This window comes from Scyliorhinus canicula, chromosome 21 (genome assembly GCF_902713615.1).
Source record: "Scyliorhinus canicula chromosome 21, sScyCan1.1, whole genome shotgun sequence".
NCBI lineage: Eukaryota > Metazoa > Chordata > Chondrichthyes > Carcharhiniformes > Scyliorhinidae > Scyliorhinus > Scyliorhinus canicula.
In genome coordinates, this window is record NC_052166.1 from 5,029,756 (window position 1) to 5,098,191 (window position 68,436).

The following is a 68,436-nucleotide window of genomic DNA, read 5'->3' on the forward strand; positions in this document are numbered from 1 at the left end:
AAGTATCTCGAGCTGATGTTGTTTGTGTGGACACTCGCCCTCGGCTCCTTATATAGTAGCTTTACCCAGTTCACAAATCTTGGTCCAATCCCAAACCGCTCCAGAACTGCCACCAGGTACCCCCACTCTACCCGGTCAAACGCCTTCTCAGCGTCCAACACCACAACCACCTCTGTTTCCTTCCCCTCTGCCGGTGCCGTAACGATGTTCAATACCCTCCTAATGTTCGAAAACAGCTGCCTCCCTTTCACGAACCCCGTCTGATCCTCACCTATCACCTTCGGGAGGCACTCCTCCAGCCTACCCGCCAGTACCTTCGCCAATACTTTTGCATCAACATTCAGAACCGATATGGGCCTATACGACCCACACTCCGTCGGATCCTTATCCTTTTTAAGCAACAGTGAAATCGATGCCTGCCCCAAGGTTTGTGGCAACACCCCCTTCCCTATCGCCTCTTCAAACATCCCCACCATCAGGGGTGCCAGCTTATCCTTGAATTTATTATAATATTCCACCGGAAACCCATCCGGCCCCATCACCTTCCCCGACTGCATCCTCCTAATCGCATCCTCTATTTCCTGCTCCACTATCGCTCCTTCTAATGTAGCCCTGTCCCCCTCCCCTAGCCTCGGGTACTCCAGCCCATCTAGAAATTCCTGCATCTCCCGGTCTCCCCCAGGTGGCTCTGACCTGTACAACCTCTCATAAAATTCCTCAAAGACCTTGTTAATCAGATCCGGAGCCACCACCAACTTCCCTGCCCTATTCCTCACCTGAACGATTTCCCTTACTGCTGCCTCCCTCCGAAGCTGACCTGCTAACGTACCTTATATCCGTGTTCGTAAACTGCCCCCCCTCGCTCGTCTCAGTTGGCGCACCGCCTTCCTGGTGGATAGTCGGTCAAAGCTGGCCTGTAGTTCCTTCCTCTTTCCCAACTTCGCTGGGTCCCCATCTTCTGCATAACTCCTATCGACCTCCAACATCTCATCTATTACCCTCTGCCGCTCCAACCTCTCCTCTTTGTCCACCCTGGCCTTAAACAAAATCACCTCACCCCTCACCACCGCCTTTAGAGCCTCCCAGACGACCGCCTTCGACATCTCACCCGTACAGTTGAAACCTACATATTCCTCAATTACCTTTTCAATGTTGCCACAGAACCTTTGGTTCCCCAAAAGTCCCACATCTAATTTCCACCCCGGCCTCTGCGCTACCCCCTTCTCCAGCACCATGTCCACCCAATGCGGAGCATGATCTGACACTACAATTGCCGACCCCTTAACCCCAGCCAGCAAAGCCTTCCCCACCAAGAAAAAGCCGATCCGTGAGTATACCCTATGGACTGCTGAGAAAAACGAGTACTCCCGTTCCCTCGGGTGCAGAAACCTCCGAGGGCCCACCCCTCCCATTTCCACCATTAGCCCAGCCAGCGCCTTCGCCCCCCCCTGTAGCCACTGTAGCCACCTAAAATGGACACTGAACTAAACAAAATGGAGAATCGCTAAGACTGCAGGGAAAAACAGTTTAGCCAAGGCAGCAGTCTGCAAACACTCATTAGCATTTTGCAAGCAGCAAAACTAGTTTCTGGCCAGGTGGAAGATCTCAAACCAAAGGTGATAATGGCAGAACGCTTTACATACTAATGAGGCAGTCCAGATCTAGGCACACACAATGGCAACATTTGGGTTTGAATAAGATACTTTGAGTGGATGTCCAGACAGAGCGGCACCAGAAGTATCCACTATAGAAACCGCCCCCGCCATCAAGAGAGACCCTCACATTGGAGGAATTCAAAAGATATCGATTGGGAGCGATCCAATCGATACCTGAAGGTAAAGCCCGCCCAGGAAAAGGCAAGGACATTGGGAACCCCTATAAAAGATAGACCCCCACCCATGGTCCTGTCTGTTGTTTCGTGCTCCGGCTTTGACCAAGAACTTCGAATTGTATCCTGACTCCAGCCGTTGAGCACCAGCCGCCGAACCGTAAGTGCCAATACGACGCTTGCTACGCGAACCAGGCCCACTAGACCCTCAGTGACCAGCACGCTTTCTGAAGGTTGCAGACCAAGACCGGAACGAAGGCCTCGCTCCCTGACCTTGCCTGTTCCTGTTTAGTTAAGTATTCTGATTGCTTAGTTTAGTCATAGCTTAGTCCCTTAGCGTGCGCATGCGTATTTATTATAATTGTATAATAAATATTGATCGTTTGGAACTTACTAATCGGTGTATCGTTTTATTACTTTGAACCTGACCTTGGAATATTTGTGAGGTGTCTATACGGCATCTGGCGACTCCTGAGCTGAAAAATACATACACAGAGCCTAGTAGTGTTAAGCACACGGCCTTTAAACGGAGGCGTGTTAATACACTCCAATAAACGCGTTTTACACCCATAGCAAAACGTGCAACATCCCCCCCCCCCCTGATGGGACCAGCGAGCGCGGCCGTGATCTGCCAACCTTAGCTCCTGCACCAAGTTCCAGTCCCCCCCCCCCACAATCAGTTTGGGTGTGTCCAAGTCGGGGATGGCCCCAAACACCTTCTTTACGAATCCCACGTCGTCCCAATTGGAACCATATACACTTACCAGCGCCACTAACCTCCCCTCCAGCGCCCCTGTCACAATCACATATCTACCCCCTCTGATCTGCCACCACCTTCTCCACCTGGCAGCGTACCCTTTTGCTGACCAACACCCCCTACCCCTCGAGCCCTTCCGTCAAATCCAGAGTGAAGCACCTGACTAACCCTTTTGAAATCCCACCTGGTCCTTCACCCTCAGGTGAGTCTCCTGCAGCTTTGCTACCTCGGCTTTCAAACTTTTAAGATGCGCAAGCACCCTTGACCTCTTGACCGGACCTCCTAGCCCTCTCACGTTCCACGCGACTATCCTAACTGGGGGTCTCTCACCCTTCTTATCCACCATCATACCACCAGGCCCGACCCCATGAGCCTGACCCGCCCCTATCCTTTATTAACATCGAACCCCTTCCTCCCCTCCCAAGGACCCAACATGTTTTTAAAGCACTCCTTTATAAACCTTGTTTTATTTAGATAGACTTGATTACCACAGTGGACAACTCAGTGATCACTCGGGTCACAATTTGGGGTTAAAGGTTATGGGTCACTAATTATGTTAAGAGTGAGAGCTGGTGGGTAGCACTCCCTCAGTTCTCAAAAATTAGACTTTTCATTCACAAAGTATCTTTATTTTCTCCTCCACGGGATTTCTGGCTACCGGCCCAGCATTTACTGACATCTTTTTTTTAATTTTTAGAGTACTAAATTCTTTTTTTTCCAAATAAGGGCCAATTTACTGTGGTGATGTGCATCACTGTGAATACGCAAGGGGTTAATGTAAATACATGTAGACTAGCTAGACACTAGAGGGAGCACCAGAGACATGACACACAGACACTCAACCAATAGAACAGTTAGATAGGACACGACCAATGGGTATTCACGATACACACAGAGGTGACACTACCACAGGAGGGCATTACACCACCAGGACACCACACACATGATCTGCCTCTTTTCAGTGGAGACACTCAGTGAGTACAGACACAGGGTTGATTCAATATCACTCCCACCACGTGGATTGTAGCAGACTGGTTTGTCTGTCTGGGTAGCTATAGAAGGATTAACAGTAGTGTCGAACCCGAGTAATAGAAGTGTAAATAGTTTAATAAATGTGTTGAAGTTATCTCCACGTCTGAACCTTCCTTTGTCAAGTGCACCACAAGGAAGCCGCTTATGCTACATCCAGAGCATAACAAGACATTTACCTACCCTGCACATCTTTGGGATGTGGGGGTGAGACCCACGCAGACACGTGGACAGTGACCCGGGATTTTTATGGCCCATTCCTAATTGTCCCTTGAGAAGATTTTGGGAGAGCCGCCATCTTGAACCGCTGCAGTCCCCGTACGGTGTACGTACACCCACAGTGCTGTTAGAACATAGAACAGGACAGCACAGAACAGGCCCTTCGGCCCTCGATGTTGTGCCGAGCATTGTCCGAAACCAAGATCAAGCTATCCCGCTTACTGTCGTTCTGGTGAGCTCCTATCCAATAACCGCTTGAAAGTTCCTAAAGTGTCCGACTCCACGATCACAGCAGGCAGTCCATTCCACACCCTAACCACTCTCTGAGTAAAGAACCTACCTCGGACATCCCTCCGATATCTCCCACCCTGAACCTTATAGTTATTCCCCCTTGTAACAGCTACATCCACCCGAGGAAATAGTCTGGAGGGAGTTCCAGGATTCTGTCCCAACACCAGTGAAGGAACGGCCGATATATTTCCAAGTTGGGATGGTGTGTGTGTGTGTTGGGGGGGGGGGGGGTCTTGGGGAGAGGAACCTGCAGGCTGTGGATGGTCCCCATGGCGTCTGCTGCCCTCGTCCTTCTAGGGGGTAGAGGTGGTGGGTTTGGGCGGCGCTGTCGAAGGAGCCTTGGTGAGTGGCTGCCGTGCATCTTGTAGACGGTACACACGGCTGCCGCTGTGCGTCGGTGGGTGGAGGGAGTGGGCGTTGAAGGTGGGGGTTAGCGTGTCGATTGAGCGGGGGTGGGGGGGCGGGGGGCTGCTTTGTCCTGGATGGTGTCGAGCTTCTCGAGTGTTGTCGGAGCCGCGCTCATCCAGGCGAGTGGGAGAGTCCATCACACTCCTGACTTGTGTCCTTGTACATGGTGGACAGGCTTTGGGGGGGTCAGGAGGTGAGTTACTCTCCGCAGGATTCCCAGCCTCTGACCTGCTCTGGTAGCCACAGTATTTATACGGCTGGGCCCAGTTCAGTTTCTGATCAACGGTAACCCCCAGGATGTTGATAGTGGGAGGGGGGGGGGGGCAGTTATGATAATGCCATTGATGACCGATAAAGGCGACTGGCCAATCTGAGCACAGCAGGATCCCACAAACAATATTAAGGCTACAAATGAAACGCTATCACCCGACACCTTACCGTTCCCATCGTCACGCTCCAGCAGTCTGAGCAGGAGGCTACTTGAGGTCGTCACCTGTCCCGGGGGAGGGCCAGAACTCATCGAGGCGGGGGTGGGGGGGGGGGGGGGGGGTGGGGGGGGGCGACTGCTGCGCCTAAAGGCGAGGGGGGGAGGTGGGGGTCGCACACAATCTATACACTTTTTAATCGGGCTGTGTCGAGTTGGCTGAGGGAGTTGAAAAGATGCCCTTAGCAACTGGGCAGGAAGGGGCTATTGGGACGGAGTGTGGAATCCTCAGGCATTCTTCTCCAAATGTTACACGGCGTGGTGGGGGAGGGGAGGTGACCACCCACCACCACCACCCCCTCCCCCGCCCCCTCAACCTGCGGGCCAGCTACCTCATAAACCGAAGAGGAGGTGAGGGGGGGCAAAGGTCAACACCCCCCCATTGGACAACATCGTGTCTGATCTGATGGGGGCCTCAACTGCACTTTGCCCTCCCCATGACCCTCGACCCCTTCGTCGATCAGAAATCTGTCTAACTCCACCTTGAATACATTCAATGAGCTGCAGCCCCCACTGCTGTCTGGGAAGGGAGAGAATTCCAGACTGACCCTCCCCCCCCCCCCCCCCCCCCCCCCACCCTTCTGAGAGAAGAAATTCCTCCTCATCTTTGTCTTCAATGGGAGACCCCCTTAATCTCAAACTGCACCCACCCCAGATCTAGATTCCACCTCCATAAGGGGGAAACATCCTTGCAGCATCCACCGCATCAAACTCCCCACTGACCATAAGACCATAAGACCATAAGACATAGGAGTGGAAGTAAGGCCATTCGGCCCATCGAGTCCACTCCGCCATTCAATCATGGCTGATAGGCATTTCAACTCCACCTACCAGCATTCTCCCCGTAGCCCTTAATTCCTCGCGACATCAAGAATTTATCTATCTCTGCCTTGAAGCCATTTAGCGTCCCGGCCTCCACTGCACTCCGCGGCAATGAATTCCACAGGCCCACCACTCTCTGGCTGAAGAAATGTCTCCGCATTTCTGTTCTGAATTTACCCCCTCTAATTCTAAGGCTGTGCCCACGGGTCCTCGTCTCCTCGCCTAACGGAAACAGTTTCTTTGCGTCCACCCTTTCTAAGCCATGTATTATCTTGTAAGTTTCTATTAGATCTCCCCTTAACCTTCTAAACTCCAATGAATACAATCCCAGGATCCTCAGCCGTTCCTCATACGTTAGACCCGCCATTCCAGGGATCATCCGTGTGAATCTCCGCTGGACACGCTCCAGTGCCAGTATGTCCTTCCTGAGATGTGGGGCCCAAAACTGGACACAGTACTCCAAATGGGGCCTAACCAGAGCCTTATAAAGGCTCAGTAGCACATCGCTGCTTTAATATTCCAACCCTCTTGAGATAAATGACAACATTGCATTCGCTTTCTTAATCACGGATTCGACCTGCATGTTTACCTTTAGGGAATCCTCGACTAGCACTCCCAGATCCCTTTGTTCTTTGGCATTATGAATTTTCTCACCGTTTAGAAAGTAGTTAATGCACAGGAAGATTCCAGGGTGCGTTAATGACCTCAGGATCTTTTCCTCTCGATGCAGGTTGAAGGATACGTATTGCATCCTGGGACACCGGGGAGGTCTCGGCCACCCCTCCCCCCATTCTCCCCGCCCCACCAATTCCAACGCACTGCTCTCCCAGTGAAGTTTTCGAGTTGTCAGCACCTCGATAGGCAACGAATGATGGACTTGGCTGGCGATGCCTGAATCTGGTGCACAGAATGTTCCCAATTTAAAATAATTCCTCGGGGTGGGGGGGGGGGGCAGCACGGAGGCACAGCGGCTAGCACTGCTGCCTCACAGCGTTGAGGACCTCGATCCCGGGTCACAATCCGTGTGGAGTTTGCAGATTCTCCCCGTGTTTGCGTGGGTCCCACCCCCACAGCACAAAAAGATGTGCCGGGTAGGTGGATTGGCCACGCTGAATTGTCCCTTCATTTGAAAGAAATTAATTGGGTGCTCTAAATTTTTAATAATAAATTAATAATTCCTGGCTTTGTGGAGGGAGCGGGGGAGAGGCGAAGGTGTTGGTGGCGTATTGGGTAGAATCTTGCGAAGGCGCCGTTTCTGCGCCTCGAGATGCAGCCGCTGTGTCAAATTTACTTTTTTTGATAAATGTTTTTATTAATTTTCATGTTTTGCGGTACATGGTTACCATTGCCAAGTCAAAATAGTATTTCTACAAATTTCCACCTGGTGGTGGTGTGAGGGGCTGGGGGTGTGATATCCACCCCCCCCCCTCCCGCTCCGCCCCTTCCTCCCCCATCTAAGGGCAGCACGGTAGCATAGCGGTTAGCACTGTGGCTTCACAGCGCCAGGATCCCAGGTTCGATTCCCCGCTGGGTCACTGTCTGTGCGGAGTCTGCACGTTCTCCCTGTGCCTGCGTGGGTTTCCTCCGGGGGCTCCGGTTTCCTCCCACAGTCCAAAGACGTAGGTTAGGTGGATTGGCCATGATAAATTGCTCTTAAGTGTACAAAAAGGTTAGATGGGGTTGCTGGGTTACGGTGATAGGGTGGAGGTGTGGGCTTAAGTGGGGTGCCCCTCCCAAGGCCTGGTGCAGACTCGATGGGCTGAATGGCCTCCTTCTGCACTGTGAATTCTGATTCTGTGATTCAACCTCTGCGCTTCAGCCACTGGTAACGATTGCTCCACCCTTGCTCTGTCGAAATCCACCTCCCCCTTCCTCGTGATTGCGAACGCCGCAATTCGATCTCCCTCCCTTAACCTTCTCTGTTCGAAAGGAAAACAATCCTCTCTCAGGCGCGAGGCCCAGAATCATCAAGTTGAGTTTTGTGCAGATTAAGACTACATTTTGTTTTATTCATTCGGGGAGGGGGGGGGGGGGGGGGGGGGGAGGGATTTGGGCGTGACTGGCTGGGATCGAGCATTTATTACCCATTCTTGAGGAGCAATTAAGATTCAAGCACCTTACTGTGGATCGGGAGTCACATGTCGGCCCGACCAGGCAAGGGCAACAGATTTCCATACTGTCACGTGAGAGTACCTTTAAGAAATGTACCTTTAAGAAATGGGTGTTTATTAGTGATGTCAGAGTGTGGGTGGAGCTGGGCTGTCTGCCGGCTTTTTACTTTTGTTTTAGGCTGTTTGCTGCAGGGTGTGTTTTAGTTTCGTTTTCAGTGTTGGAGCTGAAGCCAGACAGAGCAGGTGTACTGTTGATCTCTCTGCCATGAAAAGACTATCTCTTGATCATTTGGTGAATTCAGAATTGTAAATGTTTTCAGTAGTGAATGTAAACCTGATGTGCTTCTGTTAAAAGGTGTTTTAAGACTGATGGATGTTAAAAGGACAGCTTAAAGGATTACTTAGTGTTGTATTCTTTTTTTTTTTTAAATTTAGATTACCCAATTATTTTTTCCAATTAAGGGGCAATTTAGTGTGGCCAATCCACCTACTCTGCACATTTTTGGGTTGTGGGGGCGAAACCCACGCAGACACGGGGAGAATGTGCAAACTCCACACGGACAGTGACCCAGAGTCGGGATCGAACCTGGGACCTCAGCGCCGTGAGGCGGTTGTGCTAACCACTAGGCCACCGTGCTGCCCTTAGTGTTGTATTCTTTGGGGGTTGTATTTGAATTAATGGTTGCTAAGATGTTCACTGTATGTTTTAAAAAGGTTAACTTGAGTTCATAGAATAAACATTGTTTTGCTTTAAAAAATACTTTTCCATTTCTGCTGTACCACACCTGTAGAGTGGGTCGTGTGCTCCCCATACCACAATCTAGTAAAAGTTGTGGGTCAGGTGAACTCCATGATACACTTTGGAGTTCTCTAAACCCAGGGCCCATAACAACACCCAAAGAACATGAGTAAACCAGATGGTTTTTTTTTAAACGACAATCGACTTTTAATTATTTAAAAATTGAATTCACATTGCCACCGTCAGCCATGGGTGGTATTCGAAGCTGCGTCCAGAGAGCATTACCCTGGGTTGCTGCATTACTAGCCCAGTCACGATCCTGCTTCCCATCTCCCAGGATTCTAACCCAGTGACAGTGAAGGAATGACTGATATATTTCCAAGTCGGGATGGTGTGTGTGTGGGGGGGGGGGGGGGGGGTCTTGGAGGGCGTGACTTACAGGCGGTGGGTGTTCACGTGGCATCTGCTGCCCTTCCAGGGGGTAGAGGTGGTGGGTTTGGGCGGCGCTGTCGAAGGAGCCTTGGCGAGTGGCTGCCGCCCATCTTGTAGACGGTACACACGGCTGCCGCTGTGCGTCGGTGGGTGGAGGGAGTGGGTGTTGAAGGTGGGGGTTAGCGTGTCGATCGAGCGGGGGGGGGGGGGGGGGGCTGCTTTGCCCTGGATGGTGTTGAGCTTCTCGAGTGATGTCGGAGCCGCGCTCATCCAGGCGAGTGGGAGAGTCCATCACACTCCTGACTTGTGTCCTTGTAGATGGTGGACAGGCTTTGTGGGGGGGGGGGGGGTCAGGAGGTGAGTTACTCTCCGCAGGATTCCCAGCCTCTGACCTGCTCTGGTAGCCACAGTATTTATACGGCTGGTTCCAGTTCAGTTTCTGATCAATGGTAACAACCAGGATGTTGATTGCGGGGGATTCGGCGATGGTAACGCCATTGAATGTCAAGGGGCGATGGTTAGATCCTCTCTTGTTGGAGAAACTTGCCTTCTCTCTCCCCATATTACCCCTATGTTGAGTTTCGTCTGCTGTGTGTTTCTCTAACTTTTAATATCAGATATTTTTCAATCGCCACATCATATTATTAAACTGCCCGTGTCAGGATTTGACTCAAGGTTTGGATGATTAATCAGGTATCTAGGGAATGTGGGGGGGAGCAGGGATTAACATTACAAAGAGATGTAAGCCCCCACCCCACCAGACACATGCACAATGCAATGGGAGGAGGGCCATTCAGCCCCTCGAGGCCTGTGCCCCATTCAGTTAGACTGGGGCCAATCTGTGCGGGATGAGGGAAGGGGAGCATTTGACAGGGAGAGAAAGTGAGTGTGGATGGGGAAGAGAGAGCGTGGGACAGTGAGAGAGAGTGTGGAACGGGAGGGGTGTGTGGGATGAGGAGGGGCATGAGTGTGGCATGGGGAGAGGAGAGAGAGAGAGTGTGGGACGGGAAAGGGAGAGTGCGCGTAGCGAGGATGCTCTTAAATGCTCGGAGTCGTGCTTGGATGTTGTGGTGTTTGAGGGCGAAAGGTGTACGAGTGCCCAGGGAAGGTAATACTCCTCTGGTGAGGCTGGTGCATGGATCAGTGGACGAGAACGAGAGAGCAGCTGGAACTGGGCAGTTTTCATGGTGCGACACAGGTGAAGATGGCGGAGGGCAAGGGGGTAGCGCTGCCCACCCAGTGGTGGACGGAGCAGCTGGTGGAGTCCCTCGTCAGCAAGTTCCAGCATCGCAGGCCTCAGAGGACCTGGCCAAGGAGGTGGAGCCGCTCAGGGCGGTGATCGAGCGGGCGGAGCAGAGGCTGGAGGCTCAGGGCCTTGTGATCCAGGTGGAGGAGTGGGTGGGGGGGGGGTGTGGGGGGAGCACGAGGACCGGCTGAACTTGCCGGAGGCGGAGATGGAGATAAGCAGCCGGAAAAGGCTGAGGGAGAAGCTGGAGGACCTCGGGAATCGCTCCAGGAGTCAGAATCTGAAAATGCCGGGATGCCTGAGGGAATTGAGGCCGCCACGTTTATGGCAGGCATTCTGGCGAGGTTGATGGGGGGGGAGGGGGGCCCTCGACCGGCCCCTCGAGGTGGGATCTGGCCCACACGGCGCTGAGGAGGAGGCTGCAGGTGGGGGAGCCGCCGAGAGCAATGGTGGTGAGGCTGCATCGGTTCCTGGATAAGGAGAAGGTCCTGAGGTGGGCGGGGCCGACCAGGAAATGTACCTGGGAGGGGGGGGAGCTGCGGATTTACCAGGACCTGGGGGCAGAGCTGGCCAAGCAGAAGGCCGGGTATAATCGGGCAAAGGCCCGCCCTCTACAAGGGGGTGGAGTTTGGGGTTTTGTACCCTGCCCGCTTGTGGGCGACGCACCAAAGGGAGGAATTTTATTTTGATTCGCCAGAGGAGGCGATGGACTTTGAGAGACCCCGGACTGGGAGGAGACTGAAGACACTGAACTCCGGAGAGGAGCTTTGTGTAAAGTGGGAGGGGGGGGGGGGGGGGCACATTGGGTGGGTGGATTGGGGCAGGTTACAACGGGGGGAATGGCGAGGGTGAGGGTGACTTCGTTTCTCTTTGTTGGTGGTTAGGAGGGGGGAGTAGAGTCAGAGGACTTGGGCGGGGGCCACCATGCTCGTTGGGCGGGCTAGTTAACGGGAGTGAAGTGGGAGGTTGTCAGGACAAAGGTGTTGGGGGGGGGGGGGATGAGCTGGTTTTATTTGGTTGTGTTGGGGGGAGGGGATCGGCGGGGAGGGGATGAGGAGGGATTTGAGGGAGCGGGGGCTGCCAAGTTTATGGCACGCATTCTGGAGAGGTTGATGGGGGCACCCCCTACCAGGCTGGACACGTGGGATCTGAGAGGGCCGAACGGGCCGGTTAAACGGTCGCGTGTGTTCACGCACTGGAGCAGTTTGAAGGCAGGCGTGCTGTTCTCACAGGAGACGCACCTCAAGCTGGGGGGGGATCGGACGAGGCTGAGGAAGGGGTGGATGGGGCGGGTGTTCCACCCGGGGCTGGACATGAAGACGAGGGGGGGGGGGGGGGGGGGCGGCGGTGTTGGTCAATGAGAGGCTGGCGTTTGAGCTGGGGAGCACGGTGGCCGATCCGGGGGGCAGGTATGTGATGGTCAGTGGAGAGTTGGAGGGGATGCAGTAATCCTGGTGAATGTTTATGCCCCGAATTGGGACGACGTGGATTTTATGAGGTGGGCGTTAGGGAGGATCCCAGACCCGGACATGTATCGGCTGATGGCTGGAGAGTTGAGTGGGGGGGTGGGGACCCGTGAAGGTTTGGGAAGCCGAGGGTGAAGGAGTTCTCGTACTTGGCCCATGTGATCCGGGCGTACTCCCGGATTGTTTTGTGCTGGACAAGGCACTGCCGGTGATGTGGCCGCTTTGGAGTATTCAGCGATTACCGTCTCCAACCATGCACCGCATTGGGTGGATTTGGGGGTGGTGCCGGGGGCCGCAGTGGAGGTTGGATGTGGGGCTGTTGGCGGATGAGATAATGTGTGAGAGCTGCCATTCGGAGGTATGTGGAGCTGAATAACACGGGGGAGGTCATGACCCCCACGCTATGGGAGGCACTTAAGGTGGCAGTTAGGGGTGGATTCATTTCGATCTGGCGCACAGCGAGAGGGCAAGCCTGGTAGATGAGAGTTTGAGGCCGATCGGAGGTGGCACCGGAGGGGTGATTGAAGGAGAAGCAGCCGCTCCAATTGGAGTTTGGGTTAATGTCCATGGGAAAAGCGGTGGGGCCGTTGCAGAGGGACACAGAACACAGAACAGTACAGCACAGAACAGGCCCTTCGGCCCTCGATGTTGTGCCGAGCAATGATCACCCTACTCAAACCCACGTATCCACCCTGTACCCTGTAACCCAACAACCCCCCCTTAACCTTACTATTAGGACACTACGGGCAATTTAGCATGGCCAATCCACCTAACCCGCACATCTTTGGACTGTGGGAGGAAACCGGAGCACCCGGAGGAAACCCACGCACACACGGGGAGGACGTGCAGACTCCGCACAGACAGTGACCCAGCCGGGAATCGAACCTGGGACCCTGGAGCTGTGAAGCATTTATGCTAACCACCATGCTACCGTGCTGACGGGGAGAGTACGGGGAGAAAGCGAGCAGGATGCTGGCCTACCCAGTTGAGGAGGCGGGCAGCGGCGAGGGGAGATTGGTGGAGTGAGGGACGAGAGGGGTAAGGTGGTGACAGACCCGGACGGGGTGGATGGGGGTATTTGAGGCCTCCCAAAGGAGGCTGTGTGAGTCAGAGCCTCCGTCCGGCGGGGAGGGGTTGAGACGGTTCCTGGATGGGCTGAAGGTGGATGGGGAGAGGGTGCAGGGGCTGGGGCCCCGATCGGGCTGACGGAGGTGATGAACGGTGTGGGTGCCATGCAGGCGAGGAAGGCCCCAGCTCCGGACGGGTTCCCAGGAGAGATTTATAAGAACGTACAATGAGGCGAGGGATGGGGGGGTGAGGCGAGGGATGGGGGGGGGTGAGGCGAGGGATGGGGGGGTGAGGCGAGGGATGGGGGGTGAGGCGAGGGATGGGGGGGGTGAGGCGAGGGATGGGGGGTGAGGCGAGGGATGGGGGGTTGAGGCGAGGGATGGGGGGTGAGGCGAGGGATGGGGGGGTGAGGCGAGGGATGGGGGGGTGAGGCGAGGGATGGGGGGTCAGGCGAGGGATGGGGGGGTGAGGCGAGGGATGGGGGGGTGAGGCGAGGGATGGGGGGTGAGGCGAGGGATGGGGGGTGAGGCGAGGGATGGGGGGGTGAGGCGAGGGATGGGGGGGGTGAGGCGAGGGATGGGGGGGTGAGGCGAGGGATGGCGGGGTGAGGCGAGGGATGGGGGGGTGAGGCGAGGGATGGGGGTGAGGCGAGGGATGGCGGGGTGGGGCGAGGGATGGGGGGGTGAGGCGAGGGATGGGGGTGAGGCGAGGGATGGAGGGGTGAGGCGAGGGATGGGGGGGGTGAGGCGAGGGATGGGGGGGTGAGGCGAGGGATGGGGGCCCTCCCCCCGATAGGGGAAGACCAGGAGCTGGAAAGGGATTGAGCAGGGGCGGGGGGGGGGGGGGGGGGGTGTCGAGCACAGAGTTTCTCTGCATGCGGGGTATCTGTGGGCAGCTTTGAAAGGATTATGGAAACCTTGAGGGAATTTGGTCGGTTTTCGGGGTACAAATTGAAGATGGGGAGGGGCGAGGTGCTCCCGATCAATGCCAGAGGGCAGGAGAGGAGGTTGGGGGAGATGCCGTTCCGGTTTTTCGGTTATCCTGGGAGATGGGCCCAGTTTGTATATGGCAGGACGGGTGGAGGGACTGAGGGTGGACTGTAAGGGGTTGGGATGTGTTGCCTCTGTCACTGGCTGGGCGCGGTGCAGACGGTGAATATGACGGTGCTGTCCAGGTTCATGTTCCAGAACCTCCCATCTTTATTCCCTATTCCTTTTTCAGGAAGTTTAATGGCACAATTTTGGGGTTTGTGTTGGGGTGCTCTTGCAGCGGGGCCAGGGGGGGGCTGATCTTGCCGAATTTGATGAATTAGTATTGGGCAACAGACGTCGCGAGGGTGAGGAAATGGGCGGTGGGGAGGGATCTGTGAGGGGGCGGATGGAGATGGTGTTGTGTGTAAAGGGGGGGGGGGGGGGGCTGGGTTTGGGGGCACTGTTGTTGGTGCCCCTTCCATTCTCACCGGCCAGTTACTCCGTGAGCCCAGTGGTGTCGGCGTTACGGGTGTGGGGCAGCGTAGGGGGTTGGAGGGCGCCGATATGTGACAATCACAGGTTTGTGCCGACAGGCGCTGGATGTGAGGCTCTGGGGGCGGGTGCAGGCGGGGATTGGGTACTTCAGAGACTTGTTTATAGGGGGCACGTTTGCAGGGCTGGAGGAGTCGCCCAAGGGGAACGGGTTCAGGTACCAGGAGGTTCAGGATTTTGTGAGGAGAGTCCTTCCCTGGGGGCTGCCGCCTCTGGTGTTTTGGGACAAGCTGTTGGCGGAGGATGATATAGGGGAGAGGAAGGTGTGGGATATTTATAAGGCACTGATGGAGTGGGAGGGCGGCCTGCTGGAGGAGATGAAACGTAAATGTGAGGATTTGGGAGGTGAGGTGGGCAGGGGATGGTTCTGGTCGCCTAATTATAGGAAGGATGTGGATGATTTGGAGAGGGTGCAGAGGAGATTTACCAGGATGCTGCCTGGACTGGAGGGCACGTCTTACGAAGAAAGGTTGAGGGAGCCCGGGAATTTCTCACTGGAGCGAAGAAGGCAGAGAGGTGACTTGATAGAGGTGTACAAGGTGATGAGAGGCGTGGATAGAGTGGATAGCCAGAGACTTTTCCCCAGGGTGGAAATGGCTGTCACGATGGGACATAATTTGAAGGTGTTCGGAGGAAGGTATAGGGGAGATGTCAGAGGTCGGTTCATTACACAGAGAGTGGTGGGTGTGTGGAATGCACTGCCAGCAGAGGTGGTGGAGTCTGAGTCATTAGGGGACATTTAAGCGACTCTTGGACAGGCACATGGACAGCAGTAAATTGAAGGGGTGTAGGTTAGGTTGGTATGCGGGACTCGGAGTCGCCAAAGGCTGGAGAAGGTCAAGTTCACTTTGTGGGGAGGTCGGAGGATGGGCTTGCCCGGAGGTGGAAACTATTCCATAATTTTGAGGTGGATTGAGTGACCAGCTGGGGGGAGGGCAGGATAAGGGGGTAAAGGTATGAAGGCAGAGTGAGGGGGGGGGGGGGGGGGGGGGGGGGGGTTGGTATTGGGGAAGGTTGTATTTGTTCGCGTTGATGGTTTGGTCTTCTGCTATATTTGTGTGTATTTTCACAGTAACTTCACTACAGTGTTAATGTAAGCCTACTTGCGACAATAAAGATTATTAATATATACATGTGAGAAGCCTTGAATAAAAATATTTTAAAATAAAAGAATTTGAGCTGGGAGGTGTTGGGAAGGGAGGGTGAAGCATATCAAATTGTGAAGCTTACTGCTGGTAATGAACTTGGCGGCGCACGCGTTGGGGGTGCTACGGGGGCGGGGGCGGTGGGGGGGGGGGAGGTGGTGCTACGTGGGTGCGGTGGAGTGGAGACGAGACTCCGCCTCGGGTGGTTCCCAAGCTGTGAAGCGCAGCGACCACTCTTCCCCCACCGGTAATAACAGCTCAAAACTCGCGTCGTGAGGCGGAGCTGGTATTCAACTCAACGCTCCGAGAATCGTCATCCAACATCCCTTCGAGTCGCGTGCGTCGCCTGTCCGTTATGACCCCTTCTCCTTCGGGATGGTTCTGAAAATATAAAAGAAGGGCGGGGCGGATGGGGTGTGGTTGGGGGGGAGAGAGAACTTAATTAACTGGTAAGATCGGGCAGCTTTATCCCAGGAACGAGAGCCATCAATATGTAGGATTATGAGGCAAAGAAACCAGGCCATTCGGCCCCTCTGTTGTGCCGGGTTCCTGCCCCACAAAACACCAGCCTCCTCCCACACTTCCTACTTCATCGCCCACATCCTTCTATTCATTTCTCCCTCATGTGTTTATCCAGTTTCCCTCCTTCCCCCTTAAACACATCGACACGATTCACCTCAACCACTCCCCCGTGGGAGTGAGCCCCACATTCCCCCCACTCCCCGTGGGAGCGAGTCCCACATTCTCCCCATTCCCCGTGGGAGCGAGTCCCACATTCTCCCCACTCCCCGTGGGAGCGAGCCCCACATTCCCCCCACTCCCCGTGGGAGCAAGTCCCACATTCTCCCCATGGGGGCAAGTTCCACAATCTCCCCACTCCCCCGTGGGGGCGAGTTCCACATTCTCCCCACTCCCCGTGGGAGAGAGTTCCACATTCTCCCCACTCCCCGTGGGAGCGAGTCCCACATTCTCCCCACTCCCCGTGGGAGCGAGTCCCACATTCTCCCCACTCCCCGTGGGAACGAGTCCCACATTCTCCACACTCCCCGTGGGAGCGAGTCCCACATTCTCTCCGCTCCCCGTGGGAGCAGGTCCCACATTCTCCCCACTCCCCGTGGGAGCGAGTCCCGCATTCTCCCCACTCCCCCGTGGAGCGAGTTCCACAATCTCCCCACTCCCCCGTGGGGGTGAGTTCCACATTCTCCCCACTCCCCATGGGAGTGAGTTCCACAATCTCCCCACTCCCCCGTGGGGGCGAGTTCCACATTCTCCCCACTCCCCATGGGAGTGAGTTCCACAATCTCCCCACTCCCCCGTGGGTGCGAGTTCCACATTCCCCCCACTCCCCGTGGGAGCGAGTCCCACATTCTCCCCACTCCCTGTGGGAGCGAGTCCCACATTCTCCCCACTCCCCGTGTGAGCGAGTCCCACATTCTCCCCACTCCCTGTGGGAACGAGTCCCACATTCTCCCCACTCCCCGTGGGAGAGAGTCCCACATTCTCCCCACTCCCCGTGGGAGCGAGTCCCACATTCTCCCCACTCCCCGTGGGAGCGAGTCCCGCATTCTCCCCATGGGGGCAAGTTCCACAATCTCCCCACTCCCCCGTGGGGGCGAGTTCCACATTCTCCCCACTCCCCGTGGGAGTGAGTTCCACAATCTCCCCACTCCCTGTGGGGGTGAGTTCCACATTCTCCCCACTCCTTGTGGACGAGTCCCACATTCTCCCCACTCCCTGTGGGAGTGAGTTCCACATTCTTCCCACTCCTTGTGGGAGTTCCACATTCGCCGCACTCCCTGTGGGAGCGAATTTCACGTTCTTCCCACTCCCTCCGTGGGAGCGAGTCCCACATTTTCCCCACTCCCCGTGGGAGCGAGTCCCACATTCTCCTGAATTCCCCCGATTGGATTTATCGGTGACTGTCTCATTTAGATGTCTTCTTATTCAGCTCTTCCTCTAAAGAACCTTTTATCGTCTTAAAGACCTCGATTCGGGTTCCCGCCCCCTCCACGCTCAGGAGGAGTGGCCCAGCCTCTCAATCCTTTCCTGATGCGGTGATGAACCCAGACATCACCGGCATTGTTGTCGGTGATCTCCGCAGCTTCTCCAGTGTCGCTCTAATCGAGGCCCGGCCCAGTCCTTCTCCCTTCCTTCTCAGTTCCTTCCCTGCCACTGTGAAGTCGGGGAGAATGGCCGCTTCACCCTCCGAAAGCCCTGCTGCGCCCCATCTTACCTCTGGGGGCAGGCCCACGAAGTGTTCCGGCCCAGCAAGGTCCAAGTCGACAGGTGAAACACTGGAACCTTGATCCTCACCCCCCCCCCCTACCCTCCCCCATGTTCCCGACCCCTCTCCAAGACCGCTGACTTCACCCCACCGGTCTCCAAACGCTCCTTCAACCCTTCCACAACCTCCCATCCCTCCGCAACACCTCCTCTCCCAGAGATTCTGCCCATCGAGTCCGCACCGACCCACTTCAGCCCTCACTCCCACCCTATCCCCGTAACGCACTAACCCCTCCTAACCTTTTTGGACACTGAGGACAATTTATCATGGCCAATCCACCTAACCTGCATGTCTTTGGACTGGGTGAGTGTGTGGGGCGGCAGGGGGAAACTTGGGTCTGTCCGTAGCAGATGCTGGATAGTGTGTGTTAATGTGTGTGTGCGTGTTTATGTGTGCGTGCGTGTGTACGTGTTTATGTGTGTGCGTGTGTGTATGGTGGTGGGGGGGGGGGGGGGGGGGTGGTGTGCCAAGAGAGCGAGTAATCCTCGCCGATGCCACCCCGGGAATGCCCACCACCTGAAGGAGGAGAGCAGCGGCCTCTAACCTGATGGATTAAGAAGAATGAGAGGCGAGGCGATCTCGTCAAACTGCATCACATTTCGAAGGGGTCTCCGCAGGGATCAATGCAAACACCACAGGACTGGGGAGGGGATGTGGGGGGGGGGGGGTCACAGGTTCAGAGGGCGGCCATTTTGGGCCGATACGAGACAAAATCTCTTGGCTCCCGAGGGTCGGGGAATGGTTGGAGCGATCGATTCCAGAGGAAACCCGGCTAGCGAGGACGTCCGAGACGGAGATCGCGAGAGATTTCCAGAAGCTGAGGGATTGTGGGGGGGGGGGGGGGGGTGGAAAAGTGGATCCAAGGCAGGAGGTCAGCCACGATGTCCCTTCCCCTTTTTTCGATATCCTAAATCCTGACATTGCCTTCAATCATAACACAGGAAACAGAATAGTTTTATTGATGAATTTATTTATACAATCATTTATATATATATATGTATATATTATATATATATATAGATTAATAATCACCTCTGATACCATGTAAAGAATATCAAAAAATATATTAAAAAAATTTTTTTTGTTTCTCTCGGAAGAGGATGTAGTAATTCCAGCCTCCCCCCTGGGTGTCTGGCTCAGCTAGGTCGGGAATCATACCGTTCATTCTTCCCGGGGACAGAGGGGGTGGGGGAGGTGGTTAAGGCCTCTTGCCTCAGCCCTTTCGGCCGTCGGTGGCATCTCCTGCCGCCTCGCCGCGGGTTGCTAAGCGGGCAGCCGATCCCCGGAAACGCTCCGTGCACCATTAACCGCCCCAGTGTAGTCGGGAAGCGCGCGCGCCCAGGGTGTCACATCACGCTTCCCCCCCCCCCCCCTCGCTGTGGGAGATGGATAGCAGCATGCAGATTCCACCCCGCTCTCACCTCAATTTTACCACGCTATTGGCAATGGGCGCACATCTACATAACATTAGGAGAGACCACAAAATTCTGGTGCCGATTTTTAAAAATATCATTTTAAACATGAAAAGTCCCAGAACTGTCCGGGTGGCCCCTCGAAGCCAGTAAGGCTCCCCCGGGTTCGGAGAAAGGCCTCAAACAAACCGCGGGTAGACAGGAGGGGCCCCTGTTCAAAAACACACGCTCTCTCGCTCGACCACGCGCTCGCCAACGCACTCTCTCTCGCTCGTCCGCGCTCTCTCTCGCACACACGCACGCTCTCTCTCGCACACACGCGCTCTCTCTCTCGCATGCACGCGCTCTCTCTCTCGCATGCACGCGCTCTCTCTCTCGCATGCACGCACTCTCTCTCGCACGCACGTGCTCTCTCTCGCTAGCCCGCGCTCTCTCGCACACACGCACCGCTCTCTCTCGCACACACGCGCTCTCTCTCTCGCACACACGCGCTCTCTCTCTCGCATACACGCGCTCTCTCTCTCGCACACACGCGCTCTCTCTCGCACACACGCGCTCTCTCTCGCACACACGTGCTCTCTTGCACACGTGTTCTCTCTCGCTAGCCCGCGCTCTCTCTCGCACACACGCGCTCTCTCGCTCGCACACACGCACTCTCTCTCGCACACACGCGCTCTCTCGCATACACGCACTCTCTCGCACACACGCGCTCTCTCTCGCTCGCCCACGCGCTCTCGCTCGCCCATACACACTCTCTCTCGCACACACGCGCTCTCTCTCGCACACATGCGCTCTCTCTCGCACACACGCGCTCTCTCTCGCTCGCACACACGCTTTCTCTCTTGCACACACGTGCTCTCTTGCACACACGCGCTCTCTCGCTCGCCCACGCGCTCTCGCCCATACGCACTCTCTCTCGCACACACACTCTCTCTCGCACACACGATCTCTCTCGCACACACGATCTCTCTCGCACACGCTCTCTCTCTCGCACACGCTCTCTCTCTCGCACACGCTCTCTCTCTCGCACACGCTCTCTCTCTCGCACACGCTCTCTCTCTCGCACACGCTCTCTCTCGCACACGCTCTCTCGCACACGCTCTCTCTCGCACACGCTCTCTCTCGCACACGCTCTCTCTCTCGCACACGCTCTCTCTCTCGCACACGCTCTCTCTCGCACACGCTCTCTCTCGCACACGCTCTCTCTCTCGCACACGCTCTCTCTCTCGCACACGCTCTCTCTCTCGCACACGCTCTCTCTCTCGCACACGCTCTCTCTCTCGCACACGCTCTCTCTCTCGCACACGCTCTCTCTCTCGCACACACGCACTGTGTAGGTGACAGTCACCTCCACAGGCCCACTCTCTCCAATCCCAGAGGCTAATAGGCCGGGAAACCCATCTCTCACCATGACCCCACTCCCCCGTCCCTTTACAGTGCAAAAATCCCTTCCATGTGTTACAATTGAGGCGAGGAGGGTAAAGAAAAATGAACCCACAGCGTTAAATTAGTGTTTGAAGTGGCTGATTTAAATCTAGAGCTACCTGGGTCAGGTTATGGGACAGGCCAGCCTTCACGTGGGAGAATCGGAGGTGGTTGGGGGCAACAGCTTCTTTGAGCATGAGTGTGGATCGGGAAGGGAATTATTTGAACCCGTACCCCAGTGAGGGTCAGTGTGTGTGGGACCCCTACCCCAGTGAGAGTCAGTGTGTGTGGGACCCCTACCCCAGTGAGAGTCAGTGTGTGTGGGACCCCTACTCCAGTGAGAGTCAGTGTGTGTGGGACCCCTACTCCAGTGAGAGTCAGTGCGTGTGGGACCCCTACTCCAGTGAGAGTCAGTGTGTGTGGGACCCCTACCCCAGTGAGAGTCAGTGTGAGTGGGACCCCTACCCCAGTGAGAGTCAGTGTGTGTGGGACCCCTACCCCAGTGAGAGTCAGTGTGTGTGGGACCCCTACCCCAGTGAGAGTCAGTGTGTGTGGGACCCCTACCCCAGTGAGAGTCAGTGTGTGTGGGACCCGTACCCCAGTGAGAGTCAGTGTGTGTGGGACCCGTACCCCAGTGACAGTCCGTGTGTGTGGGACCCGTACCCCAGTGAGAGTCAGTGTGTGTGGAGCCCGTACCCCAGTGAGGGTCAGTGTGTGTGAAACCCCTACCCCAGTGAGAGTCAGTGTGTGTGGGACCCGTATCCCAGTGAGAGTCAGTGTGTGTGGGACCCGTACCCCAGTGAGGGTCAGTGTGTGTGGGACCCCTACCCCAGTGAGAGTCAGTGTGTGTGGGACCCGTACCCCAGTGAGAGTCAGTGTGTGTGGGACCCCTACCCGAGTGAGAGTCAGTGTGTGTGGGACCCGTACCCCAGTGAGAGTCAGTGTGTGGGAGACCCCTACCCCAGTGAGAGTCAGTGTGTGTGAAACCCCTACCCCAGTGAGAGTCAGTGTGTGTGGGACCCGTACCCCAGCGAGAGTCAGTGTGTGGGACCCCTACCCCAGTGAGAGTCAGTGTGTGGGACCCCTACCCCAGTGAGAGTCAGTGTGTGTGGGACCCGTACCCCAGTGAGAGTCAGTGTGTGTGGGGGACCCGTACCCCAGTGAGAGTCAGTGTGTGTGGGACCTGTACCACAGTGAGAGTCAGTGTGTGTAGGACCCGTACCCCAGTCAGAGTCAGTGTGTGTGGGACCCGTACCCCAGTGAGAGTCAGTGTGTGTGGGACCCGTACCCCAGTGAGAGTCAGTGTGTGTGGGACCCGTACCCCAGTGAGAGTCAGTATGTGTGGGACCCGTACCCCAGTGAGTCAGTGTGTGTGGGACCCGTACCCCAGTGAGAGTCAGTGTGTGTGGGACCCGTACCCCAGTGAGAGTCAGTGTGTGTGGGACCCGTACCCCAGTGAGAGTCGGTGTGTGTGGAACCCGTACCCCAGTGAGAGTCAGTGTGTGTGGGACCCGTACCCCAGTGAGAGTCAGTGTGTGTGGGACCCCTACTCCAGTGAGAGTCAGTGCGTGTGGGACCCCTACCCCAGTGAGAGTCAGTGTGTGTGGGACCCCTACTCCAGTGAGAGTCAGTGTGTGTGGGACCCCTACCCCAGTGAGAGTCAGTGTGTGTGGGACCCGTACCCCAGTGAGAGTCAGTGTGTGTGGGATCCCTACCCCAGTGAGAGTCAGTGTGTGTGGGACCCGTACCCCAGTGAGAGTCAGTGTGTGTGGGACCCCTACCCCAGGGAGAGTCAGTGTGTGTGGGACCCCTACTCCAGTGACAGTCAGTGCGTGTGGGACCCCTGCCCCAGTGAGAGTCAGTGTGTGTGGGACCCATACCCCAGTGAGAGTCAGCGTGTGTGGGACCCCTACTCCAGTGAGAGTCAGTGCGTGTGGGACCCCTACCCCAGTGAGAGTCAGTGTGTGTGGGACCCCTACCCCAGTGAGAGTCAGTGTGTGTGGGACCCCTACCCCAGTGAGAGTCAGTGTCCGTACCCCAGTGAGAGTCAGTGTGTGTGGGACCCCTACCCCAGTGAGAGTCAGTGTCCGTACCCCAGTGAGAGTCAGTGTGTGTGGGACCCGTACCCCAGTGAGAGTCAGTGTGTGTGGGACCCCTACCCCAGTATAAGTTAGTGTCTTGGGGAGGAGGGTCTGTGTTTGCCTGCTTGCAGTCGAATAGCTGGCCCCAATGTCACGCGCCCTCTAGATGGTTTTGGGAGGGGTGTGGGGGGTGTACTAAAGGGGATTCCGTCCAACATAAAACCCACCTCCCACCACCACTGACCAATCAGCGCCCCCTCCCAGCCCCTCCTCCCTCCGCTCCTGACTCAAACAGGCTCGAGCCCCTCTCCCCACCCGTAACCCCGAAACGTTAAAGAAGCCTTCCCCCCACCCCTCCCCCACCCCCTGGCGGTCCCAGGGAGGAAACTACTCACCGTTAAATCTACTCATTATCTACAAAAAAGCACCAACAGGGACAGCCTGCCCCCCCCCCCCCCCCCCCCCCATAATGCCCGTCAGTACCAGGTTTCATTCTCCACAATCCCAATTACTCGATACGTGGCGTGACCCTTGAACCCTTCGCCGAGGGGTCGGGACGTCACGTTTCGGGTACTCTCACCTGCTCCCCCCCCCCCCCCCCCCCCCCCCCCCCATCTCCTCTCGAGACGCAACTGAGGAGGGAGGAAAGAGAATGACAGAGAGCAGGATAGAGAGAGAGAGAGAGAGAGACAGACAGAGAGAGCGAGAGAGAGATAGATGCAAAAGAGAGGCAGAGGGAGAGGGAGAAACTAGCAAAGAGTGGGGGAGATAGATGGAGGGGGAGGAGATAAATGGAGGGGGGGGGAGAGAGGGAGGGGGAGAGGAAGGGCAAGGGAGAGAGATGATGGGAAGGAGGGAGAGAGATATTGGGAGGGAGACAGAGAGGGAAGAGGGAGAGGGAGGGAGGGGAGGAAAGTGGGAGGGAGGCAGAGAGAGAGGGAGGGAGGTAGACAGAGAGAGGGAGGGAGACAGATAGAGGGAGAGACAGAGAGAGGGAGGGAGACAGACAGAGGGAGACAGATAGAGGGAGGGAGACAGATAGAGGGAGGGAGACAGATAGAGGGAGGGAGACAGATAGAGGGAGGGAGACAGAGAGACAGATAGAGGGAGGGAGACAGAGAGAGGGAGGAAGACAGATAGAGGGAGGAAGACAGATAGAGGGAGGGAGACAGAGAGAGGGAGGGAGACAGAGAGAGGGAGGGAGACAGACAGAGGGAGACAGATAGAGGGAGGGAGACAGATAGAGGGAGGGACAGAGAGAGGGAGGGAGACAGATAGAGGGAGGGACAGAGAGAGGGAGGGAGACAGATAGAGGGAGGGACAGAGAGAGGGAGGGAGACAGATAGAGGGAGGGAGACAGATAGAGGGAGGGACAGAGAGAGGGAGGGAGACAGATAGAGGGAGGGAGACAGATAGAGGGAGGGAGACAGAGAGACAGATAGAGGGAGGGAGACAGATAGAGGGAGGGACAGATAGAGGGAGGGAGACAGATAGAGGGAGGGAGACAGATAGAGGGAGGGAGACAGAGAGACAGATAGAGGGAGGGAGACAGATAGAGGGAGGAAGACCGATAGAGGGAGGAAGACAGATAGAGGGAGGGAGACAGAGAGAGGGAAGGAGACAGATAGAGGGAGGGAGACAGATAGAGGGAGAGACAGAGAGAGGGAAGGAGATAGAGAGGGAGAGAGTGAGGGAGACAGAGACGAGACTGTGTACACAAGGCACGGAAAAACAGGGGAGTGAGTGTGCACGTGAGGATCTGATGCCTTTGCCTTCACTTGATGACTAACTTTGTGTTGTACGATTCGGGCTCCTGGGTAAGGGAGGCAGCGGGGTTGACCTTGGGCAGGCTGTACAGGTACACGGCCCCAATCACCAGGCCCGCGCCCACGACAAAGTACACATCAACGATGAAGCCGAAGAGGTAGACCGACGCCACGGTGGAGATGATGATGGACAGCGAGGCGGCGAAGGCTTTGAGGATGTTGTCGGCGTACTTCACCACTACCGCCACCAGAAGGCCGCCGAGGGCCTGGTTGAAGATGACGCACCAGACCATGGGCGTGTATGCGAAGAAGAAGCCCTTCTCGCCGATGTCCTGGCCGTCCTTCCACCACATGGCGAGGAGGCCCAGCAGCGTACCGAAGATGCCCAGCTGCACGTTGCGCAGCCAGACGGAGGCAGAGGTGCCCTTCAGCGTCTTCTCGAAGTACACGCCGGCGAAGCCTGACGACACGCACGACACCAGCACTGCCATCAACCCCACCAGGTAGATCTGGCCCGGCGCCTGGTCCTTGCCAGCCCGCTCCTCCTCCTGTGTCACCTGCACGATGGCGATGCCCGTTAAGAGGATCAGCAGGGAGACCCACTGCAGCCACGACAGACTCTTCTTTAGCATCAGCACGGAGAACAGGGCCGTGGTCAGGATCTTGAACTGGTACATCACCTGCCATGGCCGGCAAAACATCAGAAGAAAAACAAAGAGGCAAGATGCCCAGTGTCAATCTGCGGTCAAGTTACGGACTCCCCCCTTAATGCCCCACCCCGCTGGCCATTTTATGTGGAGCGTCGCTGTCCAGGCCCAGCATTTGTTGCCCATCCCCAATTGCCCCCTCGAGAAGGGCCATCTTGAACCCGCTGCAGCCCCCGTGTGGTGCAGGTACACCCACCGTGCTGTTAGGGAGGGGGGGGGGGGGGGGGGGGAGTTCCGGGATTCTGATCCAGCCCACAGTGAAGGAACAGCGGACTGAATGTTTGTGGAAGGGGGAACAATCAAGCGGGTCTGCTGTGTCCTGGATGGTGTCGAGCTTCTCGAGTGTTGTCGGAGCCGCGCTCATCCAGGCGAGTGGGAGAGTCCATCACACTCCTGACTTGTGTCCTTGTAGATGGTGGACAGGCTTTGGGGGGGGGGTCAGGAGGTGAGTTACTCTCCGCAGGATTCCCAGCCTCTGACCTGCTCTGGTAGCCACAGTATTTATACGGCTGGGTCCAGTTCAGTTTCTGATCAATGGTAACCCCCCCAGGATGTTGACTGTGGGGGATTCAGCGATGGTAATGCCATTGAATGTCAAGGGGAGATGGCCATTGCCTGGCACTTCTGTGACACAAATGTCACTTGCTACTTGTCAGCACAAAGCCAGGATGTTGCCCAGGTCCTGCTACGTATGGACAGGGACCTGTGACAGGGAGCCTCCCCTCCTGGCATCCGGATTTTTAAAAAAGAGGGAACCCGCCATCATTTCCACCTTACGTGCAGTGATAGTCTAATGTGCCGATTCCCGCTCACGTGCCCAGAGGGTTCAGCGATGGGAGGTCAGCGCAGTCCCAACCCCCACCCTCCCGGCGCGAGGTTCCCAGCTGATGGAGTGGAAGTAATGCCTCTTACAGTCGAAGCGCCAGCCGGTGAAGGCACCTCCATGGGGAAAGGGTCGCAGGGATTTAAAGGGGGGGGGGAGAAGGAAACTCAGAATCGCCGTGTCAAAAGACCACCACGTACCTGGAATGTTACAGCTGGGAGGTTGGAGATCGCCACGTACTGCAAGTTGTTCTGCAGAGTGTAGATCAGTGACGGGACCGCCATCTTCAGCATGTCCATGTACTCCACGACCATGCCATTGTACAGGCAGGCGGCGAGCTCCTTCACATTTCCTGCAACAAGAGAGAGGGAGGGAGGTAGACAGACATTCTTCCATCCCACAACCAGGCCATTCAGCCCTTCTGCGTTGCACACGCACGTGTACACACTCACACACGCACGTGTACACACACACGCTCGTGTACACTCACACACGCTCGTGTACACACTCACACACGCACGCGTACACACTCACACGCTCGTGTACACACACACACGCTCGTGTACACACTCACACACGCTCGTGTACACACTCACACACGCTCGTGTACACACACACACGCTCATGTACACTCACACACGCTCGTGTACACACTCACAGACGCTCGTGTACACACTCACACACGCTCGTGTACACACTCACACATGCCCGTGTACACACACACACACGCTCGTGTACGCGTATGCACACACGCACACACTCACACAGCACGTGTATGCACACTCACACACGGACGGTTCAAGGATCCCCCTGTTTGTTCCGTTTTCCCCTTTCTATTTTTTTTGCCATTATAATTTTTATCCATGGATGATGAATGGGTCTGTGACTTTAATGTTACTGCATGTTTTGTCTTTATCTCTGTTACAAACGAACAGTAATTGTGTTTTAACTTACAAACCTGCAAATTATTGGGCAGCCAAGGGCCAATGGTTTGGGGAATTTTTATACGAGTTATTGCTTCATTCGCTTGTGCTTTGACTCTGGGGTCAGTGAGGCTGGAATTGACCGCGCACTAGCCCAAGGTGTCGTAACAACAGACACGCGCATACACACGGACATCACACACACACACACACACATTCCCCCACCCCAGTCTCTCTTTTCTAGAGGGACCTGTGACAGGGAGCCTGACATCCTGATTTTTTTTTTTGTTTTAAGAATGGAACAGGGATCACGCCGTGATTTTCGCCTTCGAAAATCCGATTGGAAAAGTAATCGACCAAGTCTGGCTCACACGTGATTTCAGATCCACAGCAATGTGGTCGATTCTTAAATGCCCTGGCAAACCTCGAGGGCAATTGGAGGAGGGGTGGGGATGGTGGGGAGAGAGCGGGCTAATTGGATAGCTCTTCTGAAGGGGCTGGCCCAGGCATGATGGGATGAGTGGCCTTCTCCGGATTTGTAAGGCTTGGGGAAATCTTACAAAATAGAGGTGAGGAACAGGTCCTGGCATGTTTAGACAGGGTCGCAAGGGGCTGAAGTTCCTCCCCAGCCCAAGAGAACCTGCGCTTGTGAACGCAATGGGAGAAGAATTGCTTTGCGCCACGGCATAATACAGGCGTCAGTGTGTGGATCGCCAAGGTGCGGCCAAGCTGGAGGAAAAGGAAACAGCCAAACCCGCTCTCCTTTTCAAGGAATCGCACGACGGTTCCAGCGCACAAGGCCATTCGTCCCATTTTGACAGTGCTGCCCCTGCTCAGTTCCCCCTCCTTTCCCCCCCCCGTGACCCTGCAGGAGTAACTCAGCCCAGTCATGCCCCCCCCCCCCAGTGACCCTGCAGGAGTAACTCAGCCCAGTCCCCCCCCCTCCTCGCCCCTCAGCCCCCTCCCCGTGACCCTTTTGATTTTGATTTGATTTATTATTGTCCCATGTATTAGTATACAGTGAAAAGTATTGTTTCTTGCCTGCTGTACAGACAATGCATACCGTACATAGGGAAGGAAGGAGAGACTGCAGAATATAATGTTACAGTTATAGCGAGGTGTAGAGAAAAGATCAATTTAATATGAGGTGGGTCCATTCAAAAGTCTGATGGCTGTAGGGAAGAAGCTGTTCTTGAGTCGGTTGGTACGTGACCTCAAACTTTGGTATCTTTTTCCTGACGGAAGGAGGTGGAAGAGAATATGTCCGGGGTGCGTGGGGTCCTTAATTATGCTGGCTGCCTTTCTGAGGCAGCGGGAATTATAGACAGAGTCAATGGATGGGAGGCTGGTTTGCGTGATGGACTGAGCTACATTCATGACCTTTTGTAGTTTCCCACGGTCTTGGGCAGAGCAGGCTCCATACCAAGCTGTGATACAACCAGAGTGAGGGGAAGGACCACGACTACACCTATGGTACCTTCACAGCTGGGAGCACCGACTGAACACCGACAAACCACTGTAAATATCGAACACTAATGTATAGATAGAAATATCAAGCAGCATTGGAGCCCCAGTCAGGGTTACAGTGACAGGCAAAACTCAAGTTTCCTCTTCCGTACTTTCCCGTATCTATAACTCAAAACAGCAATAAAAATATTTTTCCAAAAAAATACAAAAGGCAGAAAGCGGTAAACTACAGGCCAGTTAGCCCAACGTCTGCCGTGTGGGAAACGATAGAAGCTACGATTAAATTCATAGCAGGGCACTTGAATAAGCTCAAGGCAATCGGGCAGAGTCCACATGATTTTGTGAAAGGGAAATCTGGTTTGACCAACTTACTGGAGTTGAGGAAGTAACCAGCATGGTGGATAAAGGGGAACCATTGGATGTACTGTTGGTAGATTTCCAGAAGGCCTTTGATAAAAGTTCCACATGAAAGGTTATTGCGGGAAATGATAGCTCAGGTTACCAGGCGGGGGAGGGGGATCAACCTGTGGGCATGGATTGGCTGGCTAACAGGAAGCAGAGAGTTGGCATAAATGGTTGTTTTTCAAGGGTTGGCATGATTGGCATGATGCGATGAGGGGTGTGCCACAGGGGTCCGTGCTGAGACCTGAACGGTTTACAATATATATATATATATAAATGGATGAAGGGATTGGAAGGACGTTTGCCAGATTTGTTGATGACACGAAGATGGGTTGGAAGGTAAATTGTGAAGAGGACGTAAGGGAGATCACAAAAAAAAGATCTGCCAGATGCAGTTTCATATGGGAATGAATGGAATTTGTCTAATTTGACAGGAATAAAAAGGAGCTTGTTAGATCATAAGGAGCTGAAGAAGGCCATTTGGCCCATCAAGTCTGCTCCGCCATCCAATGAGATCCTGGCTGATCTGATGTGATAATCCTCAACTCCACTTTCCCGCTTTATCCCCGTAACCCTCGACCCCCTCACTGATTAAAAATCTGTCTCTCTCGGCCTTGAACATATTTAACGACCCGGCCTCTACAGCTCTCTACGGTAAAGAATTCCACAGATTCACTCCCCTCTGAGGGAAGAAATTCCTCCTCATCTCTGTCTCAAATGGGCGGCCCCCCAACTCTGAGATTCTGCCCTCCGGTCCCAGACTCTCCAACAAGAGAAAACGTCCTCTCAGCATCGACCCCATCAATCCCACCCAGAATCCTCTCTGTCTCAATAAGGTCGCCTCTCGTTCTTCTAAACTCCCAATGAGTACAGGCCCCGACCTACTCAACCCCTCCTCATAACAAAATCCCCCCCATTCCCGGGATCAAGTGAACTTTCTCTGGACTGACTCCAATGCCGGGATATCTTTCCTTCGATAAGGAAACCAAAACTGTTGTATTCCAGGTGCCTTGTACAGTTTTATCAGGACTTCTCGATTTTTATTTAGTTCAAACTTGTACCAAAGTAGGTTACAGCAAATAAACACCCCGGGAAACATTCTTCCCAACAATCAACTATACAGTTTGTACAGATTGTCCTCCTTTTTCACCCCCCCCCGCCCGCCCCATGGTGAAAGGTTATCCGGGGGCCAGCGGGAATGTGGGGTTGAGGCGATACTCAGAGGAGATGTGGGAGAGCAGCTTAGAGGGGCTGAATGGTCTCCTCTTGCTCCTTGTTCATATCCTACCTCATATCCTGCATGTACACTCCCAGGCCCCTTTGCTCTCGCACCCCCTTTTCGGGCACCTCCTTCCTCAGGCAGGGTTGGGTGATTTTACGCCAGGCCATTCACCACCAAAATGGCTATTGCGCTCCAGATTACCTCGAGGTGTGAAGAGAAGTTGGCATTCGGAGGGGGAGATGGCAATTTCGCTCTAAATGAGAGGGGGGGGGGGGGGGTCAGTGCCCTGTGCAGTAAAAACGTATAGTCCCATGCAAGGCGTAACGTCACAGGAGAGAGAGAGAGAGAGCGAGAGAGAGAGAGAGAGAGAGAGAGCAAAGAAAAGGCCACAGCTCACCTCTTTTCTGTCCGAGAATCAGAATCAGGCAAGTCCCGAGTTTGACGAGTTCGACCATCACAACGGCAGAGGTGGAAAAAAACCTGTTCCCAGGAATCGTCCGGACGTAACGGATGCATAAGATGACCGAGGCGTTCTGGATCACCAGAACCACCAGGCTGGCATACTTCAACTTCTCATTAGCTGTGGAGGAGAAAGAGTAGAATGGCGAGGCATCAGCGAAGAGTAAGTGGCAACCCTCCCCCCTCCACCCCCACTGGTCGTCAATCACGCTGCTGCTCGTGGGATCTTCCTGTGTGCAAGCGATCTCCCTGCGTAAGGATGGTGGCCCGGGATCCTCAACGGTGGCCTCAGGATGACCTGGTAATTTGACACCATTCGCCTTTGGGGTGGCAATTGTGCTCCAGGTGACCCCGGGTGAAATGGGCATTCAGAGATAAAAGGCAATGCGACGTGGCGGGGGGGAGGGACGGGACTCCATTAAGTAGCCACATGAGAAGACAATAAGGTAGGGATGAAGGGATGGGATGTTTATCTTGAATGGTTCCAGCAGAGAAGGCCATTCGGCCCCTGGTGTCCGTGCTGGCTCCTCCGCAAGAGCAACTCTCCCAGTCCCATACCACCCCCCCCTCCCCCCCCCCACCATGGCTTCTCAAATCTTGCTTTGCCCTATTTTCTTTATTCTTTGAGGGGGTGTGGGGCATCACTGAGCAAAGGCCCAGTATCTCTTACCCATTCCTCGTTGACCCTTTGAACTGAGCAAATCGCTGTGGCCTATTTCCGAGAGGGCAGTTGAGAGTAGACCACATTGCTCTGTGTGGGCCAGACAAGGGTAAGGACGGCATATTTCCCTCACCAAAGGGGTCATTAGTGAACCAGAAGGTTTTTTAAAATCACAATCGATGATAATTTCACGATCCCCATGACTGAAACTGGCTTTATGATTCAAGACTTCATTAATGTGTGGTGGGATTCGATCATGCGTCCCCACATTAGAGCCTCTGGATTACTAACTCAGTGACGTTATCACTGCGCCATCATCTCTGCCAAGCAGTTTCTCCCCAATTTAAGCTTTCATCATTTAACTGTCCATGTTGTTATCACATACTCTCTATCAAACCCTGTGCTGTACCCGTCCTGGGAGTGTTTGATGGGGACAGTGTAGAGGGAGCTTTACTCTGAATCTGACTCCGTGCTGTACCTGCCCTGGGAGTGTTTGATGGGGACAGTGTAGAGGGAGCTTTACTCTGTATCTAACCCCGTGCTGTACCTGTCCTGGGAACGTTTGATGGGGTCAGTGTAGAGGGAGCTTTACTCTGTATCTAACCCCGTGCTGTGCCTGTCCTGGGAGTGTTTGATGGGGACAGTGTAGAGGGAGCTTTACTTTGTATCTAACCCCGTGCTATACCTATCCTGCGAGTGTTTGATGGGGACAGTATAGAGGGAGCTTTACTTTGTATCTAACCCCGTGCTGTACCTGTCCTGGGAGTGTTTGATGGGGACAGTGTAGAGGGAGCTTTACTCTGTATCTAATCCTGTGCTGTACCTGTCCTGGGAGCGTTTGATGGGGTCAGTGTAGAGGGAGCTTTACTTTGTATCTAACCCCGTGCTGTACCTGTCCTGAGAGTGTTTGATGGGGACAGTGTAGAGCAGGGGTGGGCAAACTCTTCCGTGCAAGGGCCACATTCAGAAATTCACAATTTTAAAGGGCCGCATAGTATATTAAGTAAAATAATTAATATTTAAAATAGCCAAAGTAAAAGGTTTTTAAAGAAAAAAAAAGCAATTAATTTTTATTAATTAATATTTTAAAGTAGAAACTTCACATGAAACACATGTTGTGCCGAGCAATGATCACCCTACTCAAGTCAACGTATCCACCCTATACCAGTAACCCAACAGCCCCACCCCATTAATCTTAAAATTTAAAAAAAAAAAAAAATTTTTTAAAGAAAATTTTTTTTTTTTTTTAAATGACTTGATCTTGGTGGGCCGCATAAAGACCTTTGGCGGGCCGCATGCGGCCCGCGGGCCGTAGTATGCCCACCCCTGCTCTAGGAGAATGCAAACTGGAGGTCAGTGGAAAGAACAAGATGCAGAAAGTGAAATTTTCCATTGTGGAAGCTGAGCATTAATCACTGCTGTGGGTGGAACTCTGTGAAGCACTCGAATTGGTAAAAAGAGTACAGTGCTGACTGTGCGGTGCGTTTCCAGAAATATTTCAAGGATTCAGAGTTTTGCCATTCGCTTGAAGAAACAAAACAATGACTTGAGAATCTGTATGGATCCCAAAGGCCTCAACTTAAATATAAAGCTGGAACATTATCCATTTTGGTAGGAATAACAGCAAACGGGATTATTATTTAAACGATAAAATATTAAAGCATGCCGCTGTTCAGAGAGACTTGGGTGTGCCCGTGCATGAGTCACAGAAAGTTGCTTTACAGGTGCAACAGGTGATTAAGAAGGTAAATGGAATTTTGTCCTTCATTGCTAGAGGGATGGAGTTTAAGACTAGGGAGGTTATGCTGCAATTGTATAAGGTGTTAGTGAGGCCACACCTGGAGTATTGTGTCCAGTTTTGGTCTCCTTACTTGAGAAAGGACGTACTGGCACTGGAGGGTGTGCAGAGGAGATTCACTAGGTTAATCCCAGAGCTGAAGGGGTTGGATTACGAGGAGAGGTTGAGTAGACTGGGACTGTACTCGTTGGAATTTAGAAGGATGAGGGGGGATCTTATCGAAACATTTAAAATTATGAAGGGAATAGATAGGATAGATGCGGGCAGGTTGTTTCCACTGGCGGGTGACAGCAGAACTAGGGGGCATAGCCTCAAAATAAGGGGAAGTAGATTTAGGACTGAGTTTAGGAGGAACTTCTTCACCCAAAGGGTTGTGAATCTATGGAATTCCTTGCCCAGTGAAGCAGTCGAGGCGCCTTCATTAAATGTTTTTAAGGTAAAGATAGATAGTTTTTTGAAGAATAGATTAAGGGTTATGGTGTTCGGGCCGGAAAGTGGAGCTGAGTCCACAAAAGATCAGCCATGATCTAATTGAATGGTGGAGCAGGCTCGAGGGGCCAGATGGCCGACTCCTGCTCCTAGTTCTTATATTCTTATTATCCAATTCTGAAACAAGGAGAGATGACGTGTGAGATGCTAGGAGCGACATGCTTTAGCAAACTAGAGGCATCGCAGGGTTTTTGGCAACTCGGGTGAGACGGGGAAGAGCACAAAGCTGTGAACCTTCAACACTCCATTCGGGCGATACTGATTTCTCACATTCAGTATTATTTCAGCATCTGAAATTTTCCACAGGGTAATGGAACACGTTGTGGATTGAATTGTTGGCGTCAAGCGTGTACATAGACAATATCACCATTTGGGCAGCACGGTAGCACAGGGGTTAGCACTGTTGCTTCACAGCTCCAGGGTCCCAGGTTCGATTCCAGGCTCGGGTCACTGTCTGTGCAGAGTCCGCACGTTCTCCCCGTGTCTGCGTGGGTTTCCTCCGGAGGTGCTCCGGTTTCCTCCCACAGTCCAAAGACGTGCAGGTTAGGTGGATTGGCCGGGATAAATTGCCCTTCGTGTCCAAAAAGATTAGGTGGGGTTACTGGGATAGGATGGAGGTGTGGGCTTGAAGTAGGCTGCTCTCTTTCCAAGGGCCGGTGCAGACTCGATGGGCCAAATGGCCTCCTTCTGCACTGTAAATTCTATGATCTGTGAAAAGTGCACGGCGATAGGCTATTCAAAGTGTTAAGAAGCTTTAAAAAGTCTGGCCTCCGGTTACATAAAGCCAGTTTGTTGAAGAGATTACATTCTTGCTCGAGGTGCACAACCAGACCAGGAGAAGATAACGGCGACATTAAACATTCCACGTCCGGAAAATCCGTAAACGTGATCATCGGTAGATGTGACGTTCTCGAACATTTTTCTTCTCTCTCGTGTGTGTGTGTGTGTCCAGTCCCAATCTGGATTGGATTACCGTTACAATTCGCAGCCAGCGACGGGAGGATGGGGAAAGGGGGGAGAAGGAGGGTGGTGGCTGGGGAAGGAAGGGGGGGAGGGAAGGAAGGGGGGGAAGGAAGGGGGGGGAAGGAAGGGGGGGGAGAAGGGGGGAAGGAAGGGGGGAGAAGGGGGGAAGGAAAGAGGGGGGAAGGGGGGGGAAGGAAGGGGGGTAGGGGGAAGGGGTGCAGCAGCGATGTGCAATTGCCCCTGTCCCTCCCTCCACCACGAAATTGCACCATTCTCACAATGTCAGATGTCCCCGAAAGTCCCGCTCGCACAGCCCCAGCGCTGCTCACTTGCTTTATTTTGGTTTGAACTCCTGCCCTCCCTCCCTCCCCATCCCTTTGCAACTCTTGCTCATTGCAACAAGGGGAGGCAGAAGGCAAGATCCATCGCTATGTCAGTAAGTAAAGGCAGTCTCTGCTTGACAAGGAGCTGCCGTTCGGATCTGTCCCGCTCCCACCCTCCCTCCCTCCCGCCGCTCAGTGTGGCTCAGTTTCAATGACATTCTATTCGTTTCACACAAAAGTTTGGAAGCTGCTTTCTCATTCTGCTCTACCGGCTGAAAACCGTCCGCAAACCTTGGAACCCCGGACTGAACCCCCCCCCCCAACCGATTCTGAGCCCCAACCTCTGGCAGTTCGACGGTGCGAAACGCACTGGCGTCTCAAGGGTTAAAGCTTTATGTTGAAGTTCTTATGGGGAATTAAAATACCTGGTTTTAAGTGAACGACCGCAAGATTGGGATTCGTGAGGCTGTTGGGATAGAGCAGCGAACGCATTGGGTCTGTTTGTAGGGTGTGGTTCTAAAATGCTTTATGTTTGTAAGTGTTTATATCCGCGCCTGTCTATGTGTTTCATTCCCCCCCCCCCCTTTGCCGACTAGTTGTACTTGTCCGAATATCTGCTTCTCACTCCTTTCACATTGATACCAAAGGCTCAGCCTCCGCAACTCAACCATTGGCTCCGATGACAGCCCCGAGCTGCCCTGACATCTCGCTCACTCCTGTTTGGTTAATTAAGTTTTCAATCACCGGACATAGAACAGTACAGCACAGAACAGGCCCTTCGGCCCTCGATGTGCCGAGCAATGATCACCCTACTCAAACCCACATATCAACCCTATACCCGTAACCCAGCAACCCCCCCTTAACCTTACTTTTTAGGACACTGCGGGCAATTTAGCATGGCCAATCCACCTAACCCGCACATCTTTGGACTGTGGGAGGAAACCGGAGCACCCGGAGGAAACCCACGCAGACACGGGGAGGACGTGCAGACTCCGCACCGACAGTGACCCAGCCGGGAACCGAACCGGGGACCCTGGAGCTGTGAAGCATTTATGCTAACCACCATGCTACCGTACTGGGTAACACTGGGTAATAATATATCAGATTGATCATTGATCGGAGCCTGTCATTTATTGTTTTAGGAATAGGCGGGGCCCTGAGGCTTTTTTTTTGAAGGATGTACAACTTATGAAATATTGTGGTTTCTATGTAACGAAATTTAAAGGGGGCTCCCTGGAGATCGTCATAAGTCTTGATTCCCGGGATGTCTCTTTTTAATTCCTGTAATTATTTCGACATTAATGGTTAAAGGTAGCAGCGTAAGGTTGGTTACGTCGATTGGGGCTTTTGAACTGTCAGAACAATATGACCTGGTGGAATGGGCCCGGGGGGGGGGGGGGAAGAGTTCTGTGCTCTCTGCCAAAGTTTATCCAGTACTGGGGCCAGAAGTCAATCTGCTGTCTTTTAATGCAGAAGTTTATAAATCATTGTTTCCTTTATGTTGCAACATGACATAATACAAGAATACCCAAGATGGGTATAGAACATAGAACAGTACAGCACAGAATAGGCCCTTCGGCCCTCGATGTTGTGCCGAGCAATGATCACCCTACTCAAACCCACGTATCCACCCTATACCCGTAACCCAACAAACCCCCCCCTTAACCTTACTTTTTTTAGGACACTACGGGCAATTTAGCATAGCCAATCCACCTAACCCGCACATCTTTGGACTGTGGGAGGAAACCGGAGCACCCGGAGGAAACCCACGCACACACGGGGAGGACGTGCAGACTCCGCACAGACAGTGACCCAGCCGGGAATCGAACCTGGGACTCTGGAGCTGTGAAGCATTCATGCTAACCACCATGCTAATCGAGTCCAGCCTTAATCGCTCACCAGGTCCAAGTGAATCTAATAATTCTAATGCTGTTGCTGACTCTTTTAGCTTAGAATAAATTATGTCACAATGTAACTTTTCAATGAGTTTTCCTTTTGATGCATATTGTAAACCCATTTGTTTTATGGGAATGTGTGTGGGGGTGGGGAGGGGGTAATTTGCAATTGTGTTGCATTAAGGCTACATGCTTGGTGAAAAACGAGTTATTTTCAATGAGTCTAAGCTTTCGAATGGTAAACTGTGCCAGACTCAGTAAGTGAGATGGTAAACTTTGGGTGTAATCCCATGAGTAGAGAGCAGACTATTCTCCCTTGAGCGTAATTCCAATACAATGTCTTTCAGTTACTTTCAAACAAGGACTCTCATCGCCAGCCTCTCATTTAAAAATCAAATGACTAAAGAAGCTGCGGATTCACTCAAAAACATTTTTTTCAGGCTAGATCTGTTGGTGTATTTTTGCATTATTTTTTGTTTAAGTGATGGACGGATGACCTAATTGTGGAAACTCTCTCAAAGAGGTTTATTGAGTCTGACAGTATGAAGGATTTGATTTAACATCAGCAAAGGTACAGTCATCAAATGGCATCTCAGTAATGTTACAATTTCCATATATACTTTTGCAAGTATTAGACAGCCTTTTCCCAATGGCTTTCAAGTCTATCTAGTTAGTTATTGAACCATAGAGACTAGAAGGACCCTATGTTTGATCATTGTCGATTTAGTGACCTCAGCTAGGGTGGCAGTTGTGATTGGTTTCAGTGTTCCTGGATTAAAGAATGGAAAGTTGGCCGGAGTTTTATTATCCAGCATATAAAGTAACTATGAGTGGTCATCGGGTGAGGGCAGGGATTGGGCTGACTGTGATGTTTCTTATGGCCAAATGGCCTTTGACACTGAGAAGACACGTATAAGAATAATGACCACTTAAGGGAGGTACTGGAGGGCCTGGTGGGAGTGAGGAACTGTTCCCCAGAAAGAAATCATGGCCTTTAAAAGAGTAGAAAAATTGTTGGGAGAATAACTGTGAGGAAAAGCAATTCAAGCAACAAAATATGGATGCTGAGGCTAACTTAAAAAAAACTACTGACTTTCAATGTTATTGATGATTTAAATGATTAATATTGAAATATTTGTAAAGCACATATGCCAGACTATTAAAGTAAAGGAAATCAGAAAAAAAAACATTCCACGTCCAAGAGACAGAAAAGGAATCCTCAGGATGCTGGGTCCGATCAGTTTCATAGGGAAATTCATCCCGAATTTATCAGCTGTAGCCATCTAAGATGGACACTGGGCTACAAAATGGAGAACTGCTAAGGCTGCAGGGAAAAACAGTCTTAGCAAGGACAAGCAGTTTGCAGAAGACTAATTAGCATTCTGCACGTACAGAAACCAGTTTTGGCCAGGTGCAGAGTTTCAGCCAAAGGTGTAAATGGCAACAAGATCTACATAGTAATGAGGTGATCCAGATCCAGACCCCGCACAATAGAAACATTTAAGTATCAATGGATACTTTTGAGTAGACGCCCAGACAGAACGGCACCACAGTATCCAACACAGAACCATAGGGACCACCCCACCCATCGAGGAACGACCCTCAGATTGGGGGGTTTAGAAGATATCGATTGGGAAAGGCCCAATCGATACATGGCAGGTAAAAGGCCCGTCCCACGGGGGCACGGACTTCTAAGACCTATAAAAGTAGACCCCGCACATGGTTCGGTCTGCTTTGGCTCCGGCTCTGACTGCTGTTTTGTCGCTCCGGCTCTGCTTTGCTGATACATCGCATCCTGACTCCAGTTCCATCACCAGCCGTTGAGCCATCAGCCATCGAACTGTAAGTGCCAATACAACGATCGCTACGTGATCCAGACCTTGCTAGATCCTGACAACTTTAAGTACCTGAGAGTTGCAGACCAAGAACGGGACGAAGGCCTTGCTCCCTGACCTTGCCTGTTCCTGTCTAGATAAGTATTTTAGTTGTTTAGTATTAGAAGTAAGTTAGTCTCTTTAGCGTATGCATGTGTATTTATTATATTTGTCATAATAAATATCAATTGTTTGGACTTACTAATCCGTGTACAGATTTATTACTTTGAACCTGACCTTGATATACTTGTGAGGTGTCTAAATACGGCACCTGGCGACTCCTGAGCACAATTACATACACAGAGCCATAGTAGTGTTAAGCACACGGCCTTTAAACGGAGGCGTGTTAATACACTCCAGTAAAACGAGCAACATTTAGTGGCGACTCTGGTGGGACGCGGTTACAAGTGGCACCCCCACTCCGTCGAGGACCCAGAAATTTCAGGAGCCGTTCAGAGGAGGAGCCTAGTTTCAGGAGCCGTTCAGAGGAAGAGGAGCAGTCTCTGGGTGAGTATAAAAACTCACTTTAACCCGGGGATCGAGGCCTACTTTCGGGTCGGGAGCCGTTCAGAGGAGGAGGAGCAGTCTCTGGGTGAGTATAAAAACTCACTTTAACCCGGGGATCGAGGCCTAGTTTCGGGAGCCGTTCAGAGGAGGAGGAGCAGTCTCTGGGTGAGTATAAAAACTCACTTTAACCCGGGGATCGAGGCCTAGTTTCGGGAGCCGTTCAGAGGAGGAGGAGCAGTCTCTGGGTGAGTATACAGACCTAACGGTAACTTCCTGTTTTCCACTTTTTTTTCAAAAGTGACGTCAGAGGGAAGCTGTGATCTGATTGGTTGATAACCAATCTGCCCCAAATTTAAAACTCGTAAACTTAAATTAAACAAATTAATTAATTAGAGATGGCTGGTCAGGTGATGTGCTTAAGCTGCTTGATGTGGGAGCTGGCAGATCCCATTGCGAGCTGCAGCGACCACATCTGCAGTAAGTGTTGGCTGCTCGAAGAACTCCGGCTCAGAGTTGATGAGCTGGAGTCTGAGCTTCACACACTGAGGCACATCCGGGAGGGTGAGGCTTACCTGGACACTTTGTTTCAGGAGGCAGTCACACCTGTCAGAGTAAATAGTTTAAATCCTGCCAGTGGCCCTGGACAGCAGGGTGTGACTGCAAGTCAGGCAGGTAAAGGGAACCAGCAGTCAGGAACTCAGGAGCCTCAGCCCTTGACCCTGTCCAACAGGTACGAGGCACTTGCTCCCTGTGTGGATGGCGAAGAGGGCTGCAGGAAGGATGAGTCAGCTGACCAAGGCACCATGGTTCAGCAGGCCATTCAAGGGGAGGAAGTAAATAGGCAAGTTGTAGTTGTAGGGGATTCTATTATCAGAGGGATAGATAGTATCCTTTGTGAGCAGGATAGAGGGTCCCGCATGGTATGTTGCCTGCCCGGTGCTAGGGCGCGGGACATCTCTGACCGGCTTGAAAGGATATTGGAGAGGGAGGGGGAGGATCCAGTTGTTGTGGTCCATGTCGGTACCAACAACATAGGCAAGTCTAGGAAAGAGGACCTGTTTAGAGATTATAAAGAGCTAGGATTCAAATTTTTAAAAAGGGTCATAATCTCCGGATTACTGCCCGAGCCACGTGCAAATTGGCATAGGGAGGCAAGAATAAGGGAAGTTAACACGTGGCTGAAAGAGTGGTGTGGGAAAGAGGGGTTCCTTTTCATGGGACACTGGCATCAGTTTTGGGACAGGGGGGACCTATACCGTTGGGATGGTCTCCACCTGAACCGAGCTGGGACCAGTGTTCTGGCGAAAAGAGTAAATAGGGTGGTCAATAGGACTTTAAACTAGAGATGGGGGGGGGGGGGGGGGGAAGGGAAAGTCAGGGAACCAAGAGGTGAAGGAATCAATGGGAAACGTAGCTGCTTAGGATTACAAAAAATCACGAAAAGACAGAGCTCAGGAGAGGTTACGATAGTCCCCATCTCACAAAATATGACAGTGTATGGAAAGGCTCAGTAAACCAAGGTCCACCACACTAAGAAAACAAAAAGGGACAGTCAATAGGGAATTAAAGGTGCTATATTTAAATGCCCGCAGTGTACGGAACAAGGTAGATGAGCTTGTGGCCCAGATTGTGACTGGCAGGTATGATGTGGTAGGCATCACAGAGAAGTGGTTGCAGGGGGTTCAGGACTGGCAGTTAAACATCCAGGGATTTACAACCTATCGAAAAGACAGAGAGGTGGGTAGAGGGGGCGGGGTTGCCTTGTTAATTAGAAATGAAATTAAATCAATAGCACTAAACGACATAGGGTCAGACGATGTGGAGTCTGTGTGGGTAGAGTTGAGGAACCACAAAGGCAAAAAAACCATAATGGGAGTTATGTACAGGCCTCCTGACAGTGGTCAGGACCAGGGGCACAAAATGCACCACGAAATAGAAAGGGCATGTCAGAAAGGCAAGGTCACAGTGATCATGGGGGACTTCAATATGCAGGTGGACTGGGTAAATAATGTTGCCAGTGGACCCAAAGAAAGGGAATTCATTGAATGTTTACAGGATGGCTTTTTGGAACAGCTTGTGATGGGGCCCACGAGGGAACAGGCTATTCTGGACTTAGTGTTATGTAATGAGCCAGAATTGATAAAAGATCTTAAAGTAAGGGAACACTTAGGAAGCAGTGATCATAATATGGTAGAATTCAGTCTGCAATTTGAAAGAAGGAAGGTAGAATCAGATGTAAAGGTTTTACAGTTAAATAAAGGTAATTACAAACGCATGAGGGAGGAACTGACGAAAATCGACTGGAAGCAGAGCCTAGTGGGAAAGACAGTAGAACAGTAATGGCAGGAGTTTCTGGGAGTAATTGAGGACACAGTGCAGAGGTTCATCCCAAAGAAAAGAAAGGTTATCAGAGGGAGGATTAGGCAGCCATGGCTGACAAAGGAAGTCAGGGAATGCATCAAGGCAAAAGAGAGAGCCTATAATGTGGCAAAGAGTAGTGGGAAGTCAGAAGATTGGGAAGGCTACAAAAACAAACAGAGGATAACAAAGAGAGAAATAAGGAAGGAGAGGATCAAATATGAAGGTAGGCTAGCCAGTAACATTAGGAATGATAGTAAAAGTTTCTTTAAATACATTAAAAACAAACGGGAGGCAAAAGTAGACATTGGGCCGCTCCAAAATGACGCTGGTAATCTAGTGATGGGAGACAAGGAAATAGCTGAGGAACTTAATAAGTACTTTGCGTCAGTCTTCACAGTAGAAGACATGAGTAATATCCCAACACTTCAGGAAAGTCAGGGGGCAGAGTTGAATATGGTTGCCATCACAAAGGAGAAAGTGCTAGAGAAACTAAAAGGTCTGAAAATTGATAAATCTCCGGGCTCAGATGGGCTACATCCTAGAGTTCTAAAGGAGATAGCTGAAGAAATAGTGGAGGCATTAGTTATGATCTTTCAAAAGTCACTGGAATCAGGGAAAGTCCCAGAGGATTGGAAAATCGCTGTTGTAACCCCCCTGTTCAAGAAGGGAACAAGAAAAAAGATGGAAAATTATAGGCCAATTAGCCTAACCTCGGTTGTTGGCAAAATTCTAGAATCCATCGTTAAGGATGAGATTTCTAAATTCTTGGAAGTGCAGGGTCGGATTAGGACAAGTCAGCATGGATTTAGTAAGGGGAGGTCGTGCCTGACAAACCTGTTAGAGTTCTTTGAAGAGATAACAAATAGGTTAGACCAAGGAGAGCCAATGGATGTTATCTATCTTGACTTCCAAAAGGCCTTTGACAAGGTGCCTCACGGGAGACTGCTGAGTAAAATAAGGGCCCATGGTATTCGAGGCAAGGTACTAACATGGATTGACGATTGGCTGTCAGACAGAAGGCAGAGAGTTGGGATAAAAGGCTCTTTTTCGGAATGGCAACCGGTGACAAGTGGTGTCCCGCAGGGTTCAGTGTTGGGGCCACAGCTGTTCTCTTTATATATTAACGATCTAGATGACGGGACTGGGGGCATTCTGGCCAAGTTTGCCGATGATACAAAGATAGGTGGAGGGGCAGGTATTGATGAGGTGGGGAGGCTGCAGAAAGATTTAGACAGTTTAGGAGAATGGTCCAAGAAGTGGCTGATGAAATTCAACGTGGGCAAGTGCGAGGTCTTGCACTTTGGAAAAAAGAATAGAGGCATGGACTATTTTCCAAACGGTGACAAAATTCATAATGCTAAAGTGCAAAGGGACTTGAGAGTCCTAGTCCAGGATTCTCTAAAGGTAAACTTGCAGGTTGAGTCTGTAATTAAGAAAGCAAATGTAATGTTGTCATTTATCTCAAGAGGCTTGGAATATAAAAGCAGGGATGTACTTCTGAGGCTTCATAAAGCACTAGTTAGGCCCCATTTAGAATACTGTGAGCAATTTTGGGCCCCACACCTCAGGAAGGACATACTGGCACTGGAGCGGGTCCAGCGGAGATTCACACGGATGATCCCAGGAATGGTAGGCCTAACATACGATGAACGTCTGAGGATCGTGGGATTATATTAATTGGAGTTTAGGAGGTTGAGGGGAGATCTAATAGAAACTTACAAGATAATGAATGGCTTGGATAGGATGGACGTAGGGAAGTTGTTTCCATTAGCAGGGGAGACTAGGACGCGGGGGCACAGCCTTAGAATAAAAGGGAGTCACTTTAGAACAGAGATGAGGAGAAATTTCTTCAGCCAGAGAGTGGTAGGTCTGTGGAATTCATTGCCACAGAGGGCGGTGGAGGCCGGGACGTTGAGTGTCTTTAAGACAGAAATTGATAAATTCTTGATTTCTCGAGGAATTAAGGGCTATGGGGAGAGAGCGGGTAAATGGAGTTGAAATCAACCATGATTGAATGGTGGAGTGGACTCGGTGGGCCGAATGGCCTTACTTCCGCTCCTATGTCTTATGGTCTTATAAATTTGAATTAGAAATCTGAGTAAAGAAAAAGGAAAAATCACAAGTAATCAAGGTGTTCAAACGAATAAACATAATTCGGAGGAGTGTTTTGTGCATGCGTACTAACAGGGTTGTAAGGAAAACCTGAGAGCTTTGTTGCGACGAACTGTCGGGAGTTTTGTGAGCGGAACATAGCGTAAGCCTTACCCGTCTTGTAAAACATAACCTCAAAACCTCAACACCCCCTGTTCCAAATTAAAGTGAGTCAGAGAAAATGGCCATGCAGGCAATGGAACGCCTCATGAACCCAGAACGGTTTGTGGTCGCAGCGACCAGCAGTAGGCGAGTAGGTCAGTGTCCTGTGTGGGAGCTGGAACTCCGCAAGTATCTGCAAGGAAAGGGATGGCCCCTTTGGAAAGAGTTCTGTATGAATGAGGAGACAGGTCCCGGAAGTATAGGACATACTTGGTGGGAGAACCTCTCTCAAATTCATAAGAAAAACCTTAGTAAATCACGCAAGCCGATGGCAATCGTGTCCTGTTTGGCACAGTTGCAAGGCACTGAGGAGGTCGTTCAGACGTTCCGAGCAGAATTAGAAGAACGCAATAGGATGAGCAAAGTGGATGTCAGGGACATCGAGAAGGAGAATATGGAACTTAGAGGGAAGCTGGCAGAGAAGGGTAGCGAGGTGGATGATGCCAAGAGGGCACATCAGTCATGTCTTGCCCATCTCAGCAGTTCCCAGACCCAGTATGAAAAGGCCTATCAGGACGTGCAACGTGCCGTCCTGATAAGAGAAGAATCAGAAAAGCAGGTAGAGGCACTGCAGAGGCAATGCTCTGACCTTAAGGCAGCTTTAAGAGCACTCTATGCTGCCACCACAGAACAAAGACAAAGTACAGTGGATCATGCCAAGTGTAGGAAGCAGATTGCGGAGTTGCAATCTCTGCTTTCATTGCAGAATGGGTTCCAAAGTACCTTTGGAACACAGCTAGATGAGGAGAATGCCCCAGACTGGCAGGAATTAAGTGAGACAGCGCAGCGCTATGTTCAAGGAACATGTGCGCCAGCAGCGCAGCAGAAAAGCACCCCAACCCCCCCACAGATCAAATCGCTACCGCACCCATGAATCCAGTCACCACCCAAAGGAAAGCGACCACAGAAGGCGCACCCGATATCACCTACACCACCCCCTTAACTGTAACCCAACTCAGGGACGCGTGTGAGAAAATCACTCCGTTTCTCCCCACCGCAGACCCCCACCAATTTTTCGCGAAAGTGAAACAGCAGGCAACCATGTACGGCCTGGACGAGAGAGAGCAGGTTAAGCTCACAGTTCTGAGCTTAGACCAGTCTGTTGTAGCAGCCCTCCCCGACCCACAGAACGTTGGAGGAGGCACCCTAGAGGAAATGCACACCTCCATTTTAGATGCCATAGGGTATAACCGAGGTGACCCAGTTGAAGGACTAAACAAGTGCCGACAAAAGAAAACAGAGCTTCCCACAGCATTTGCAGGAAGGCTGTGGATCCATTTTAACGCAGTTTTCGGCGATTTAAATAGAGCGCATTTGAACCGTGAAAACATGGTTAAATGGACGCGCACCATAATTTCCCATGCCACAGATGCAGGACAGAGTGCTTGCAACAGTTATGACCCCTCAGAAGAAGCCCACAATGAGAAATAGGTCCTGAAAAGATTGTCCCGCGCTTGGGAGCAATCAGTTCAGGGCAAAGGCAAAGTAAAGTCCCCAGAGGAAGCTCAGGCTGCAGCGGACATTCAGGCAGTGAGAGCGCACCAAAAACCCGCATGGGTAAATGAAGGAAAGAACAGCCCTCCACAGAAGTCGCTCGAATGCTACAACTGTGGCCAGTTAGGACATTGGGCTAAGGAATGCAATGCACCCCAAAGATCACAGAGAGGCCAGCAGACAGGCACTCTGAATCGCAATAAAGCAAAGCCGATCCATAGTATAGGGATGCAGTCAGGACAGACCAATGTGGACGGAACGGACTGACGGTGTTCGGGCTCCCACACTTGGGTCTGTGACACTCTTTGGGATCAATCCGGAAGACCGGTAGTCACAGCTAAGGTTAGAGGGAAGCCCATAGAGTTACTTTGGGACACAGGAGGGTCCCGCACCACAATTAATTCCACCACCACGGCACAGGCAGACACGTGGCCGACCACCTCCACCATCACACTTAGCGGTTTCACAGGTCACTCGCAGCAGGGACACATTACAGCACCCGTAGCAATCCAGCTAGGGAACATCTCTACCAAACACCCCGTCGTTTTAGTAAATCTTCCCCGTTCAGCAGAACACATATTGGGTATAGATTTTATGAATGCCCATAGCCTGTCGTTCGACCCAGTAAACCAGTGTGTCTGGCGAATGGCAAGGTCAGACAGAGCACCCGCTACTCTCACAGTAGGAGAGTACGCTAATCGGATTAGCGCAGTAGGCGAATATTCTTTTGACCTGACTACACTAAACACGGACAGACAAGTGAGAGCAGTTTTAAACAAACACAGGACAGCATTTGCCAGTCACCGGCACGACTGCGGCAGAATGACTGGACAAATTCACGTTACCGGACCTGACCCTCGACCACAGAAACAGTACAGATTTCCCCTAGAAGCAGAGGGAGAAATAGAGAAAGTAATAGGTAGCTTACTGGTGCAAGGGGTACTTAGGACAGTAGCCTCGACCAATAATGCTCCTATTTGGCCAGTGAGAAAGCCCGACGGATCATGGCATCTGACCATTGATTATCGGGAGCTCAACAAAGTAACCCCAGCAGTAGCCCCCACGGTAGCAACAAGTCCCGAGACCATGCTCAAACAGGGACTCAGCTCCAAATTCTTCACGGTATTGGACATTAGCAATGGCTTCTGGTCAATCCCATTGGCAAAGGCGTGCCAGTACAAATTTGCCTTCACGTTCAAAGCACAACAGTATACGTGGACATGCCTCCCACAAGGATTCCACAATTCCCCCTCCATTTTCCACCGACAGCTGGCGAATGGTTTAGAAAAATTTTCCCGCCCCGAATGTCTGGTACAGTATGTGGATGACCTACTACTGCAGACAGACACAAAGGCAGAGCACATAACGCTTCTGGCCGAGCTCCTGGAACTTTTAACCTCAATTGGATGTAAAGTTAACCCCAGAAAGGCCCAGATATTGGAAAATAAAGTGATGTATTTGGGTACAGTCATCACGCACGGCAAACGCGAGATCGAGTTCAAAAGTATTGATTCGATTGTCAAATTGCCCCTTCCCCAGAATGTTTCAGCCCTCCGGTCGTTCTTAGGACTGGTTGGGTACTGTCGGAACCATATCGATGGATTCGCGACAAAGGCAGCCCCACTCTCAGACCTCCTTAAGAAAGGAGTCCCTTGGGAATGGCTTCCGCAGCATACAGAGGCTGTGGAAGAGTTAAAGAGAGCCCTTAGCGCAGCACCCGCGCTACAAGTCCCAGACCAACTCTCCCCCTATGCAATAGAGGTAGCGAGCACAGATCTGACCCTCTCGGCCGTGTTACTTCAGGAACGGCACGAGCAGCTACGACCCGTGGCTTATGCCTCCTGACTTTTAGACCCAGTAGAACAAGGATTCTCAGCCTGCGAGAGGCACCTCCTAGCAGTTTTCTGGGCAGTTCAATACTTTTCCTACATTACCGGACTCAACCCCATCACCATTTTGACCGAGCACACCCCCACACAGTTACTCCTAGACGGTCGACTGAAGGACGGTTCAGTTAGCCAGATTAGGGCAGCTAGGTGGACATTACTTTTACAAGGACGGGACATTACGGTAAAACGGACCCGGACACACACATTTTTAGCCGACAACCTCCAATATCCAGGACAGCCCCATGAATGTGAAATTGTAGCACCCCTACACAACACAGGACCCTTCATAGCGAAGACACCCCCCAGGAAGATAGGGAACCCAAGACAAAGCCCCCAACACACAGACACGTGTGGCCCACTGAAGATATACGTGGACGGTTCATCCACGGTTTTAGATGGTGAGCGTATCACTGGATGCGGCATCTATGTCGAGGACGTGCAGGGTCGCGCACTCGAAGAAATAGCTTTAAAATTGCCAGGTCACTTAGGCGCGCAGGCAGCAGAGCTCGCGGCCATAGCTTACATAGTGGACCACCCCGATTCTTTCCCCAGCCCGGCGGACATATATTCGGACAGTCTATATGTCTGTAATAGTTTGACAGATTTTCTACCCCTGTGGAGGACACGAGGTTTTGTCTCCGCAGACGGGAAACCCCTTCCATCAGCCCCTTTACTCCGCCACATCCTAGACAAAGCGAAGGATAGGACCTTTGGCATTATAAAAGTTAGAAGCCACCATAGATCATCCCCCCCTGGAAATGTAAAAGCCGACGCACTGGCAAAAGCAGGTTCCAGGCGAGGACACCTTTGGACACCCCCAGCTAGCGCACCAGCTAGCGCCCCTGTGAGTGCAGTTCAAGTCTCACAGACAGACATTAAGGATTTAGCAGAGGCACAGAAGCAAGATGAAGATCTCAGGGAGATTTTTAAAGAAACTTTTGTGCCCCAGTATGATAAGTTCCGACACGCTCTGACCACACGAGGGTGTGATCATCAAGGACCAGCTTTATGTGGTCCCGCAGCAGGACAGAAATCAAATGATTGCCTTGTTCCATGACGGACACGGACATCAAGGGATCGACCCGACCACGAGGCACCTCAGGCAACTCTGTTGGTGGCCTAACTTAAGGACCGATGTAACCCATTACATTGAGAATTGCCTTATTTGCGCCCAGAATAACCCGGAGAGGTATTCCAAAAAGGCACAGCTTCGGCATACTCGACCAGTTAATGGCCCCTGGACAAACCTCCAGATCGACTTTATAGGTCCATTGCCCCCTTGTAGGAATGGCTATAAATACGTGCTGGTTGTAATTGATACCTTTACCAAATGGGTAGAGGCATTCCCCTCACGAACGAATACAGCTAAGACAGCTGCAAAGATCCTGACCCACCACATCTTCACGAGATGGGGTTTACCCAGAAGTATAGATTCGGACCAGGGATCTCACTTCACAGGACGTGTCATGAAGAACGTCCTGACCATATTCGGCATTAAACAAAATTTTCACATTGCGTATCATCCACAGTCCAGCGGGATTGTAGAGCGCATGAATCGGACCCTAAAATCGACCCTTAGAAAAATGGTTCAAGAGAACAATTCTACATGGGATTCAGTGCTCCCATTTGCACTAATGTTTATCCGCAACACGGTTTCCACATCTACAGGATTCACCCCACAGACACTCATGACCGGACTCCCTATGAAAGGTACAGAATTCCTTTTAGGACTGGACATGACTAGTCCCGAAGTGACAGCCCTCACGCACGAGAAAGCTGTTAAAGATCTAGTTGAGACATGAGGTCTGCACAGATCGCAGCCGCAGTTCAACTAGGAAAACGACGCAGACAAAGCACAGCTTGCTTTAATAAGAACGTACACCCCACAGAATTCCAGGTTGGGCAACAGGTAATGCTATCTGTGTATAACCCCAGCAGTTTTTTGGCACCAAAATTTTCAGGCCCATATTCAATTTCGGACAAAATTAGCCCCTCAGTTTACAGGATAAAATACCCCAATGGAAAGACTGCGTGGTTCCATATTAACCAACTGAAGGCATATGGAACACAGTCTAACCACGCACACCATGTCCTGCTAGACGCAGCAGAACATCTCGCCCCGCCCACTAGACACGTTTCCACCATCCCCCTCACAGACCAGTTCATCATCGGACTCGCCCACGACTCCGCCCACTGACCACGCCCCGAAACGCCCACAGCAGAGACAGCGATACTGACACTGACTTTGAGGACAGCCACAGCACACAACCCTACAGCCCCCACTGTAGTGACTATGACCCCGACTCCAGTGACCCCATGGAGGTCACCTATGTTAAAAATCCAGACCCACCACCCGACCCCGACAATGCCCATTTAAGTTTGGACCCCACACTTTGGCACAGGGACAATTCATACAGACTTGTCCGTAACGATGAAAGTGACCCCCGGTCACATAACTCCAAAATTGCATGCCTGATCCACACAAGGGCGTGGGATCCGGGAGAGCAGGACGACACGGTGTCTGACTCCCGATACGGCAACCCCTTTGTGACCCTGTTCACAGAGACAGAGGAAAAGTGAGGTGTCCAGATGATGTTAAATAGGAACCGCTTGAGGGAAGCGATGTCCTTTCTGATGGAACCTGCACGTATGTTTTGTTTGTTAGTTTATGTTTGTTTGATTGTTGATATATTAAGGGTTTGATTGCTGATCTTTTCAGCTGCAAAGATTGTGACCAGCTCACCTTATGGCTAAAATGTCTGAAGCCCAGCTCAACTTTTCACAAGGAGCATCTTGGCTCCTCCGTTGTTTTTCAGGTGCCCCTCTATTCGGTGAATAGAGGCTGCAAACCCACGGTTAACACATTCTTGCCCGTTCATTCCAGGTTACTCAGGCAGTGGAGAAACGGCACTGAGGACCCGCCCTGTCTGAGAACCCACTTTGGTCAGCCAAGCTCGGGTACGGCACAGCACGCCTTACCCGGGGATTCCATCCAAATCTTACCAGTAGCGGCTCATACGCAACCCATTCCACCTTTTAGTTTCAAAAATTTGTTTCATTTTTCGTTAGGCAGCCCTTAGGCCGCCATCCCACATGCTATTTACATCCAGGAACATTCGGATGGTAAATTGGCAAAGCCTGCGAGACGGCTCGCAGGAGGAACGTTGTTAGGTGTATTCTGTTCCTAAATTCGCTTTTGAAAAAAAAAATGAGGGGAGTCACAGGGTGTGACTTGGCCAGTCATTTAATGGGTCAATTGGAATGAGAGGACAGATACACTAGCAAGTACGGATATTAAACTGTGTATTGACAGATACTGTGCTTGATCCCATAGCTTTCGAAGAGTCGAAAGAGGGTTCACGGCAAGGATCGGCCATACAGAAGGAAGAGGACAAAGAGAACGAAGAGGAGACCATGATGGAAGCCTACCTACTACTGTTAAATGTTGTATTTGTATATGTGGAAGCAAGTCACGTTTCCCCCACAACCCCCGCCGTCAATGTTTCCCTCACACCAACTTCCCCGTGCTCAGCTCTGATCAGCGAAGTTCAGACCTGGTGCACAAAATTTATGACATGGTACTCAATGTCGTACGTGATTGAATCACTGTTGGTGATTGCAATTCTCTGCGTTATTGTACAGACCCTCAGGTTGAGGAAATGGAAAAGGAGAGCCTCCCGTTCCTGCCCCTCAACCGTTTACGGAGTTCGATCCCCTATTTTTCGGTTTCACCAATCCCCCTTGCCCCTTGATGAATAAAGCAATATGTTAATAAAGACACTAATGTATTATATTGTTCTGAACTCGACTGCCGAGTCAGAAAGTGATATGTAATGTGGTGTGAATGGATAAGGTTTTTAGACTGTAATAAAATGTTCAAAGATAAGGATAGTAGTTGTGATAGGTAGAGGTTCCCGGTTATTGGTAATGCATGTCCCCTTTGACATAGCGCCAAGTAGGAATGTCAGGTAAAATTTTTCTTGCCATAGATAAAGACAGAGTAGACGCCCAGGAACTTGCTAAGGTCAGGGAACCCAAAGAGGGCACCCAAAGGCACTCGAAGAAACATAGAACATAGAACAGTACAGCACAGAACAGGCCTTTCGGCCCTCGATGTTGTGCCGAGCAATGATCACCCTACTTAAACCCACGTAACCAGTATACCCATAACCCAACAATCCCCCCATTAACCTTACACTACGGGCAATTTATCATGGCCAATCCACCTAACCCGCACATCTTTGGACTGTGGGAGGAAACCGGAGCACCCGGAGGAAACCCACGCACACACGAGGAGGACGTGCAGACTCCACACAGACAGTGACCCAGCCGGGAATCGAACCTGGGACCCTGGAGCTGTGAAGCATTGATGCTAACCACCATGCTACCGTGAGGCCCCAAACGTGCATAGGTGATCCTTCACAATTTCTTGTGAGGATCACAAGGAGGGAATATAGCCATCTAAGATGGACACTGGGCTACAAAATGGAGAACTGCTAAGGCTGCAGGGAAAAACAGTCTTAGCAAGGACAAGCAGTTTGCAGAAGACTAATTAGCATTCTGCACGTACAGAAACCAGTTTTGGCCAGGTGCAGAGTTTCAGTCAAAGGTGTAAATGGCAACAAGATCTACATAGTAATGAGGTGATCCAGATCCAGACCCCGCACAATAGAAACATTTAAGTATCAATGGATACTTTTGAGTAGACGCCCAGACAGAACGGCACCACAGTATCCAACACAGAACCATAGGGACCACCCCACCCATCGAGGAACGACCCTCAGATTGGGGGGTTTAGAAGATATCGATTGGGAAAGGCCCAATCGATACATGGCAAGTAAAAGGCACGGACTTCTAAGACCTATAAAAGTAGACCCCGCACATGGTTCGGTCTGCTTTGGCTCCGGCTCTGACTGCTGTTTTGTCGCTCCGGCTCCGCTTTGCTGATACATCGCATCCTGACTCCAGTTCCATCACCAGCCGTTGAGCCATCAGCCATCGAACTGTAAGTGCCAATACAACGATCGCTACGTGATCCAGACCTTGCTAGATCCTGACAACTTTAAGTACCTGAGAGTTGCAGACCAAGAACGGGACGAAGGCCTTGTTCCCTGACCTTGCCTGTTCCTGTCAAGATAAGTATTTAGCTGTTTAGTATTAGAAGTTAGTCTCTTTAGCGTATGCATGTGTATTTATTATATTTGTCATAATAAATATCAATCGTTTGGACTTACTAATCGGTGTACAGATTTATTACTTTGAACCTGACCTTGATATACTTGTGAGGTGTCTAAATACGGCACCTGGCGACTCCTGAGCACAATTACATACACAGAGCCATAGTAGTGTTAAGCACACGGCCTTTAAACGGAGGCGTGTTAATACACTCCAGTAAAACGATCAACACAGCAAAAACAACATGCTTGCGGGAAATAATCAGAAAGGAAAGAGAAAATGCTGGAAAATCTCAGCAGGTCTGGCAGCATCTGCAGAGAAAAGAGCTAACGTTTCGAGTCCGATGACTCTTTGTCAAAGCTACCTGTGGCCCTGGCGCTGTGAAGCCACTGCGCCATCCACTTGTGCTACTGTGCTGCCCATTTTCATCCCATTTTAACTGTCTTTTACCATTTTCTTGTCTTAATTAATACAGTAGTCCCCCGTTATATCGCGCTCCGCAATACCGCGGTTCGCGATATACGGCAGGGGGGCTTATGGACCCCAACTGTCAGCTTCCCTCTCCGGATCAAAGTGAGCCGGCCGCTGAAATTGACACTGCCGGCTGATTGGAGAGAGATTCAGTGAGAGAGGAGCAGCGTTCCTGGTAAGTTTCTGTGGGTTTCCTGATATGAACTAAGGGAACTAGGTGGTGGGTTATGCAGATTCTATTCATATAGTTTCAAGGACCAGGAGAAATTGATGCTGTCAGTTTATTATAGCAATCAAACCTGCAGCCACTGCTGCATATTGGCTCTGCAACTTTTTTTTTGGACCGGAAGCATTGGATAAAACCTTCGATCAGAGTTCTGATAAGAACTTACTTTAGTTGACTGCAGAATTATTACATTATGCTACCATAAGTTAAATATAAGTTAAAGTAAGAAAGTAGCACTTCTAAATTTATTTAAAAATCTATGCATGCGCTTCCCATTGTGAGTCTATGGGGGGGGGGGGGGGGGGGGGCGGGGGGAGAGATCAGACCCCCGTAGAGTCACTTGTGGATTCTGGACGTTCTCCCCGTGTGTGCGTGGGTTTCCTCCGGGTGCTCCGGTTTCCTCCCACAGTCCAAAGATGTGCAGGTTAGGTGGATTGGCCATGCTAAACTGCCCTTAGTGTTGGGTGGGGTTACTGGGTTATGGGGATAGGGTGGAGGTGTGGATCTTGGGTAGGGTGCTCTGTCCAAGAGCCGGTGCAGACTCGATGGGCCGAATGGCCTCCTTCTGCACTGTATGTTCTAAGACGAAGACTAAGAAAACAAATGGGTCGAGGTGGGGTAGAGCTGATCATCTGAAGTTGTTGAATTCGATGTTGAGACCGGAAGGCTGTAGCGTGCCGAGCCGGAAGATGAGATGTTGTTCCTCCAGTTTGCGTTGAGCTTCACTGGAACATTGCAGCAGGCCAAGAACAGACATGTGGGTATGGGAGCAGGGTCTTGTGTTAAAATGGCAAGCAACAGGAAGGTCAGGGTCCTGAATGCCGCACAGACCGAAGATGCTCAGCAAAGCGATCATCCAGTCTGCGTTTGGTCTCTCCGATATAGAGGAGACTACATTGGGAGCAGCGAATGCAATAGACCAAATTGGAAGAGGTGCAAGTGAAACGCTGCTTTCCCTGGAATGAGTGTTTTGGGCCTGGGATGTTAAGGATGGAAGAGGTAAAGGGGCAGGTGTTACACCTTCTGTGATTGCATGGGGAGGTGCCATGGGTGATGGGAGAGGTACTGGGTATGGTGAAGGAGTGGACTAGATTGTCTCGGAGGGAACGGTCCCTGGGGAATGCTGGCAGAGGGAGTGAAGGGAAGATGTGTTTGGTGGTGGCATCACGCTGGAGTTGGCGAAAATGGCGGAGGATTATGTTTTGCATACGGAGGCTGGTGGGATGAAATGTGAGAACGAGGAGGGCTCTATCCTTGTTCTGAGAGGGAGGGGGCGAGGGTAGTGGCGCGGGAGATGGACCGCACACTGTTGAGGGCCCTGCCCACAACTGTAGGTGGGAAATCGCGGTCGACGAAGAAGGAACACATTTTTCGAAGGACCTTTTTAGAAAGTGGCATCATCGGAACAAATGCGACGGAGGCGAAGGAGCTGAGAGAAAGGGATGGAGTCCTTACAGGGTGTAGGGGGCGAAGACCTGTAGTCCAGGTAGCTGTGGGAGTCAGTGGGCTTGTCGTGGATATTAGTGGATAGTCTATTGCCGGAAATGGAGACAGAAAGATCAAGGAAGGGAAGGGAAGTGTCTGAGATGGACCAGGTGAAAGTGATGGAGGGGTGGAAACTGGGAGCGAAGTTGATGAATTTTTCCAGGTCCGGGTGAGAGCATGACACGGCACCAAAATGTATCGGTAAAGGAGTTGTGGGAGGGGGACCCGAGTAGGCCTGGAACAAGGAATGTTCCACGTACCCCATAAAAAGGCAAGCGTAGCTCGGACCCACGCGGGTACCCATTGCTACACCTTTGATTTGGAGAAAATGGGATGAGTTAAAGGAGAAGTTGTTGAGAGATAGAACGAGTTCAGCCAGGCGGAGGAGTGGTGGTGGATGGGAATTGTCCAGGTCTCTTTTCGAGAAAGCAGCTTTAGATCTGATCGATGACTTAGACAAACTGCACGATTACGTACATGACCGACCAACATTCTTGGTTGAAACAGATCATTGACCGCTAGTAGCGAATTTAAATGTGATGTCACCGAGAATACAAAGGGTGAAACTCCAGAGGTACGATTTCAATCTCATTTCTACTCCAGAAAAACTTACCGTAGTCGCTGAAGGGCTCTCACAGGCTGGGGATATGGTGGCAGAACAACGCATGGATGACGATGTGCGAGTACACGTGAATCCTGTGACGGAAACACTTCCAGTGTCCGGCGCGAAATCAAAACTAAGAAACCAAGAAGGATGAATTGCTACAAAGGGTCATAAAATATCTCAGCGAGGGGTGGCCAAAGGGATCCTGCTCCAAATATCACAACATTCGAGCGGAGCTCAAGTGCAGCCGATGGGTTTTTGCTCCGGCTAAACAGGATTGTCACGGCACGATCTCTAAGATCTGTGGTCCGACATGAGCGGCACTTAGGCGTAGAAAGGGGCAAATGAAGAGCTGGAGACACGGTTTACTGGTCAGGCATCAATCAAGACATTCAGACGATGATAGAAAACTGCACAGCTTGTCAGAAATGTCAGTACGAACGACAAAAAGAACCAACGCAAATGGGCGGAATAATAACGATTCCATGGCAGGAAGTAGGAATGGATCTTTTCTATCTATTAAGGGGCAGCAGGGTAGCATGGTGGTTAGCATAAATGCTTCACAGCTCCAGGGTCCCAGGTTCGATTCCCGGCTGGGTCACTGTCTGTGTGGAGTCTGCACGTCCTCCCCCTGTGTGCGTGGGTTTCCTCCGGGTGCTCCGGTTTCCTCCCACAGTCCAAAGATGTGCGGGTTAGGTGGATTGGCCATGATAAATTGCCCGTAGTGTCCTAATAAAAGTAAGGTTAAGGGGGGGGGGGTTGTTGGGTTACGGGTATAGGGTGGATACGTGGGTTTGAGTAGGGTGATCATGGCTCGGCACAACATTGAGGGCCGAAGGGCCTGTTCTGTGCTGTACTGTTCTATGTTCTATGTTCTATCTGGCAGGGAAAGAATACCCGTTGCCGATCGACTATTTGGGCTGGTTTAGCACGCTGGGCTAAATCGCTGGCTTTGAAAGCAGACCAAGGCAGGCCAGCAGCACGGTTCAATTCCCGTACCAGCCTCCCCGAACAGGCGCTGGAATGTGGCGACTAGGGGCTTTTCACAGTCACTTCATTTGAAGCCTACTTGTGACAATAAGCGATTTTCATTTCATTTGATTTCTCTAACTTTCCGGAAGTGGTATATCCACCCAACTCATCAGCTGGGCGTGTCACCGAACATACCAAGGATATTTTTGCTCTTCACGGCAAACCACAAGTTGTCATGAGCGATAATGGCCCGTGTTTTAGCAATTCCCACAGAGCTATGATTTTCGACACATCGCTCCTCGTCCTCTGTATCCGCAATCCACTGGGACGGTTGTAAAAGGTGGTCACATTGAGAAGCAGCTGCCCAGAAAAGCAACGGACAGTCGGGAAAATTCATTTCTCTCGTTACTTAGCGATGGAGCAGCACCATTGATTAATGGGCTATCACCATCACAATTGTTGATGGATCGGCAACTCAGAACCACCTTACGTTTCATATATATTTCACAGGAACCAAAATCGGAAACGTGAAGGAGCTCACATTTCAAAAAAGGAGGCAGAAGAAATATGGCAGATCTACAAGATGTCTGCAACCATTAGCAAAGAATGACACAGCCAGGGTAGAAGATCCTGATGCAGGTGGATGTTGAGGTATGCAAAGGTAACACAACCAGCGGGTCCGCAGTCTTGCATCGTCGCCACCGATGAAGGGCTAGTTCGACATAGAAACAGGGTAGCCCCGCTGAAGGTTCAGCAACCCCTAGTTTCAGAACCACAGGAGGACGCAGAACGCAATCTCCGGACAACTGAACAAACGCCACCTCAGCACACAGAAACGGAACAAGCTGAAGATGTGCGAATCACAGAAACGCAGCAAGAACCATCTTCAGAGACGGCTGAAAGCAAATCCAACTCACAAAATCAACCAGCGCTCAGAAGGTCGACAAGACACAGAGGAAAGCCACAGATTGAATTTGCGATGGACGTTGAACGTGGGTGGCACGGTATCTCAGTCGTTAACACTGTTGATTCACAGCGCCAGGGTCCCAGGTTCGATTGCAGGCTTGGTTCACTGTCTGCACAGGGTCTGCACATTCTCCCCGTGTCTGCGTGGGTTTCCTTCGGCTGCTCCAGCAAGTCCCAAAAGACGTGCTGATAGAACATACAGTGCAGGAGGAGGCCATTCGGCCCATCGAGTCTTCACCGACCCACTTAAGCCCTCACTTCCACCCTATCCCTGTACCCCAATAACCCCTCCTCTTTTTAGTCACTAAGGGCAATTTATCACGGCCAATCCACCTAACCTGCACATCTTTGGACTGTGGGAGGAAACCGGAGCACCCGGAGGAAACCCACGCACACACGGGGAGAACGTGCAGACTCCGCACAGACAGTGACCCAGCGGGGAATCGAACCTGGGGCCCTGGCGCTGTGAAGCCACAGTGCTATCCAATTGTGCTACCGTGCTGCCCACAATTTACAGTGTCATGGTACCTGGGTGGCACCAGCAATGCAGGGTGCCACCCTGCCCACAGAGCAAGCACGGGGGGGGGGGGGGCCTCCAACACCCGGGAGACTCCAATGGGTGCTGTTGCACCTGGTCCCCATTTGTGGAGACAGCAGTGAACAGCGCTCACCCAAGGTCTGCAAGGCAATTTGAACATTCTGAATTCTCCCTCTGTGTACCCGAACAGGCGCCGGAATGTGGCGACTAGGGGCTTTTCACAGTAACTTCATTGCAGTGTTAATGTAAGCCTACTTCTGACAACAAGATTATTTTTAAAAATCATATCTATTGCATATTGAATTTAAATAATGGATGTAAATATTGTTCATTTCCAAACACCAGGATGTGATGATATGCATAAGCAGTTATGTAAATATGAACAGATATGACCTCCAACCAGCAGGTGGCAGTAAAGAACAACCACGTGGGGCAGCGTGGCGGCACCGTGGTTAGCACCGCTGCCTACGGCGCTGAGGATCCGGGTTCGATCCTGGCTCTGGGTCACTGAATGTGTGGAGTTTGCACATTCTCCGTGTCCCTGCACTGACTGCTTCTTCCCAGTCCCTCTTACAGTTACCCATCTATCTCCAGTCTTTGGTGTAACTACTTCCCTGAAGCTCCTATCTATGACCACCTCTGCCTCCCGAATGATCCGAAGTTCATCCAACTCCAGTACCATAACTCGGTCTTGTAGGAGCTGGAGATGGCTGCACTTCCTGCAGGTAAAATCAGCTGGGACACTAACGGCATCCCTCACCTCAAACATCCTGCAGGAGGAACATTGCACTACCTTCCCTGCCATCCCACTTAATTTCAACCAAGTTCTGGTAAACAAATATAAAACAAATAAAAAATAATAATATAATATAGCACTTACCTGCTCACACCAATGGGTCTTATTATTAGGTTAGAGGAGGAGGGCGGGTGGGAGACACTACACGTGTAGTGTCTCGGGTATCCTCTCTACCAGAATTTATTGGCTAGGAGAAAATCCTTCCCAGAAGTCCGCGGGTCGTACTTCCGGTTCCCGCCTTATATTATCTTTGCTCCCACTGGCACCCCGCCGCTCTCAATGTGTCCCCTCCCGCTCTTTCACTGACTCACTGCCGCTCTCCTCGCGCTCTTTTATCCTGTGTCCCTCTGAACTCCCTCTGCTTTATGGGCTCTCTGTCTCTGAACTCCCGCTGCTTTCTGGGCTCTCTGTCTCTGAACTCCCGCTGCTTTCTGGGCTCTCTGTCTCTGAACTCCCGCTGCTTTATGGGCTCCCTCTGTCTCTGAACTCCCGCCGCTTTATGGGCTCTCTGTCTCTGAACTCCCGCCGCTTTCTGAGCTCTCTGTCTCTGAACTCCCGCTGCTTTATGGGCTCCCTCTGTCTCTGAACTCCCGCCGCTTTATGGGCTCTCTGTCTCTGAACTCCCGCTGCTTTATGGGCTCTCTCTCTGTCTCTGAACTCCCGCCGCTTTCTGGGCTCCCTCTGTGTCTGAACTCCCGCCGCTTTCTGGGCTCTCAGTCTCTGAACTCCCGCTGCTTTATGGGCTCCCTCTGTCTCTGAACTCCCGCCGCTTTCTGGGCTCTCAGTCTCTGAACTCCCGCTGCTTTCTGGGCTCTCTGTCTCTGAACTCCCGCTGCTTTCTGGGCTCTCAGTCTCTGAACTCCCGCTGCTTTCTGGGCTCTCTGTCTCTGAACTCCCGCTGCTTTATGGGCTCCCTCTGTCTCTGAACTCCCGCTGCTTTCTGGGCTCCCTCTGTCTCTGAACTCCCGCTGCTTTCTGGGCTCCCTCTGTCTCTGAACTCCCGCCGCTTTCTGGGCTCTCTGTCTCTGAACTCCCGCCGCTTTCTGGGCTCTCTGTCTCTGAACTCCCGCTGCTTTATGGGCTCCCTCTGTCTCTGAACTCCCGCCGCTTTCTTTGCATCTGCAACAGACATATCATCCAAACTAACCCATCCCTTATGGACACGGGGATCTTAATGTGCATCTCCAATATATATCACCCTCCCCCACCCACTGGGATCTTACTGTGCATCTCCAATATATATCCCCCACCCCTGGGATCTTACTGTGCATCCCCCACTGACATATCATCCAGACTCACCCATCCCTTACTCTGCCACTGGGATCTTACTGTGCATCTCCAATATATATCTCCCCCCACTAGGATCTTACTGTGCATCTCCAAGATATATCACCCCCACCCACTGGGATAGAACATAGAACATACAACAGTACAGCACAGAACAGGCCCTTCGGCCCTCAATGTTGTGCCGAGCCATGATCACCCTACTCAAACCCACGTATCCACCCTATACCCGTAACCCAACAACCCCCCCCCCCCTTAACCTTACTTTTATTAGGACACTACGGGCAATTTAGCATGGCCAATCCACCTAACCCGCACATCTTTGGACTGTGGGAGGAAACCGGAGCACCCGGAGGAAACCCACGCACACAGGGGAGGACGTGCAGACTCCACACAGACAGTGACCCAACCGGGAATCGAACCTGGGACCCTGGAGCTGTGAAGCATTTATGCTAACCACCATGCTACCCTGCTGCCCAAATCCCTTACTTGATCTTACTGTACATCTCCAATTTATATCTCCCCCACCCACTGGGATCTTACTGTGCATCTCCCACTGACATATCATCCAGACTCACCCATCCCTTACTCTGCCACTGGGATCTCACTGTGCAGCACTCACAAACTCGAATTCCCCTACACTGACTGTGGGATCTTACTGTGGATCTTACTGTGCATCTCCCCCCCCCCCCCCCACCCCCAAAATCCCTTACCCTGCCACTGGGATCCTGCTGTGCACCAAGGAGACATCACCAGGGGGGAAGCAGGAAGAGAGTTTGGCCAAAAGTGGTCCCAATGGCCGTAGAGCAGATTGGACTGTCGTGAACCACCCCCCGGCCGCCCCCCCGCCGCCCTTTGACCTCCCATCCTCACCCGTCAGCCGCCGGGTCGCCTGTTCGTCGCCCTCCGTCTCCGCCTTCCCCGCTGAGGTACCTGCCATGCTGGCGGCTGGCAACTTCCTCCTGGCCCGTACCTTCCTTTCCCGTCTCCCTTCCTTCCCTCCTCCCACCTCCGGGAGAGGCGGGAGAGGCGGGCCCACAGGCCCAGGGCCCGACGGGTGGGCGCCTCCCGCAGCGCCACCAGCAGCCGGGAGGACTCGTCTGCAGGCAGCATATCGGCGCCTCCCACAGCGCCACCAGCAGCCGGGAGGACTCGTCTGCAGGCACCGTATCGGCGCCTCCCGCAGCGCCACCAGCAGCCGGGAGGACTCGTCTGCAGGCAGCGCCACCAGCAGGCCGGGAGGACCCGTCTGCAGGCAGCGCCACCAGCAGGCCGGGAGGACTCGTCTGCAGGCAGCGCCACCAGCAGGCCGGGAGGACTCTTCTGCAGGCAGCGCGGGAGCCGTCCGCGCCACTAGCAGGCCGGGAGGACTCGTCTGCAGGCAACGTGGCGGCACCTCCCGCAGCGCCACCTGCAGGCAGCGCCGGCGCCGTCTGCAGCGCCGCCAGCAGGTCGGGAGGACTCGTCTGCAGGCAGCACGGGCGCCGCCCGCAGCGCCACCAGCAGGCCGGGAGGACTCGTCTGCAGGCAGCTCTACCAGCAGGCCGGGAGGACTCGTCTGCAGGCAGCGCGGGCGCCGTCCGCAGTGCCGCCAGCAGGGCGGGAGGACTCGACTGCAGGCAGCGTATCGGCGCCGCCTGCAGCGCCACCAGCAGACCGGGAGGACTTCTCTGGAGGCAGCGCATCGGCGCCGCCCGCAGCGCCACCAGCAGCCGGGAGGACTCGACTGCAGGCAGCGCATCGGCGCTGGGCGAGTCCCTCAGTAAACACAGCATCCGTCGGGAGGACCTTATCCGCGTGCGCAAGACTGGCCGCAGCGCCATCTGCAGAGCGCCAGGAGGAATCGCAGGTGGCTATCAACCTCCGGTGGCGTTGCTCGTTCGGAGGGAGGACCAAGTGTCACCTTCAGGCTGGAAGAGAGGCAGGGGCTGAGGGAGCGCCGCACAGTCGGAGTATCAGTGCTGAGGGAGCGCCGCACAGTCGGAGGGTCAGTGCTGAGGGAGCGCCGCATTGTCGGAGGGTCAGTGCTGAGGGAGCTCCGCACTGTCGGAGGGTCAGTGCTGAGGGAGCGCCGCACTGTCGGAGGGGCAGTGCTGAGGGAGCGCCGCACTGTCGGAGGGTCAGTGCTGAGGGAGCTCCGCACTGTCAGAGGGTCAGTGCTGAGGGGGCGCCGCACAGTCGGAGTATCAGTGCTGAGGGAGCGCCGCACTGTCGGAGGGTCAGTGCTGAGGGGGCACCGCACTGTCGGAGGGTCAGTGCTGAGGGGGCACCGCACTGTCGGAGGGCAGTGCTGAGGGAGCGCCGTACTGTGGGAGGGTCAGTGCTGAGCTGAGGGAGCTTCTCACAGTCGGTGAGTCTGTGCTGAGGGAGCGCCGCACATCCCCTCTCTCTATCTCCCTCTCTCAATCCAGCTCCCCCTTTTTCTCAACCCACTCTCTGTCCTTCGGGAAGAGATGTTCTACCCCGGCCCCCGTCTGCCCTCCGAGCTGGTTGCAAATGGCCCGACGGCCCCAATTGGAAGGACAGTGTGGGGCGGGCGGAATTCCTTTGGCTCTTTCTCACATGGGCTGCGTGTGGGATCGAGCTGTGTAAAATGGCCACCACCATCCCCACATTGCGACAGGGTCACACTCCATAAAGTCTTTCATCAGAGGCGAGGCACTTTGGGATGTCCGCCAATCATGAAAGGCGCTTCTAGAAATGCACATCTTTCCATCGATTCGGTCAGTATTCCCTCAGTTATCCCAACTCTCCGGGGAAGTGTCATGACGGGACTGTCCCTTTCAGAAATTTTTTTGTCTTATCACATGGCTTCAGTGATGTCATTGTGTGGGCGGAGCTGGGCTGTGGCTCTGGGAGTTGGTTTAACCTTCGTTTTGAGTTTGAACTGGTTTGAACTGCACAGGTTGACAAAGAAGTGTATCTCTATCATCAGTTTCAAAGCTGTTCCAGAGAGCTTGATAACCTGAAAAGAGATCATTGCTTTCTGGAAGTAATTCAAATCGGTTGTTTTAGAAAGAACATAAGAACTAGGAGCAGGAGTCGGCCATCTGGCCCCTCGAGCCTGCTCCGCCATTCAATGAGATCATGGCTGATCTTTTGTGGACTCAGCTCCACTTTGCGGCCCGAACACCATAACCCTTAATCCCTTTATTCTTCAAAAAACGATCTATCTTTACCTTAAAAACATTTAATGAAGGAGCCTCAACTGCTTCACTGGGCAAGGAATTCCATAGATTCACAACCCTTTGGGTGAAGAAGTTCCTCCTAAACTCAGTCCTAAATCTACTTCCCCTTATTTTGAGGCTATGCCCCCTAGTTCTGCTGTCACCCGCCAGTGGAAACAACCTGCCCGCATCTATCCTATCTATTCCCTTCATAATTTTAAATGTTTCTATAAGATCCCCCCCCCCCCCATCTTTCTAAATTCCAATGACTACAGTCCCAGTCTACTCAACCTCTCCTCATAATCCAACCCCTTCAGCTCTGGGATTAACCTAATGAAAGGAAACAGGAGTGACCATACCAATGATTTCTGAAGCTTGCTGAGGATCAGGGGGAGAGAGAGACATTCAAAGAGGGGTGGGAGTGGAGGTGTTCATGCAATCACAAGGATTGCTGGTCACTTTGAAAGCGTTCTCGAATTAGTCCGGTCCTCTGTGCCCCTCTCTTTTGTTATGGATTTCAGAGTGCTGTGTGCGGGGCCACACCTTTGAAAAGGGGTTTCTGGTTTATGGGATCTTGTTATTAAATTGGAACAGTTGAGGAGGGATTCATTAAGGGTTATACATAGATTCCTGTAGCGGTGTGGGGTATTTATATTTGTAGTTGATCAAAATGTTTGGTGTGCGCAGGACAATAACCGAGAGCTGTGTGGGTCCTACAGGCCGATCTCCCTGTTGAAGGGGCTGGTTTAGCTCACAAGGCTAAATTGCTGGCTTTGAAAGCAGACCAAGGCAAGCCAGCAGCACGGTTCGATTCCCGTACCAGCCTCCCCGGATAGGCGCAGGAATGTGGCGACTAGGGGCTTTTCACAGTAACTTCATTGAAGCCTACTCGTGACAATAAGCGATTTTCATTTCGAATGTGGATGCCAAGTTGCTGGCCAAAATCCTCTCCTCCAGGATCGAGGATTGTGTTCTGGACGTTATTGGGGACCAGACGGGGTTTGTTAAGGGCAGGCAATTGATGGCCAATGTAAGAAGGCTGTTAAATGTGATCATGATGCCCCCGGAAGGTAGGGAGGTGGAGGTAGTGATCGCAATGGACGCAGAAAAGGCTTTTGATCGGGTAGAATGGGATTATCTGTGGGAGATACTGGGACGGTTCAGATTTGGGCGGGGCTTTATTGACTAGGTCAGGTTACTGTATCAGGCTCCTGTGGCAAGTGTACGGACGAATAGGACAACATTGGATTATTTTAGACTGCATTGGGGGACGAAACAGGGATGCCCCCTCTCCCCATTGTTGTGTGCGCTGGCTCTAGAGCCGTTGGCAATTGCTCCGAGAGCCTCGAGGGGCTGGAGAGGACTCGTTGGGGGGTGGGGGTGGAGCACAGGGTTTCGCTCTATGCTGATGACCTGCATCTGTACGTTTCAGGCCCAATAGAGGGGATGGAAGAAATCATGAGGACTCTGGGGGAATTTGGCCGGTTTTCGGGGCAGCAGGGTAGCATGGTGGTTAGCATAAATGCTTCACAGCTCCAGGGTCCCAGGTTCGATTCCCGGCTGGGTCACTGTCTGTGCGGAATCTGCACGTCCTCCCCCTGTGTGCATGGGTTTCCTCCGGGTGCTCCGGTTTCCTCCCACAGTCCAAAGATGTGCGGGTTAGGTGGATTGGCCATGCTAAATGGCCCGTAGTGTCCTAAAAAAAAGTAAGGTTAAGGGGGGGGTTGTTGGGTTACGGGTATAGGGTGGATACGTGGGTTTGAGTAGGGTGATCATGGCTCGGCACAACATCGAGGACCGAAGGGCCTGTTCTGTGCTGTACTGTTCTATGTTCTATGTTCTATAGGAAAGAGTGGGGACTTCCGGGTGCGGCTATGCGGAGCTAAGCCGCACGTTCGGCAGCTCCCGCTTTCAAAGGACTTTCGGGCCCGTTTTGGGGCCCCAAACGGCGCTGTTTCGACAATTCCCGGTGGGGGAAGGTGCTTGGAGGAACATTCCCCGAAATTTATGGTGCGCACCCGGAGTGGGGCAAAGAAAACGGCGGCAGCAGCAGCTCCCCAGAAAAAGCGGGGGAAGGAGGACAAAATGGCGGCCGGCGGAGCACCCGAGGATTGGAGGCAGTGGGCGCAGGAGCAGCAAGCTGCTCTCCCGCGCTGTTTTGCGGAGCCGAAGGCTGAGTTGCTGGACTCACTGAATGCGACTACCAGCAAGCTGCTTGAGACCCAGACAGCCCAGGGGGCGGCCATTCAGGAGTTGCAGCAGCAGGCCGCTGATCGGGAGGAGCAGGCCGTGGTCCTCGTGGGGAAGGTGGAGATGCACGAGGCACTTCACAAAAAGTGGCAAGACCGCTTGGAGGAGCTGGACTTTCGCACGAGGCGGAAGAATTTGAGGATCCTGGGCCTGGCGGAGGGGCTGGAGGGGTCGGATCTACCGTCCTATGTGGCCACTATGCTGAATTCGTTGCTGGGGGCGGGGTCCTTCCATCTGCCCCTGGAGCTTGAGGGAGCCCACAGAGTGCTGGCCAGGAGGCCTAAGGCAAGTGAGCCCCCGCGGGCGGTGCTGATGCGGTTCCATCGATTCAGTGACCGGGAGTGTGTGCTGCGCTGGGCCAAGAAGGTGAGGAGCAGCAAGTGGGAGAATTCGGTAGCGCGAATCTACCAGGACTGGAGTGCGGAGGTGGCTAAGCGGCGGGTCGGGTTTAACCGGACGAAGGCGGTGCTGCATGCCAAGCAGGTCAGATTTGGAATGCTGCAGCCTGCGCGTCTGTGGGTGACATATAAGGACCGGCATTACTACTTTGAGTCCCTGGAGGAGGCGTGGGCATTTGTGCAGGCGGAGAAGCTGGACTCCAACTAGGGTTTGGGGGTCGCGGGGTCTTGTGTACTACGGTTGGTGCTGTTGTTGCTGTTACTGTTTTTGTAATTTTGGAGCTGGAGGTGGGGGCGTGGCCTCTATTGGTTTTTTCCCACCCTGAAGCGGCGCCAAGAAGGTGTGGCAGGAGAGGGGATGACCCCATGTCGGGAGGGGCCGGGTTTTGGCGGGAGTTGCCGAGGTCAGCAGAAGTCAGCTGACTCACGGAAGTACCATGGAGGGTGCGTCGCGGCTAGGAGGGATCCTAGCCTGGGGGGGGGGGGGGGCGTACCGGGTTGGAATGCCCAGGAAGGAGCTGGTGTGGGCCGGGGGGTAGAGGAGAGGCGGTATCGTCACGGGGAACGGGTCGGGCGGGGTGTGCTGGCCTGGGGCGAGCAGTTGATGAGCTAAGGCTAGTCGGCGGAGGAGGGGGGGGCGGGGTGCCCTCTGATCCGGCTGATCACCTGGAACGTGAGGGGGCTGAATGGGCCGGTTAAGCGGGCCCGGGTATTTTCTCATTTGAAGGGGCTGAAGGCGGATGTGGCCATGCTCCAGGAGACCCACCTGAAGGTGGTGGACCAGGTTCGTCTGAGGAAGGGGTGGGTGGGGCAGGTTTTCCATTCAGGATTAGATGCGAAGAACCAGGGGGTGGCGATTCTGGTGGGGAAGAGGGTGGCGTTCGAGGCGGCTGAGGTGGTGGCGGACAAGGAGGGCAGGTTTGTTATGGTGAAGGGCAGGCTGCAGGGAGAGAAGGTGGTGCTGGTTAATGTGTATGCCCCGAATTGGGATGATGCCGGCTTCATGAGGCGTATGTTGGGCCGCATTCCGGACCTGGAGGCAGGGGGCCTGATCATGGGGCGAGACTTTAACACAGTGCTGGATCCCCCACTGGACCGGTCCAGTTCAAGGACAGGCAGGAGGCCGGCGGCGGTCAAGGTGCTGAGGGGGTTTATGGACCAGATGGGAGGGGTGGATCCCTGGAGGTTTGGGAGGCCGAGGGCGCGGGAGTATTCCTTTTTCTCCCATGTGCATAGGGTTTACTCCAGAATAGATTTTTTTCGTTCTGAGCAGGGGACTGGCCCCGAGGGTGGAGGAGGCCGAGTATTCGGCCATAGCGATCTCAGACCATGCTCCGCACTGGGTCGATCTGGAGGTGGGGGAGGTGCGGGACCAGCGCCCGCTGTGGCGTCTGGACGTGGGGTTGCTGGCTGATGAGGTGTGTAGGAGGGTCCGGGGAAGTATTGAGGGGTACCTTGAGACCAACGATACGGGGGAGGTCCGGGTGGGGATGGTTTGGGAGGCTCTGAAGGCAGTGATCCAGGGGGAGCTGATTTCCATCCCGGCCCACAGGGAGAGGAGGGAGAGGGAGAGACTGGTGGGGGAGCTCCTAGATGTGGATAGGAGGTACCACTATCGCTGGCGGGTAGAGTGCAGTCCGTCAAAATGACGGTGCTCCCGAGGTTCTTGTTCCTTTTTCAGTGCCTGCCCACCCTTATCCCTAGGGCCTTTTTTAGGAGGGTGACGAGCAGCATCATGAGCTTTGTTTGGGCGCATGGGACCCCGAGGGTGAAGAGGGTCTTCTTGGAGCGGGGCAGAGATGGTGGGGGGCTGGCGTTACCCAACCTCCCGGGGTACTATTGGGCGGCCAATGTGTTGATGGAGGGGGAGGGGGCAGCATGGAAAAGGTTGGAGATGGCATCCTGTGGAGGCACAAGCCTGGGGGCCCTGGTAACGGCGCCGTTGCCGCTCCCTCCTACGAGGTATACCACCAGTCCGGTGGTGGCGGCTACCCTCAAGATTTGGGGACAGTGGAGGCGACATAGGGGGGAAGTGGGGGGCTCGATGGAGGCTCCGCTAAGGGGGAACCATCGGTTCGTCCCGGGGAACATTGATGGGGGGTTCCTGGGGTGGCACAGAGCGGGCATCAGACAGCTGAGGGACCTGTTCATTGATGGGAGGTTTGCGAGCCTGGGAGAGTTGGAGGAGAAATTTGAGCTCCCCTCGGGGAATTGTTCAGGTACCTGCAGGTAAAGGCATTTGCTAGGCGGCAGGTGGAGGGATTCCCTTTGCTGCCCGCGAGCGGGGTGAGGGACAGGGTGCTTTCGGGGGTCTGGGTCGGGGATGGGAAGATCTCTGATATCTACAAGGTTATGCAGGAGGTGGGGGAGGCGTCGGTAGAGGAGCTAAAGGCTAAGTGGGAAGGGGAGCTGGGGGAGCAGATCGAGGATGAGACATGGGCGGATGCCCTGGAGAGGGTTAATTCCTCATGTGCGCGGCTTAGCCTAATCCAATTCAAGGGCCCATATGTCCGGGACGAGGATGAGTAGGTTCTTTGGGGGCGAAGACAGGTGTTCGGGGAGTCCAGCGAACCATGCCCATATGTTCTGGGCATGCCCGGCACTGGAGGAGTTCTGGAAGGGGGTGGCGAGGACGGTGTCGAGGGTGGTTGGATCCAGGGTCAAGCCAGGCTGGGTACTCGCAATTTTTGGGGTTGGGGTGGAGCCGGGAGTGCAGGAGGCGAGAGAGGCCGGTGTTTTGGCCTTTGCGTCCCTAGTAGCCCGGCGGAGGATCTTGCTACAGTGCAAGGATGCGGGACCCCCAAGTGTGGAGACCTGGATCAATGACATGGCGGGGTTTATCAAACTGGAAAGGGTCAAATTGGCCCTGAGAGGATCGGTACAAGGGTTCTTTCGGCGGTGGCAGCCTTTCCTTGATTTTCTGGCTCAACGATAGGGAATTCGGTCAGCACATGCAGCAACCCCCCGGGGGGGGGAAAAGAGTGGGGGGGGGGGGGGG

General features: G+C 52.8%; 1 protein-coding gene and 1 long non-coding RNA gene across 6 annotated transcripts in view; both read right to left on the reverse strand.

Annotated features, from left to right (window-relative positions):
• LOC119955870 overlaps positions 1 to 5,051 on the reverse strand; it is a 95,720-nt gene extending 90,669 nt beyond the window's left edge. For both annotated transcript variants that reach the window (XR_005458549.1, XR_005458550.1), the window contains exon 1: positions 4,971 to 5,051. This is a non-coding gene — a long non-coding RNA (uncharacterized LOC119955870). The remainder of the gene's footprint in view (positions 1 to 4,970) is intronic.
• Positions 5,052 to 15,442: 10,391 nt separating this feature from the next.
• slc35a2 (solute carrier family 35 member 2) lies at positions 15,443 to 60,697 on the reverse strand. Of its 4 annotated transcripts, none has more exons than XM_038782038.1 (5): positions 58,424 to 58,445; positions 30,478 to 30,660; positions 26,267 to 26,418; positions 24,561 to 25,216; positions 15,443 to 15,949 (listed from the first exon to the last, which is right to left on the reverse strand). In XM_038782038.1, the coding sequence occupies exons 2-5, from the start codon at positions 30,533 to 30,535 to the stop codon at positions 15,922 to 15,924; spliced, it is 894 nt and encodes a 297-aa protein (XP_038637966.1). In that variant the 5' UTR covers positions 30,536 to 30,660; positions 58,424 to 58,445; the 3' UTR covers positions 15,443 to 15,921. The 4 variants fall into 4 exon arrangements, with proteins under 4 accessions (XP_038637966.1, XP_038637964.1, XP_038637965.1 ...); XM_038782036.1 differs by lacking the exon at positions 58,424 to 58,445 and adding an exon at positions 60,337 to 60,433 and having other exon boundaries at positions 15,444 to 15,949; XM_038782037.1 differs by lacking the exon at positions 58,424 to 58,445 and adding an exon at positions 60,557 to 60,691 and having other exon boundaries at positions 15,708 to 15,949.
• Positions 60,698 to 68,436: the final 7,739 nt, after the last annotated feature.

What these genes read in the sequence shown, in the direction of transcription:
- slc35a2 (XM_038782035.1), bottom strand. Translation starts at nt 60,563, where the DNA reads ATGGCAGGTACCTCAGCGGGGAAGGCGGAGACGGAGGGCGACGAACAG. An exon ending in GGCGACCCGGCGGCTGACGG is followed by an intron (nt 30,661 to 60,496) that starts GTGAGGATGGGA and finishes TCTCCTCCACAG; the next exon opens with CTAATGAGAAGTTGAAGTAT. An exon ending in CCCGAATCGTACAACACAAA is followed by an intron (nt 15,950 to 24,560) that starts GTTAGTCATCAA and finishes TTATATTTTCAG; the next exon opens with AACCATCCCGAAGGAGAAGG.